Genomic DNA, 70833 nt, shown 5'->3' with positions numbered 1-70833 from the left:
TGGCTAGTTTTACTAACCACCAAGTCTTATTATTTTGAAGTGATTCTATCTCTTCTTCCATAAAAATGAGCTATTTTTTGAAATCAGAAGCCTCAACTACCTCGGAATAACACGAAGGGTAGTCAAATCAATGCTATCTGCAACGATTAGATCATATGCCACTAGGTTTCCTTCACAATACTTCTTCGATGGTAAAAAATCTCGCCTTTTCCTGTCAGTAGCCAACTTATAATTAGTCAACTGAGATGATGAGGGTCCTTGAGGGTCAAATGAAGTCCTAAACTCTTTCAAAATAGTTTTAGTTTAGCAAGACCCGAGATTTCGCTGTGACATCGCTTGTTTTCTTGTCGAGACGATGACCCTGTCCATCGTAACTTTGCGATGAGGCTTTTCGTGTCATCATAACGTCACTCTCTGTTTCGACTTTTGACTCCACCTTACTTAAGACACTTGAAATTTTTGTGTCTTTAAAAAGATAAGACCATTTTTCTTATCGAAACATGGCAAATTCATTGAATGTGACATCTCTGCTAACGATAGTTTTGTTTGTTTCCAAACACCATAGTTTGAAACCTTTCGTACCGGTAGAGAAACCTAGATAAATACACTTTACGACCCTTATATCAAATTTTCCCTAGCTAACTTTAGCATAAGGACAAACAAAAATTATAATATTAGAATAATTAAGACGATTACATGACCATATCTCCTTTGAAACTTTACCGATTAATGCTCGATGTGGAGATCGGTATATCAAATAGATTGCTAAATTTACGAATGCAGCTCAAAACTCCTATCCTAGTCCTGCATTTGAAAGCATGCATCAGGCCTTTTCTAGCAAGGTTCTATTAATTCTTTCTACAACTCCATTCTGTTGTGAAGTACCTACAACGGTGCGATGTCTCTCTATCCCTTTCCCTTTTCAGTAATCATTAAACTCGAATGAACATAGCTCAAGTCCACTGTCCATTCTTAACTATTTTACAAATTTCCCAGTCTTTTTTTCTTAACAGTTTTTTCCACTACTTGAAGATCCCGAAAACTTTGTTTCTCTATTTCAGAAAATAAACCCAAACTTCCTGAAATGGTCATCTATAAATGTTATAAAATATTTATTACCTCCTTTTGAGATGTCAAGAGTCGGACCCCATAAATTAGAATAGAAGTAGTCAAGATTCCCTTTTTTCTGTGAACTACTGAATGGATCTAACAACCCGATTCTGGGCCTAGTCGGAACAGTGGTTTCGAGACCACAAATCTGACGAGGAAAAAATATTATTATTATATTTTTATGACCTACAATTTCACGAAAAAATTTTGTTTGAAAATTTCGACGTTTGGGCACTCAATTTAGTCAAAAGGACTAAATTGTAAAAAATGTAAAAGTTGAGTTCTACATGTTAGAAGTGTCTAATTGTTATGAAATTATAAATTGGTGGTCCTTATATGGTAATTAGACCATTAGTTAATTGATGGACAAAAATAGACATAAGAAATGGGTGAAATAGAATTTTTTTAAATGGGGGCATTTTAGTCATTTAGTAATAAAAAGAATTAAAAGGGGAAAAAGATGGCAAAATGTGCTCATCTTCTCCATGGTGAACGAAATCAGCAAGGGGGAAGCCATAGTTAGGGTTTTTAAGCTTCCAAGCTCAATAGTAAGTGATTCCAAGCCCCGTTTTTAATGTTCTTTACGTTTTTGGAGTCCCGGTAGCTTAATTTAGCTTATTCTAGCAATAATTTAACCTAGGGTTTATATTTGGAAAAATACCCATAGGTGAAAAGTGTTTATTTTGCTGTTTTATGGTGAAATATGAAGCTAGAAATTATGTTAAATGAAAAAACTCAGAGGAAAAAATTCTGTTATATTTCTACTGCTTTAGTTTATAGATTTATATAGAGAGAAATAATCATTTTAAAGGAAATAAATCCTAATTCCTAAGAATCAATAATTGATATCCTAATTTCCTAAGAATCAGTAACTGAGATTAGTTTCTATTTACAAGGGATTCCAACAGATTTCTATCCTTAATTATAGGGATTCCAGCACTCCCCCTCAAGCTGGAGTATAGATGTTAATCAAACCCAGCTTGCCACTAAGTTCTTCAAACATGTTTCTGTTCAAACTTTTAGTTAACATGTCTGCAACTTGTTGTCTAGTAGGTAGGTACGTGATGCATACTTCTCCTGAGTGTACTTTTTCTTTTATAAAGTGACGATCTATTTCCACATGTTTGGTCCGATCATGATGCACAGGATTATGTGCTATGCTGACAGCAGCCTAATTGTCACAGTACATCTTCATAGGTCTGGTATAAGGCACTTTTAGTTCTCCCATAAGTCTTTGTATCCAAACTCCTTCGCATATACCATGAGATAGTGCTCGATACTCTGCCTCTGCACTGCTGCGTGCTACCACAGACTGTTTTTTGATCCTCCATGTCATGAGATTACCCCAAACATAACTACAATAGCCGCTTGTAGAGCGTCTATCATTAACAGAAACTAGCCCAGTCTGCATCATTGTAGACTTCCACGCTTCGGTTGACAGTCTTCTTGAAGTACAGGCCTTTACCAGGAGTTCCTTTTAGATATCTTAGTATTCTATATGCAGCTTCCAGGTGCTTCTCCCTCAGGGCATGCATATACTGACTAATAACACTCACACTGAAGGCTATGTCTGGACGGGTGTGAGATAGGTAGATGAGCCTTCCTACTAGACGTTGATATCTCCCCCTGTCGATTTTTTCTCCATCCTCATTAGTTCCCAATTTGAGGTTAAACTCCATAGGAGTTTCGGCTGGTTTGCTGCCCATCAAACCAACTTCCGACAGTAGATCAAGAACATATTTCCTTTGGCAAATGAAGATACCTTTTTTCGACCTTGCTACCTCCATACCAAGAAAATATTTAAGACTCCCCAAGTCTTTAAGTTCAAACTCTGTACCAAGAAATTCTTTCAATCTCCAAATTTCGCTCGAGTCATTTCCTGTTAATATTATATCGTCAACATAAACGATAAGGATGCAGCATTTACCCTCTTCCGAGTGCTTGTAGAACATGGTGTGGTCTGCCTGTCCTTGAATGTAATTTCTGCTAGTCATAGCTTTTTCAAATCGGCTAAACCAAGCTCGTGGAGATTGTTTCAACCCATACAAGGATTTCTTCAACTTACACACTTGGTCCTTGTTTTCTTCAAACCCGGGTGGGAAATCCATGTACACCTCCTCATTTAATTCCCTGTTGAGAAAAGCATTGTTTACATCCAATTGAGTCAAGTGCCAATCAAGGTTGGCAGCAAGAGATAGCAGGACCAGAATCGTGTTTAGCTTGGCAACAGGTGCAAACGTCTCGTTGTAGTCGAGACCATAAGTTTGGGTGAATCCCTTAGCCACAAGTCGAGCTTTGTATCAGTCAATACGGCCATCGGGTTTAAATTTCGTAGTGAAAATCCATTTGCACCCTATGGTTTTTTTCCTTTAGGCAGATCCGAGACTTTCCATGTTTCATTGTTTTTGAGGGCCTTCATTTCTTTCATCATGGCTTGTCTCCACTCAGCTGATTCAAGAGCCTCTTCTATATTTTTTGGAATTTTTACAGAATCAACATTAGTCACAAAAGCTTTGTAAGACTTAGATAAATTTCCATAGGATACAAACCGAGAAATAGGATGTTGAGTGCAGCTCCTTGTACCCTTTCGAACTGCAATTGGAAGATAAATGGATGGTGACGGAGGTGGAACTTCTATTTCAGAACAGTCCTCGGTTGGAGATGTAATTGGCACTGCTGTATCAGTTTCAGGAGAACGATTTCGTCGGGAGTAAACCTGTATTTGTTGTTTTCCTTGATCAAGTGGCTGTTGTACTTCGATGGAGGTATTGTCATTGGGAAGGACGGTGTTAAATTCTTGCTGCATAGGGGGGAAACAACAACTAAATCTAGGATAGGTTTGTTTGTGATAGTAGTAGTAGGATCAGGCGGTATAATGAGGAGAGTATTAAGGGTCTCATCTTCATTAAAAATCTCCCCCTGAAGATGAGATGCTGCAAATTATGGTTCATTTTCAAAGAAGGTAACATCCCGAGAGACAAACATTCGGCGCAATGTTGGTGAGTAACACTTATAGCCTTTTTGTATAGGGGAATATCCAATGAAGATACAGGGGTGGGCGCGAGGATCAAGTTTGGATTGATTTGGTTGATGGTTATGGACAAAAGCTTTACAGCCGAATATTTTGGCTGGAAGATTAGGAACATGAAATAGAGGGAAGGTCTTTAAAAGAGTATTTAGAGGTGTTTGGAAATTGAGGATCTTTGATGGCATTCGGTTTATGAGATAGCAGGCAGTGAGGACAGCTTCTCCCCACAAGTATTTTGGAACATTCATAGTGAACATTATGGCTCGAGCCACATCAAAGAGATGACGATTTTTTCTCTCAGAGATCCCGTTTTGTTGAGGAGTGTCAGGACAAGAGCTTTGGTGTATAATGCCTTGGTTAGAAAGGTATGGACTTAAGACAGAGTTGAAGTATTCTCTCCCATTGTCAGTACGGAGGGTATGTATGGTAGAGTTGAATTGGGTTTGAACCATTGAGTGAAAATTTTGGAATACTTTGGGTGTTTCAGATTTTTCTTTGAGTAGATAGACCCAACAGACCCTAGTATGATCATCAATGAATGTTATAAACCATCTAGCCCCTATAATATTTTTCACTCAAATGGCTCCCCATAGGTCACTATGGATTAACGAAAAAGGCTGGGACTGAATATGTGGTTTTAATGGATATGGCACACGGGTATGTTTAGATAATTGGCAAATTTCACACTTCAAGGAATTAATACTTTTATTTCGAAATAACATGGGAAGATGTTTTTTCAAATACACAAAGTTTGGATGTCCTAACCTACGGTGCCATAACATAATAGTGTCATCTTTTGCAGTGGATAGAGCCAATCCCCCTTGTGTACTATTTTTATTCCAAATATATTGTCCATCATCAACTTTAGCAGTGCCAATCATCCTCCTCGATTTCTGTTCCTGTATCACACAACCAATTGCAGAAAATTCAGCAAGAACTTTTTCATCCTTAGTAAGTTTACTAATTGAAATTAAATTACAGGACAAGTTTGGGACATGTAGGACTTTATCAAGAGAAAAACTTTCTGTCATTTGTAGTTCTCCTATTCCAGCCACAGGTGAGTAAGAACCGTCAGCTATTCGGATTCGGGATTTGTTATAACAAGGAGTGTAGGTGTGAAACAACGTGGAGTCACCTGTCACGTGATGAGAGGCGCCCGAATCGAGTATCCAAGGAGATTGATTATTAGATTCAAAAGCAATGTTGAGGGCAGTACCTTGAGTTGCTAGAGATCCATGAGTAGTGGGAGTACCAAGTATCTTATGGAGAGTCTCAAGCTGTGTTTTGGTTAAGCGAACATCAAGAACATCATCAGCAGTTGTGGAGGATAACATGGCAGTCTTATTATCCTTCTGTTTTTTTTCAGGATAGCCATGGAGTTTGAAGCATTTTTCTTTTGTATGACCAACACGATTGCAGTGACTACACCATGGTCTTGTTGATCCAGAATCATTTCCAGCACGTTGTTTTTGTGGCTGTGAACCTTTGGAGATGAGAGTAGAGGATTCAGTAGGACGGTTAGAAATTGAGGTCATAGGTTTAGGTTCCTTTGAATCTCCCACCATGACAAGACAACGCTTTTCTTCTCTTCTAACTTCTGCAAATGCTTCACCGATCATTGGAAGAGGTGATCTACCCAGAATTCGGCCACAGACCTCATCTAACTCACGGTTCAGTCCTGCTAAAAACTCATAAAGACGTTCATTGTTGAGATGGGTCATAAACGTGTTGTGTTCTAAGCCTTCACCCCAATCTGCCTCATAATACATATCCAGTTCTTGCCACAAAATTTTCAAATTGTTATAGTAGTGAGTTACCTCGAGTGTTCCTTGTCGGATGTCCTTTAACTTAAGCTTGATCTCAAATACTTGGCAGGCGTTTCCAAGATCTGAGTAGTTTTCTTTGACTGCATCCCACATGTCTTTTGCAGTTTTGAAAAAAAGATAGGTGTGGCTTATATGGCCTTCCATCGAATTGATTAGCCAAGCCATTACAATTGAATTGTTGAGTTCCCAAGTGGCATAAGTAGGATCAGCTATGGTTGGTCGTAGAATTTCTCAATTGATGTACCCTAATTTGCCACGACCACGAATCACCATAAGAACCGATTGAGACCATTGCAAGAAGTTCTTCCCATTTAGCCGATGATTGGTGATTATAAGGGAGGAATTAATTTCACCTTGAGTGATTCCCTAATTGATATTTTGAGTTATTTGTGATGACTCAGTTTCAGAGAAATTTTCATTGATATCACCCATTGGAGGACTAAACCGAAGGAATTTTTAGGAAAGGAAATTAGAGAAGAAAAAATAGGATCGAATGAATCCTAAAGCCCTAATGCCATGAAAAAACTCAGAGGAAAAAATTTTGTTATATTTCTACTGCTTTAGTTTACAGATTTATATAGAGAGAAATAATCATTTTAAAGGAAATAAATCCTAATTCCTAAGAATCAGTAATTGATATCTTAATTTCCTAAGAATCAGTAACTGAGATTAGTTTCTATTTACAAGGGATTCCAACAGATTTCTATCCTTAATTATAAGGATTCCAACATTAAACAACTTTTGCTAAGTGATTTTAAACGAAAATGGGTAAATTGACATAATCGGTAAAAATAGTTAATGTTCAAAAGTATGTGTTAGAGTGAGAATTTGATGTTTCCATAGAAGGGAAAAAATATTCAAAAGTTTGGGGGTAAAATTGTAATTTTTCAAAAAGTTGGGTGGAGGACTATTTTATTAAATTTGAACATTAAATGAGTTAAATTTGCTATTATAGATCAAGAAAGACGAGAAGACTACCTCAAACGGGGAAAAGAGAAGATAGTGGAGTAAATTGCAAAATTACGATATTTTGCACCGAGGTAAGTAAACATGTGAAATAATGCATATTTTTTATATTATTTGATATATGTTGAGATTTATTTGAACATAGAATACATATTTGGCAAAGATTCTAAAAGTGTGGTTAAGTTGGGAAAGGTGGTAAAGTGTTGAAAAACACGGTTTCCGGTTGAACACTCGGAATAGGTCGGATTACATTGAATATAAAGGGGGTTGCTAAGTGCTGATTCCCCAAAGGGGTTGCTAAGTGCTGATTCCCCGATTCATTGGTGGTTGCTAAGTGCTGATTCCACCATATCTTAAATGTGAAAGGGATTGCTAAGTGCTGATTCCCCGATTCATTGGTGGTTGCTAAGTGTTGATTCCACCGTATTTTAAATGTGAAAGGGGTTGCTAAGTGTTGATTCCCTTACTCATTGGTTGTTGCTAAATGCTGATTCCACCGTATCTTAAATGTGAAGTTGGTTGCTAAGTGTTGATTCCCCCGAGGGGTAGCTAAGTACTGATTCCCCGAATCATTGGTGGTTGCTAAGTGCTGATCCCACCATATCTTAAATGTGAAAGGGGTTGCTAAGTGCTGATTCCCCGACTCATTGGTGGTTGCTAAGTGCTGAATCCACCAATAACAGATAACATTCCAAGTGTTCAACGAGGAAATTGGAAAGGTGAATATTTATATATGGTGGACAAGTTTATGGGAGGAATATTGGGCTTGATACTTAATCAACCCATATGTAAGATGGGAAGAAATATAAAAAATACAAAAGAACAATTTAAATACAAAACTGTTTTGAATAATAACAGTTGGGAAACTTTGAAAAATCACCATAAATGGTGGAAAATGAATTAGAGGTTGAATAATATATTAAATTTAATATGGATGAGTTTATTTTCTTATGAAAGAAATAGAGCAAGCAAAAGAGTTGTATATTTGGGGATATTTGAATTTTATTGAGACAGGGTTGAATTGATTTCGAAATCCCCTGTTCCAACTTTGGAAAATCACCATAAATTGTAAAAAAATAATTATGGCCTGAAATTTATATGTTTAGATTCCTTAATGAGTTTATTTTTAATATAAACAAACAAGAACATTTTTTGAATTCTTTACATGGAGTTAAGTAAATTTAAGTAAGGAGAGGTCAGAACTGTCGAGCAGTGAAACAAGGGAATCTTTAGAGAATAAACTGTACTAATTGGCCGAACCAAAAATTATTAAAATTTAACGGTGGAAATTTATATTAATCTAGTTTTTGGGAAATTTTACAAAAGTTAATTTGGAGCCCTGTAGCTCCAGATAAAAATAAATTAGTGACCATGACGCAGAAAAACAGCTTGCTGGAAATTGAACAAACAATGAAATTTATGTGTGATTAAAATTATGTTACTATGTAATCATGTGAGGAATTTATTAATTGGTCATATGTTTACTTACTAAGCTACATGCTTACTCGTTTTTATTTTCCCTTGATTATAGTGACATCAATCAGCTCGGAACTTGGACGACGTCAGATAATCATTCACACTATCATCAACTTTTTGGGTATTTTGCAATTAATACTTTGGAAACATGGCATGTGTAGATGATTTTAAGTAATGTGGTATAAATATGTATATATTCAGTATTGTTCGGTTTAATATTTTAGTGTTTATTAATGGATAAATTATGTCTGAACATATAACTGTAATTGGTTGGAAATATTGAAGTTGTTTGAAATTGTCTTTGAAAATTTGCAGGGGGTTTTATGTAAAAATAAGTAGAAATGCTGCCGAAATTTAAAAAAAAATTATAAGTGTTGAGTTCTAGTAATACCTCATACTCTGTTCCTGCAAGGAACATGGGTAAGGGGTGTTACAATGGAAGCTCATTCGCATATACTTTCTGTAAGTGTAGTGTTTACATAAACCTAACTTACCAATTCCAGTGTCTTCTAGAATACCTTGCTTGCACAATGTTGTCATACCTTTCTCGCTTGTATGACCAAGTCACATGTGCTAGAGTTTGGTTGAATCAAAATCTATAGAGAAATAATCATGTTATGATGCCAGGTTGGTTCTTATGATGAAGTGGCAATGATTTCGACTCCTCTTCGATAGTTGCAGTCACACCAGTAATTATTGACCATTGCAGAACGTATAGGCTACCCTTTTTTATCCTCTCATTACAATGAGAGCTCCACGATAAACTTGTAAGCCATTTGACTCAATGGCCATCATGCAATCATTAAAATCTAAAATTCCCAAAGATATGAGATTTTTATTTCAATCGGGTACATACCTGACATCTAATAGTGTCTGAATTATTTCGTCGTGCATCCTGATTTGTACGATTCTTATTCTAGTAATCTTACAAGGATAATTATTCCCCATTAGCACAACTCCACATTTATATGAATTGCACGTAGAGAACCAGTCTCTGTTAGGACATACGTGATAGAAGAACCTTGAATCTAGGATCCATTCGGAAGTAAGCTTAGAGCTTTCACTTGTTGACACTAACAAGAAATCATTACCTCTATCTTCGACTACACTAGCAGCAATAAATTTGGCTTTATACTTATATTTCTCGTCATTTTCAGCATCCCTTTTAATCTTAATTTGAATTTTGTAGCATTCTTCCTTAATATGGCCCTTCTTCTTGCAGTAGCCATAGTTTTTTGTCACAATTTCTGGATTTAGATCTCGCCTTAAACCTGTTTTGATCTGGCTTTAAAGATTATTGTTTTTCCTTTGCAAGTAGAATTGAGGCTTACCCATCTAACCTTTTTTTGGGCCTAAATCATTGTCAAGCTTATCTTTGCTCAGTAGATTCCCCTTCACATCCTAAAATGAGAGATGATCTCTCCCATAAATCAAATTTTCCCTTAAAAGTTTATTTTATTTCCTCTATTTTATAGTACTCGGATGCTCGTAAAGGTTAGAAGCTGGTCGGAGCCACATCACACTATCCTTCAGACTTTTCGGTATATATGATAAACTAATTTTAGTTATAATGGCATGTATAGGCTAAACATGTTCAATGATGGCAATGAAAATGTTTGGTTGTAACTAGCCATTGGAATAGCTTGTGATGGACATAATTTGATGAGTTTATATATAGTTATAATGTGTTTGATGAATCTTTGAATTGGTTAAGTGATGGAAATCATATAGGCTCATTATCAATTAATTTGAGTTAGCATAATTGGTAAGATACGCATGTATATGAATTGGGTCAATTAGGTGAAATTGAATATTTGGATACATGGGTTGTTATAACATGTATTAAACCTGGTTTTGGCTTGATTTAAATTTTTGGTGTTGCCATGTGAATTATTAAAGGGTTAATGTAGGTGAAAGACAATTTGGGTGAGAAAGGTGACCTTGGAAATGGCCTATTTTCGTCCACACGGGCGCGTGTCTCAACCGCGTGTGACACACGGCCTAGTATATGGGTGTGTGATCTGGCCGTGTGTCCCCTGCATCATAAAAATTTAGAAACAAAATGCTCAATATTATCCACACGGCCTAGCACACGAGCATGTGGCTTGGCCGTGTGACCCCTGCACCTAATTAATGCAAGTCAAATTGCCCATACAGCCTAAGACACGAGCGTGTGGCTTGGCTATGTGACCCAAGTTAGTTAGTTACACGAGCACGGACACGGGGTGGGACATGATCACGTACCCTACTTCGAACACCCACATGGCCTAGGACACGGGCATCTCTCTTACTCAAACTGCCTGGCCACATGGGCATGTGTCCCCTGTGCCTAGGTAAAATTTTGAGATTTTGTGAAAAGTTCTCTGAGTACCCGGTTTAGTCTAGACTTATTTTTAATGCATATTTTAGGATTTGAGGGCGAGGGACAATATGATTGGTTATAAATAAATTCTGATATTATTGATAAATTATATAAAATGTTTGTTATTCGTTCTGTAAATTTTGGTAATGCTCTGTAACCCTGTTCTAGCGACGGATACGGGTTAGGGGTGTTACATTTATTAGTATCAGAGCTATGGTTTAGCCAATTCTTGGGCTAACATAGAAAATATGAGTTTAGCTATACATGCTATTATATAACCTATGATAGTGTGATATCTCCTGACCATTTTAAACATGTTTTTCATATAGTAATGTCATCCAACCGAGCTAAATCTAAAGAAGCTGAGAGCAATGCTCAAGCTTCAATACAAAAAGCAGTATTTAGTAGTAGAAGGGTCGTATCTGAGGGTCGAGGAGGAGAGGTAAAAGAAACCTTCTTCCAAATGATGAATGAGTGGTTTACAGAATATGTACAAACAAATCTGGTTGTACAACAACCTCCACCCTCTCCTGTCTCTCAACGGGTATTTGAAATGCCTCAAGGTATGGAACTTGTTAGAATTGGTAAGCCTCTGGTAGATAAAATTCGTAAAAATATGGCAGAAGAATTTAGAGTTGCCACTAAAGACGATCCAGAAAGGGGTGAATTTCGGTTGAAAAACACTATCAGAGTTCTTGATTAACTATCCTATACACCAACTGAATGCTTGAAATGTGTTGCATCATTGCTAAAAGACTCAGCCTACCAGTGGTGGAACACCTTAATTTACTGAAGGAAAAGAGTCACATGGGAATTTTTCCAAACTAAATTCAAAAAGAAGTATACCAAAAAAATTTTAGAAATTTTTAGAGCTTAAAACAGGGCATATGACTATATCTGAATATGAAAGAGAATTTTTCTGACTCAGTAAGTATACCAGAGAATGTATCCCGATTGAAATTGCCACGTGTAAGCGATTTAAAGAGGGTTTAAATGAAGACATCAAATTGTTAGTTGGGATTCTTGAATTAAAAGAATTTGTGGTATTATTCGACCAAACATATAAAGCTGAAGAGCTAAGGAAAGAAAAGAAACAAACTGAGATGGAAGTCAAAACTTCAAGTAAAAGATTTACCAAAAAGTCACAATAGTCAGCTTCAAAGAAATCAGAGAAATATCATGATCGTTCTATTACCTCTGAAGAGACAGAGGTACCCGATATTCTAGTCAAAGATCTCAGACTACATCTGTAGCAAGTGTAGGTAGTGCCAGAAACACCAAACCTAGGTGTAAACACTGTAATAAATTTCATTTTGGAAAGTGTCACATGAAAAGCGAAGCTTGCTTTAGATGTGGTTCTTTTGACCTCTATCTAAGAAACTACCTGAAAAAGCCTAAAAAAGAAAAGTCCTAACTTCAAGATCGAGAAATACAACTACCAGAGGTAGACCACCTCATAATCCCAACAATGTGAGTGGTAGCTGGGGTATGACAAAAGATTCAATTGTCAAATCTGACGCATAAACACCAGCCAGAACATAGGCTATTCATGCATGAGAGGATGCTTCAACACCCGATGTGATTACTGGTACTTTTTCTCTTCTTGATACTCATATAAATTCTTTGATTGATCCTGGTTCAACACATTCATATGTTTGCATGAATTTAGTGAATAATAAAAATTTACCTCTCGAGTCCACTGGATTCGTGGTTAAAGTATCAAACCCCCTAGGCCAGTATATGATGAAGCATAAAATTTATAAGAATTGTCCATTAATGATACGGGGTTTCTGTTTCCCGACTGATTTGATGTTATTACCATTTGATAAATTTGATGTGATTTTGGGTATGGATTGGTTAACTCAGCATGATGTCATGGTAAATTGTAAACAGAAGCATATTGTATTGAAATGTCAAAATGGAGAAATGCTTCGTATTGAATCAGATAAATTTGATGGTTTTTCTAATGTGATATCAGCCACGTCAGTACAAAAATGTGTCAGAAAAGGGTATGATGCTTACCTTGCTTATGTGTTGGATACTAAAGTGACTGAATCGAAGATCAAATCAGTGATAGTTGTCTGTGAATATTCTGATGTGTTTCCAGATGAATTACCTGTATTATAACCGTTAGTGAAATTGAATTTTCTATAGATCTAGTACCGGGGACAACATCAATATAAATAGCACCCTATAGAATGGCTCCGACAGAATTAACAGAATTAAAGGCATAGTTTTAAGAATTGATTGACAGAGGTTTTGCCAGATCTAGTTCTTCACCAATGGGTGCACCGGTTATGTTTGCTAAAAAGAAGGATGGATCGTTGAGATTATATATCAACTATTGGCAACTCAATAAAGTTACAATCAAGAATAAGTATCCACTGTCCCATATTGATAATTTATTTGATCAATTGAAAGGTCCCACAGTATTTTCAAAGATTGATCTCCGTTCCAGTTATAATTAATTACGAGTAAAAGACTCAGATGTACCGAAAACAACCTTCAAAGCTAGGTACAGGCATTATGAATTCCTTGCGATGCCATTGGCATGACTAATGCACCTGCAGTATTTATGGATTTAATTAATAGAATTTTTAGACCGCATCTAGATAGATTTTTGGCAGTGTTTATTGATAAAATCTTTGTATGTTCTCGAGATGAAAATGAACATGCTAATCATTTGAGAATTGTTCTACAAACTCTGCGTGAAAAACAACTGTATGCTAAATTTAGCAAGTGTGAATTTTGGCTTCGAGAAGTTAGTTTTCTGGGACATATAGTGTCGGCTTAAGGTATTAGAGTTGATCCGAGTAAAATTTCAGCTATTGTTAATTGGAAACCACCAAAAAATGTGTCTAAATTTAAAATTTTTCTAGGATTAGCCAGTTACTATCGGAGGTTTGTAAAAAGATTTTCAATGATAACTTCTCTGATAACATGGTTGTTGTAGAAAGATGTAAAGTTTGAATGGTCTGATAAATGCCAGCAAAGTTTTGATCGATTGAAAGCCTTGTTAACCAAAGCACCAGTTCTGGTTCAACCTGAATTGAGTAAGGAATATATTATTTACAGTGATGCATCATTAAATGGTTTAGGTTGTGTTTTGATACAAGAAGGTAAAGTAATAGCCTATGCTTCTAGACAGTTAAAACCACATGAAAAGAATTACCCGATACATAATTTAGAATTGGCAACTATCGTATTTGCTCTAAAAATTTGGCGACACTACTTTTTGGTGAAAAATGTCATATATTCACCGATCATAAAAGTTTGAAGTATCTAATGTCACCAAAAGATTTGAATTTGAGATAGCGCAAGTGGCTTGAATTGTTGAAAAACTGTGACTTGGTTATCGATTATCATCCAGGAAAAGAAAATGTAGTGCCAAATGCTCTAAGTAGAAAGTCTCTCTTTGCCTTGAGATTATTTAATGATGGCTCAATTTTAGCTAAGCTAAAAGCTAAACCGACATTTCAACAGCAGATTTATGAAGCTCAGAAAAGTGATGATAAGTTGCAAGCTAAACGAGTACAACGTGAGTTGATTCTCAAATCAGAATTTCAAATTGAGTCTGTCAATTGTCTGTTATTCCGAGGCAGAGTCTGTATACCGAAGAATTTGGAGCTTGTATAGAAAATTTTGCATGAAGCTCACAGTGGTATTATGTCTATCCATCTAGGAAGTAATAAAATGTACAACTATCTGAAATAGATATACTGGTGGTCGAGAATGAAGCGTGATATTTCTGAATTCGTATCTAAATGTTTGATATGTCAGCAAGTTAAGCTGAACATCAAGTACGTTCAAGATTATTACAACCAGTCACGATACCGAAATGAAAATGAGAAAGAGTTACTATGGAGTTTGTATCAGGGTTACCCATATCTCCGAAAAATAAGAATTCCATTTGGGTAATCATTAATCGTTTGACAAAGTCTACACATTTTATTTAGGTACGTATAGATTTTTCACTGGACAGATTGCGAAATTATATGTTTCTAATATTGTCAGGCTATATGGAGTGCAGGTTTCTATTATTTCGAATAGAGATCCACGATTCACATCCCGATTCTAGAACAAGTTGCAAGAGGCTTTGGGTATGCAATTACATTTCAGCACTACATCTCATCCTCAGATCGATGGTCAGTCAGAGCGTGCGATTCAAATTCTCAAAAACATACTTCGGTGCTGTGTACTGGAATTTGAAAGCAATTGAGAGAAATATTTGCCTTTAGTCAAATTTGCATATCATAATAGTTATCAGTAAAGTATAAAATGGCACCGTATGAAGCTCTGTGCAGTCGTAAATGTAGAACTCCATTGTATTGGATCGAGCTCAATGAGAAAAAGATACATGGAGTTGGTTTCATCCGTGAGACTGAAGAAAAAGTGAAAGTAATATGAGATAGGCTAAAAGTAGCTTCTGATCTTCAGAAATCCTATGCTGATCTTAAATTCAAAGAGATAGAATTTCAAGTTGATGACAAGGTATTATTGAAAGTATTACCTTGGAAGAAATTTCTTTGGTTTGGCCATAAAGGAAAATGAGTCCATGATTTATTGCGCCATATGAGATCACTGAAAGATTCAGACATGTTGCGTACCGATTGGCATTATCGCCAGAGCTTGAAAGAATTCACATTGTTTTCCATGTTTCTATGTTGCGACGGTATTGATCAGATCCTTCAGATGTTATTTCCCCGATAGAGGTTGAGATTCAGCCTGACATGGCTTACGGCGAGGAACTGGTTAAAATTCTAGCACGTAAAACGAAAAAATTAAGAAATAAAAAGGTAGCTTTAGTAAAAGTTCTCTGGCAACAAAATGGGATAGAGGAAGCTACCTGGGAACCGGAGGAAACAATGAGAAAGCAATACCCAACCCTCTTTCCTGGTAAGATTTTCGAGGACGAAAATTCTTAAGGGGGAAAGTTGTAACAGCTTGTTTTCAGTGAAATCAAAACAGTAGTTTCGGGACCACAAATCTGAGTCGAAAAGAGAATTTGTTTTAATATTATTTTCTGATCTACCTATGATAGGAACATCATATAAAAATTTCGTTAAGAAACTTTTACCGATTACTTGTTTAATTGATAAAATGACCAAATTGCATAAAATGTAAAAGTTGAATTCTAGTAGCTAAAAATGATTAAATAGCTATGGAATTCAAAATTAGAGGTCCTTATATGGTAACTAAGTTAGTAGATAAGTATGATAATTCATCCATGGAAAATAAAATAAAGAAAATGATTAAATTGGAAAGAACAAGATGGAAATATGATAAATGGATCAAATAATAAAAATATCATCATTTATCATCATATTTCCCAAAGACATGGAAACCCTAGCTAAGAGAATTGAGCTCAAGCAAGCTTATTTGGCTTAATTAGGTATGAATTCTTGTCTCGTTTTTAGTAATTTTCATGTTTTCGATATCGTAATAGCTTAATCTAGTTATCTCGGGGATTAATTTGCAAAGCTATCAAATTAGTAGGGTTTTTCCATAGATGAATATTTATGAATTATGAAGCTTTATGGTAGAAAATGGAAGGTTTTTTTATAGATAAACAACTTTTGTTAAGGAAATTTTTATGAAATCATGATTTAGGGACTAAATTGAAAAGATGTAAAATTCATGGAAAATTTTTGAATTAAGTGAAATACATGGGCTGCTAATGTTACATGTAAAAATCAGCTAGGCTTGGATGAAAGATTAAATTGCATGAGTTTCATTTTTCGAGCCTAGGGACAAAATTGTAATTAATCAAAAGTATAGGGGTAAAATGGTAATTTTCCAAAATTATGAATTGGGTTTATTTGAATATGAATTTTATTAAATTTATGTTAAATTCATTTGTATATATCCAGATAACTCAAATACGAAGTTAGATCGTGAAAAAGAAAAAGTGTAGGATTAGTAGATTTTGCGTGCATGAACACTTGTCAAGGTAAGTTCGTATAACTAAATTGTGTATATTTATATGTTTGAATTGAATGTTGTATATGTGAAGTGTGTAATTTCTAATTATATGAAATTTATTACATATCCGACAAAGCCTGATAAATGTTAAGTCTCAATTGAATAGATGAAACTTCGATAGATACAGGGTTCTCGAATTGATTGTGGTCCTACATATGTTGCAAACACACCATAGCTCGAAAGAATGTCCCATTATTAGCCCTCTCGAGCTTTCCGTTATATGGTTCTTGCGAATTTCACATTAATAGCTCTTTGGAGCATCCCGATTGGTTGTGATCCTACATGTATTGTGGACACACCGTAGCTCTTATGAACGTCCTGATATATGGCTCCTTGGAGCTTCTAGATATTGGCTCGCTTGAACTTCCCGATATATGGCTATCCAGAGCTTCCCGATTAATGGTTCTTCAGGGCTACCTGTTATTGACTCACATGAGCTTCCTGATTATGGCTCTTATGAGCTTCCCATTATACAGCCCAGATAAGCTTCTCGTTACATGGCTCACATAAGCTTCCCGTTATATGGATCGAGAGAGAGAGCTTCCAATTTATGTGCTCGTATGAGCATTCTCAATATGAATTGACGGATTATAGATTCGTACACTTCGTGTGTACTACCCGTATGTCCATCGATATTTCATATGGTTTAACGGGCAAAGTCCTAATATAAGCTAGGATAAGTTCTGAATGAATTATTATCTGTGTTTACTTGAAAATACATGGAAATTATTACATGATGAGCTCATCCTTGTTTCTTGATATTTACATGAAGTACATAACTAACATGTTTGATGAGGTTATATGTGATTAGGCTAATTGCCAAATTTCTTTGGATGAATTTTACATGCTTACTTTAAATGTAAATGAATGGTAAGTTAATTTCCATGTTATACAAACTTACTAAGCATTATATGCTTACTCTATTTTATTTCTTCTGTTTATAGTACTCGAACGCTCATAAAGTTTGGAAGCTAGTCGGAGCCACATCACACTATCCCTCAGACTTTTCGGTATATATGACAAACTAATTTTAGTTATAATGGCATGTATAGGCTAAACATGACCAACGATGGCAATGTAAATGTTTGGTTGTAACTAGCCATTGGAATGGCTTGTGATGGACATATTTTGATGAGTTTATATATGGTCATAATGTGTTTGATGAGTCTTTGAATTGGTTAAGTGATGGAAATCATATAAGCTCATTATCAATTGATTTGAGTTAGCATAATTGGTAAGATATGCATGTATATGAATTGGGTCAATTAGGTCAAATCGAATATTTGGATACATGGGGTGTTATAATATGTATTTAACTTGGTTTTGGCTTGATTTGAATGTTAGATATTGCCTTGTGAATGTGTTAAAGGGTTAATGTAGGTGAAAGAAAATTTGGGTGAGAAAGGTGGCCTTGGAAATGGCCTATTTTCGTCCACACGGGCAGAGACACGTGTGTGTGTCTCAGTCATATGTGACACACAGCCTAGTACATGGGCGTGTGATCTGGCCACGTGTCCACTGCATCTTAAAAATTTAGAAGCAGAATGCTCAATATTATCCACACGGGCGTGTGGCTTGGACGTGTGACCCAAGTCAGTGAGTTACACGGGCACGGACACAGACTAGGACACAGTCGTGTGCCCTATTTTGAATGCCCACACGGCCTAAGACACTGCATATTTTGGCCTCGAGGCTCATAAGAGGGACAATATGATTGGTTATGAATAGATTTTGATATGATTGATAAATTATATGAAATGTCTATTATATGTTTTGTAAATTCTGATAATGCTCCCTAACCCTGTTCCGGCGACGGATACGGGTTAGGGGTGCTACAAAGAAAACCTAAAGCGATAGTTGATTGTGATTACCAAAGCAATCTAATCACCCATGCTCAAATTTGATAAATTTACTATTTGATTTCTTATTATTTATTTATTTATTTATTTATTTATTTATTTCCTTTCTATTATTATTATTAATCCTAAAAACCATTTTTTTTATTTTTATCGTAATATAATCAATCTAAAGTATTAATGAGATATATTTGTGCTTAGGTTAAAAATAATCTAGTTTGAATTTTAAAAAAAAAGACTTGGTTTGAGGTGCAATAATAACAAAATCAGTTTTATGCACAAAAGTCCCTAAAGCCAATAACTTTTTATTGAAGGAAAAAGAAATAGTCCCTCATCTTTCTCTATTTTCCTTGAGGGAAAAAAATTCAATTCTAAGTCCCTCATCTTCATTTGTTTTTGTTTGTTTTGCTTGGTAAAAAAATTTAAAAGCGTCTTTTCAAATCTCTAATCTCTATCTATTTGTTTTACTTAGGAAAATCTTTTAAAGCTTCATTGTAGAAAGCCTTTTGCTTCTTTATTGCTAAAACTTATTTCCTTAAATTTCTGTTTGTTTAAGTTCAAGTTCATCAAGGCTTAGGAGATATCAAAGAATGAATAAACATAAAAATATGAAGTTTTATGTGGTTTTTCATGAGATGAAACCAAATATTTATAGTTTATGGCATAAGTGTGCTCTTAACGTTATTGGAGTAAAAAAAAAGAATTTACAAGTCATTTGAAATGATATGGATGTTTTGGAAGCCTTCAAGATATTTTTAAGCTCTAGTTTGAATGATGAGGGGAGGTTAAGATATGTAGTTTCTTCATACTATAATCAAAATATGAAGTATACATTGAGAATCTAATAAACAATGTCAAATCTTCTAATGGAGGAATAGTTCATGCTAGTAGGGAAAAGATGATGTGGCATCACTGTTTCATATAATCCTTTCCTTATGCTAGTATGATGTATGCATTTGTTATAGGTTGTATTAATGGTAGAAAGAATGCAAAAAAAAGTTGTTTTTTGATTTCCCTGGTTTGATGACTACTTCCGAACGTACTAACATCCAAAGTGTGAATACTGTAGTAAAATATTTATCAATGAAGAGATATCCACAAGTATACGGGTCCAGTTTTAATATAGTTACAATGGAGTAGATCAGTACTCCGAGGATCGTACCCAAAGTAGGCTAGTGCTAGATCGATTTTTACTTGAACACAGAAAGATCTAATAAGTACTCTAAATCAATTATAATATGAAAACATAATAAAAGGAGCTTTTGAGAAAAATAATAAAGAAAGAAATAAAACTCAAGAGATTGAAAAATAGAATAAATCAAATTTGATTATTGGTGATTAGCTCGCTTCGGTAATTTCTATCAATTATCGCTTCGAATTCCTTGTCAATTAACGTCGCTATCCCAACAGGATTTTTAGATCTTCCACCTAAATAATGAGTTAGCAATGACTACTTATCTTTCGACCTCATAGTTCATACTGGCTTAGACTGAAGGTGTTCACGGATAGGTCATACCAATTTTTGGTTAATTCCTTCCTTGATGACTTCTTAGGGTTGTCAGGTCTAGGGTTTAAGTTCTTCCTTTCCCAAATAATTGATCCATTGAGGAACTCTACAAAACAGTTAATAGATCATACCAATTTTTGGTTAATTCCTTCCTTGATGACTTCTTAGGGTTGTCAGGTCTAGGGTTTAAGTTCTTCCTTTCCCAAATAATTGATCCATTGAGGAACTCTACAAAACAGTTAATAGATCATACCTCCACTCGTTAATCCCCCATAGAGGGTTTAGCTCCTCTTGGTTTTCATGAACAATATGGAATCGATATAAAGAATAAACATAATAGACGAATTGAAAGTATAGAGTTTAAGAAAATGTATGATTTGTATTTAAGAATGAAGTGAATCCACAAGTTTGATTGTATTCCACAAATTAGATCTTTCGAGGTAAATAAAGAACAACTTGAAAATAAATCTAAAACCTAAGAAGAAAGAAAAGCTAAACTAGAATTCTAAACTAAGCAATTGGTGTCCATAACATGTGACAAAGTAGCCTATTTATAGATTTCAGGTGGTCGTCATCCTTAATCTTAGGTTAGTTAATGTTCTTGAGCTTTAAGTTTGATTGTACAGATGAAAGCGCCCCCTAGCTCGTGTTTAATTCTTGATTAGAGTCGATGTCGCGACATACCAGGACCTATGTCGCGACATTAGGGTCAGTATATTCTTGGGATATCTTCAGAGGTATGTCGTGACACCCTTAAGCTGTGTCACGACATCCAAGATAGTCTCATGATTTCTCTATTTTGCTCCTTATGTTACAACATTGATCATTCAGTGTTGTAACATAGTGACCAGTATTGGTTTAGTACGCCTTCTACTGGTCTCCTGCACACTTACAAAGTTCATCAGCTCAGCCTTAGGCCTTATTAAGCCCCTAAAATCAATAAAAGAATCAATTTTCATATTTTATTAACTTTAAGGAAACTTACAAGAACATGATTAAAACCTAACAAAAGTGCTTTCTTTCAATCTCCTAAAGTGTGAAAATTAGTTTAATCTATTACACTAAATTACGGTAGATCATTTGATATTATTAATTGTCATTTATTGGAATTATTTTGTTACGTATATGATGTTGTGAAAAAATTAAAAAAATATTAAAAATCAAATACCTATATTTATAACAGCGAAGGAGAAGAATGAATTAATGATAAAGTAATCAATCATCCAACGTGAGTAGGTTAAAGGTAACTTTTGCAAAGACTTCAATTTTGACAAAAAAAATGGTCATGTTGTTAAGCATATATGATAGCTTGAGTTTTTCATAAGTGTCAAAAGATAATAGTTTGAAAAGAAAACCCTGTACCTCTAAATGAAGAATAGATTGTCGTTGTTGTTTAGATTTCCTCTGTCATCAATGGGAACAATCAACTCACTTCAATAATTCCTTCTAAACCCACATGAGTATACCGTACGTAAGATCTCTCTACAGTTGCTCATCCCATAAGAGTTTAGACTCACATTTGGTCTTATTATTCTTTCATCAAACTTCTGTTAAGAAATCTTTCTCGTGTTTTTTTAATTAGAGCCAACTCATTCTGCTTCACAAAATTCTTGAAGCACTCCAACTATTCATGAAACTATTGAAGTAGGCACACATCCTCTCGTTTCTTTGTGTTGATTTCATTCCATTCTAAAACAGATGGCTCAAATAAATAGGAACCCATCTTTGCCTCTCTTTTTTTTGGTATAACTTGATTAACCAATCATTTTCATCCAAGCCATATTTATTCTAAACTTACTCCACTTGTTTTTAAATTTTGGAATAGTAAGACTTTCCTGAACAATGACCTTGAACTCATTTTCAACTTATGCATATTCAACCTAATGCTTAAGCTTGTTAGGAAGCTTACTATATATGTGTCATATGTAAAATCTTTTTATTATGTTTGGCATCAATCCATTGATCACTACTCTAATGCTTTCACACAGGTCTGTCAAAATGCAAGTAGGATTTATGTCTCTTATAGCAGATGACCAAGTACTAAAAAACCACCTAAAGTCCCCACATCTTTATGTGAAAGCAAAGAAAAACCAAACATGATAGATTGATCATGGTGATTAATTCCAACAAAAGAAGCAAAAGGTATCCTCTTCACAAGATATATTGTAACAACCTAATTTTAGTGGTGTTAAAAACAGTAGTTTTGGGACCACAACTTTGACAAGTGAGTTATTATTTTAATATTTATTTAATGTCTTCAAGTTTATATTAGGGTCGTATAAAGTTTCATAAGAAATTTTGAAGTTTAAATGGTTAATTAGGTAAAAAAGATCAAATCGTAAAAGATGCAAAAGAGGGTTTCTAATAGTGAAATGGATTAAATGGCCTTATAATTTTAAATCAATGGACTTATTTGGTGAATATGCCATACATGTTGTTAATGGACAAGGTTATGGTGAAATTTAAGGGTAAACTAGTAATTAGTTAAGTAAATACAAAACAAGTAACAAAATACTATCATCTTCTTTCTTATATTTTTTGTTTCAATCGAAATTACATTAAAGGAAAAGCTTGAAGTTTGGCTATGGTTTAACTCATTGCATGGTATGCATTCAAGTCCCGATTTTAATGATTTTTATGTTTTTGAGCTCGTTTTAAGCTTAGTCTAGCTAACCCGAGGGTTAATTTGCAAAAACCATTAAAGTTTGAAAGACTCACCATGGTTTTTTTTACTAGGCTTTGAACTTATTTGATAGATTATTAATCTTGGTTCCTAAACAAACTTGTTTTGTTAAGTCATTTTTGATGAATTTTGAAATAGGGATTAAATTGTTGAAAGTGTAAATCCATGGGTTTTATTCTGAACTGTTAGTAATTATGGGTTGTTCCAAGGTCCCTTGTAGCATTAGTTAACATGGATTTAGGTTAAAATGATTAATATTCAAGTTATGTGCTTAAAGACTAAACTGTGAAAAGTTGAAATATTAGGGCTAATTTTGTAATTTTTCATAAATATGAATTATGGATTGAATTTAATACTTGAAGTACTTAATTTAGTGAAATTATCTATTTAGATAATTATAAACCACAACTGGACTTAAATCGGGGAAAACTAACGCTTTAGACTAGATTCAACTCAACTATTACGACTATAGTTATCGAGGTAAGTTCGTATGAATTATAATCGTATTAATGATAGCTAATTTAATTATTTGTTATATTGTGTTAATATAAACGGACTTGAAAATGGATATATATCGATGCTTTGAGTAATTGACGGATAAATAATCTCGTTTGAACCTTAAGAATTCATAGGATACGAATGACATGTCATTAGGGATTTCATGTTTCAGGTGCTAGTCTTGAATGTCCTACCAATGGCTGAGGTTTTGTATTTGTTGCGGATTCTCCACAGCTAGTGTGAGCAGCATCATATAGCAAACATTCCAACCCATAACTCGTTGAGCAGACCTATTTAACAGCTTGTGTGAGTACTATTGAAAAGGAAAGGTTACGATTATATGGAAAGGCACACTACATGTGAGCATTTTCAAGTATCCGATGTAATTCTAGATGGTTCAACGGGTAAGTAAAGGAAATGGCACGGTAAGTATACAATTGAAATGGTTCATGATCCTATGAAAAGGTTGATAAGTTAAATGATGTGTATATGAAATCTACTTACTATATGATTGAACTCATATGTATCATGGATGAATCTACTAACTTGTGAGTTTGATGGTGTCTATATAGGCTTTTACTAAGCTTATGGTCTTGATAATGATATTATGTTTATTCTATACTTTGTGCTAAAGAAATGGTAAGTTATGTTTGAGTTTATACGAACTTACTAAGCACTAGTTGCTTACATTGTTACTTCCCTTTATTTTATGGATTATCGGAAGCACAATTGGTTGGAAACATGTCGGAGATCTATCACACTATCCAACAACCATTTCGGTAGTTTTTTAGCATTTTGGCCAAGGTTATAAATGGCATGTATAGGACTTTGTGAAATGGTAGTTCTTGAATGTGTTAATGGTCAATTTGGTATGCATTTGCTTTTGATGTTCATGTTTAGTTTTATGGACTTTAATGCCTTACCAAGTTATGTCATTTTGGCCACTTTTAAGTGATTGTATATAATATCCTTATTGGTATGCTTGTGATGATATGTAATGTAACAGTCCAGTTTTAACCCTAATCAGAACAGTGGTTTCTGGACCACAAATTTGAGTCAAAAAAATATTTAAATATTATTATATGCGTTTATAATGCTTGAATTTATATCCTTGAAATTTTCGTGTTTTAATTTTGTCGTTTGAGTGCCGATTTAATAAAAAGGCTTAATCGCGTAAGATGAAAAAGTTGATAGTTAAATATGTAAGGGTCGAATTGTTGTTGTCTTTATAGCATAAGGTATTTATGATGCAATTAGACCATTTAATTCATGCATGGACACTTTTGGACATGAGTTAGTGGAAATGGAATAAAATTATAAAGGCTAAAAATGGAAATGAATAATTACATGATAATTTAATAAAACAAAAGCATGCAAATGGCCATTATCATCTTGTTCTTGCCGAAAATACAAAGAAAAAGAAAAGAGAAAAAGAGTTTAGGGTTCGGCACTTGCATTGGCTAATTAGGTATGTGTTTTTTATTTAATTTCGATAATTTCGATAATTTCAATAATTTTTCTATTTTTATGATTTTTGTTTAGCATTCTATCTAGCCCATGCCTCAATTTCGAAATTTGATGATGATTTTGAGCTATGTTATTGATTCTTTTGTAAATTTTGTGATGATAGTTGATGAAAAATGAAAGATATGTGTTGGATTAATATATTTTGTATTTAGATTTTGATGATTTTGAGTAATTAGGGCTAAATTAAAAAATAGTAAATTGAGGGACTAAAATGTAAAATAAATAAAACATATGGGCTTGTATAAGCATGGGTAAAATTCGGCTCAGACATGGGACCTTGAAATTTAGCATATTTTGTGTTTTATGCAATAGGGACTAAACTGTAAAAAATGTAAAATGTCAAGGGCAAAATGGTAATTTACTCATTTATGTGTTTTGGACTGAATTAAATGAAATTATGTTTGAATTAGTTTAATTTGAATATGTTTAGATCAAGAATTAAAGAAATCAGACTTGGATCGGGGGAAAACTAAAGTCGTCGATTAATCGTTCCGTTTCGATTATCGTTGTTCGAGGTAAGTTTACAAGCAAATAGACGTTGTAAATTTTAAATAAATATTAGTTATATATTGCTGAAATGAAATATGCAAAAATATATATATTAGTCGAATGTGTATATGTTTTAGAAGCAGGAATAGATGTGAATTTAATTGTTAATATTTAGCATTGAGTGTGCTAGTATAAAATAGCTATGACTATACAAATAGCACTAAGTGTGCGAAACTAAAATGACGATGTATGAATAACGGGAACTAAGTGTACGATATCGAGATTAATTTGGTTTAATGCGAAGGCACTAAGTGTGCGATTTCATTATAGCTTCAGCTAATTATTGAGCACTAATTGTGCGGATCCAATGAATGATAAAAAAAAACGTTCAAACAGGTTAATATATCGAGATCGAAAGTAGTGAATGTGATTTATAAATACATGTTATTACATGTATGTAATAAGTTAAATACTATATGATAACAAGGTAAGTTAGCTATTTGATTTGTGATATAAATTATATATGATGCAAATGAAAGTATACGTGTGGATGAAAGTCTATATTCGGCAGAATGGTAAGTGTATGTGATATCATATTTGTGAATTATATGCATTTATATATGAATGAATACATTCGGTAAAGAGAGTGTATGTGAATTGAAAGTGAAAATAATAACTATGTTATTATTTACATGTGTATTCGGCTAAGCGGAATTTGATTCTTAGTTACATGTTTGATATTTAAATTTTGCAAACTCGAATGTGTATATATGAATACGATAGCATTATTTCAGTTTTGATATATTGAATTATTAACGTCATTGAAATGTTTATTTGCTTATGACTTACTAAGCTATGATAGCTTATTGTGTATGTGTGTTTGCCCCATTTTATAGATTTTTGGAAGCTAGTTATGGGCTTAGGGATCGTTAGCGAAGTCAATCACACTATCGTCCGTTTATCAGTACTTATAAAAGTTAAACTTTAAAGCCTATGACATGTATAGGCTATACTACCCTTTTGAATATATTTTGAATGATGTATATATATAATAAGCCTTGCGAAAAGGGCTTGTTTATTTTGATGTGTATAGTTTCATACTTTGATCAAATATTATGGTTAATGATTGGGCTATGTTTCGTAAATGGATGAGACTAATATAAAATGTTTTGACTTGATTTATTATATATGAGAATGAGTTGTTAATTTAATACATTATATAAAGAAAAAGTGTGGTTATGTTTTGGAAGAAATTGTGTTTTGATAATTATGCATATTAGTCGTGATAGACAATTAAAGTTGATTGATATGTTATGATATATATGTGTGAGCTATGTTTGAGACCATAGATGGATATATCTTTATATTTGGTAATTGAGATTGAAATTGGATTATCTTTTGCTATGTGAAAGTTGTATATTGATTTGCCATGAATATATGGTAGATGAAATTGGTAATTTGCATAATGAGTATTGTTTATGAAATTGGTCTTATAAATGACCTTTGATACATTGGGGTATAAATATTACTAGCATATACATATAGGATCGGCTTTAGTATGTTATGCATGGAAATGTTTGAGTATGGGTGAATTTGACATTGGTTAAAGCATAAGATTTAAGCATAAATGTATTCGGCTAAAGCTTGAAAAAAATTGACCATATGAATAGTAACTTTAGTAATTTGATGAATAAATACTTATATGCGATTTTGATAAATGGTTTGAGTATTTGAATAATAATGATTGAATAGTCTATGAAGGTATACAAATGCTTATGACATATTCGGCCTAATATATTTAATTGTTTGTATTTACAAAGGCTTTATATATATGTGTGCATGTTATACATAATGGTTATATGTAAAATAGGTAAATTTTAAATGTAACTGTTATATAGATAAATATATCATTGTTGTTTATAGTTGATTTGTTAGCCGAGTAGGTGACATGATGTATGACCGAATGTGGTGTTTGAACATGTATATATTCATGATCGGTCGAAATTAAGTTTAGTCTATTAACTCCTCATAACCCTATTCTGACGACAGTTACAGGTTAGGGTGTTACATGTAAATGGTTATATGTGATGTTATTTGGTAGTTAAATAAACTAGGTTCTATGCTTGAAATGTGGCAATATTGCTTTGATTTGATCATTGATGTTTAGATATGAATGTGGTGCCTTTGAATGGCATATTTGTTAGATGAAATAGGATGTTTGAAATGATATGTTTATAACTGTTTGAATGATGCTTAGGTCAATTGAATGTGTGCACAAATGGGATGGATGGTTAGGTGTGTTTGGTCTTAAAATGACTTGTTTTGGGGTCAATTTATGGATCACACAGTCTATGACACGACCGTGTGTCACAAGTCAGAGAGTTACACAGATGGAGACACAGGCGGGGGCACAGTCGTGTGTCCCTTTGTTCAATTGTTACACGGCCTGGGCTATGTCACACAGCCTGGCCACACGGCCATGTGACCCATGTTTTCAAAATTTGCAACTTTTTCTCAAATCTTCTGTTTTGTTTCAAATTAGTCCTGAATTGCTTCTAAACTATTTTTAGGGTCTCGAAGGCTCGATTTAGGGACCAAATGCATATTTTTGATAGGTTTTTAATGAAATCAATTTATTTAATGTTATGATGTTAAATGTTGTTTTGATTGTTCGGTAATGCTCCGTAACCCTAATCCGGCGATGGAGATAGGTTGGGGGTGTTACATATGCTGTGTCCAAACTAACATCATGAAAGTCCTCATAAGCAGCTTTACTTTGAGGATGGATCCAAATAATATTCTTAACCTTCCAGAACCATCAAGGTTAAACTGGTGGAAGAAATCCCTATCTTTATTTTGCATTGTGAAAAAAAATCCTCAAACACTCAACATCTCCCTCTTGCATGATCAGCCTCATGTTACTATGGATATAAGTTCTCCAATTTTTTGGTAAACACTCTAGTTGATCTGGCCCACCTTATTGAACTTGTAGCAATTTAAAATTCTTGCAAATTAAAAGCTCAACCATATCATTTTCCTCAAGATTTCTTTTTAACCAATTAGAAACATGCCTACATCCAAACATTAGGCTTGACATGTCTGGCACGAGTTCATGTGAATGAATTGTGATTATGCTACTAACATGCCACATAGTGTCACCTTCTAAAAAAACATTCACCCTCATAGGACAAAATATTCTCTTGCTCTTCTCCCTCTCATTAGATTTTCCACCTTTATCACAAGCTAAGAAAAAATAATTAAGGATATCAGAATTTTTCCAACTCAATGATCACCTCACGACACTAAACTCTTTCAACTTCGCATGTAGTTGATAAAAGCTAAACAATTCATAAAGGCTTCTAAATCTCATTCTTTCTGTTGGACCAATTGTTAAATCTCTATCATGATCAACTTCTATTTTATTCTCATCAATAGTGGAACCTCTTACATTGGTATCATAAGACCTCTGAACATCGACATCTTAATCATCAATTCTTTACATTGAATTGATTCAACATTGTTTGTAGGGGTGAGCGTTCGATCGAATCGAATCGAATGAAAAAATTTTGAGTTAATCGAGTTGACGAATCATATTTTATCATCCTAATTTAATTTGAAATTTTCTCGAATCGAGTCGAGTGAGATGGAATTTGAATCAAATCGAATCGAATATATTTGTTCGAGTTAAATTTTAAAAAATAATTTTAAGTCCTTGTAACCACTGTCACCCACTGTAATAAAATTTGTCCACCGTAATCAAATTTTTTATTAACTTTCATCACCTCATAATTTATTTATTAATCTTTTATATACGGGTTAGCTTCTTTTCTTGCTTAATTGTTTCAATTATCTTCAAATTCTTATCACTATGTATTTTGGAATTAAAAATTATATTAGATGTAAAAATGTGATGTTTTAATAAAAGTTATTTTAAAGATAAAATGTGGAATTGATACTAATATAAAATTTTAACACAAATATTTTATAGCATCATTAATAATTTCATTTTAATATCAATATTCAATATGACTAAACAATTCAATAATATAAATAATATAAAATGTGAAATTTAATTTAATAATATAAATAGTATATATAAATAAAATTATTACTATTTATGTTTAGGGATTTTTTTTGGATAATTTTAATTTTTTATTTGGGAGTAAAGGGTGAAAAGTAAAAGTTTAGGGGGAAAATAAAAAGTTTTGAGGAGTAAAAGTTTGAGGGAAAGTAAATAGGGGGAGTAAAATTTTGGTGGGAAATGGATTTTGGGTAGATTTAAGGGTTAGGATGGGAGGGGAGTAAAAGTTTTGGGGGGAAAGCGGGAAGGAGTAAAAGTTTTTAGGGAAAAGTAAAAAGGTTTGGGAGTTTGAGGTAAAAATGTAAAATATTATAGTTTGATATTCAATTTATTCGAATTATTCAAATTATTCGAATTCGAAAAATCAACTCGATTCGAACTCAATATTCAAAAAAATTTTGAGTTGACTCGAATAACTCGATTCGTTTAACTCGAAATTTAAATTTTTTTTTCGAGTCAAATCGAGTTTTACTTACCCCTAATTGTTTGTGTTTGAACCAGAACCTCCATCAGATGATTTTTCATTTCTTCCTTCTCTATTCAATAAATTATCATCATTAGAGAATCCAAACAAATCATTCAAGATTGTTAAGTATGACTCCTATTTTCAGTCAAATTTAAGAAATAATCTTCTAGTTAAACTTTGTTTATTTGTTTCAATCAAACACTGGTTAGTTTAGATTATTTTATTATTATTTGACATATGAATTTAACCTATAAATAGACTCTTTTACAACCTTAGAAAATACACCCATTAGAGATTATAACTCATAACACATTTATAGAATGTTGTGTTTACGTTTTGAGGGTTCTTTGTTTTCGAGTTTTTCAGGGTTTAGTTTTATCTCCATCTTTTGTACTCTTCGTTCTTTTGCCATTATAGTAAAATTATCTTTGCCCGTGGTTTTTTATCCTCTTTGAAGGGTTTTTTCACGTTAAATTTTTGTGTTCAATTTCTCAATTTATTCCACTATTTTTGTTACTTGTTGCTTAAATTGAGTCAATCCTAACAAGTGGTATCAGAGCTAGTTTAATTTTTATAGATCAGCCCATTCAGATATGGCAACAAGAAAGTTTGAAATTGAGAAGTTCGATGGTGAGACAAATTTCAATCTGTGGCAAGTTCGAATGATGGCAACTCTAGTTCAATCCGGTTTGAAAAAGGTTGTTACCGGGAAAAAGCCTGAGAGTCTAAATAAAACAGAACGGTAAGAGCTTGATGAAAATGCCTTGTCTGCAATCTAGTTGTGCCTCATGAATACGATATTGCAGGAGGTATTGATGGAGAAGACCTTATCCGCATTGTGGAAAAGGTTAGAAACTCTTTATGCGACTAAGTCTCTAGCTAACCGTTTAGTGTTAAAACAACGTCTATTTACGTTTCGCATGAAAGAATGTGAGCTTCTTAGAGATCACATCAGTCAATTCATTACTCTTTTAAATGATTTAAAGAACGCTGAGGTTCATATTGATGATGAAGATCAAGCTATGCTATTATTGTGCTCTTTACCCCCTTTATACAAGCCTTTTAGGGAGACCCTGATTTATGGCAGAGACAAACTCTCGTTCGAAGATGTGAAGGGTCATTTGTTGAGTAGAGACAAACTCGACAATGAGCTTCATTTGGATAGCAAGGCAGATAGACAAGCTTCCGTTTTGATAGCATCAAAGAAACGAGACAAAATGTGTCGCTATTGTAAAAAGTTAGGTCAAGTCAAAGCAGATTGTTATAAACTGCGAAATAAAAGAGCTGCTGAGAGTAACGAGGAAGATGTAGCTGGTGCTAATTTGATCGATGAAAACGGTGATTTCTTGTTAGTGTCAACAAGCAATAACTCCAAGCTCACGTCCGAGTGGATCCTAGATTCGGGATGTTCTTTCCACATGTGTCTCAATAGAGAATGGTTCTCCACATACAGTTCGGTTGAAGGTGGAGTTGTGCGCATGGGAAACGATTCATCTAGTAAGGTAATTGGTATTGGTACTGTTAAAATTAAGATACACGATGGGACGATTAGGACACTCTCAAATGTCAAGTATGTACTTGATTTACGAAAGAACCTCATCTCCTTGAGTATTTTAGACTTGAAAAAATGCAGAATCAACATCGAGTCAAGCGGCATTAAAGTATCTCACGGAGCTCTCGTTTTGTTAAAATGTAAAAGAACTGGCAGTCTTTATATTCTGGAAGGTTCTACAGTCACCGGTGAAATCGGATGTCCCTTGTCCGTTACAGAGTCGAAGTCAACTTGTTTGGAGCAGAGGCAACTTGGTCATAGGAGGGAAAAATGTATGACCATTTTGTTAAAGAGAGGTTCTGTTTTGGATGCAGGTTTTGAAAAGTTAGGGCACTGTGTTCGTGAAAATCAGACCCGGGTTAGTTTTGATTTGGCAGTGTACAAGTCAAAGGCTAGAAGTCTTCCAGTTTCTGAGCACAGATTCGACTCAGTTAATTCCCTGTATGGTTCAAGATAGGCTCGTGGTGGGCTTTGGCAAAGATGACGTTGTAGAAATATGAGTCAATGTGGAGATTTGTTAAGTATGACTCCTATTTTCAGTCAAATTTGAGAAATAATCTTCTAGTTAAACTTTGTTTATTTGTTTCAATCCAACACTGATTAGTTTATATTATTTTATTATTATTTGACATATGAATTTAACCTATAAATAGACTTTTTTACAACCTTAGAAAATACACCCATTAGAGATTAGAACTCATAACACATTTAGAGAATTTTGTGTTTACATTTTGAGGGTTCTTTGTTTTTGGGTTTTTCGGGGTTTAGCTTTATCTCCATCTTTTGTACTCTTCGTTATTTTTCCATTATAGTAAAATTATCTTTGCCTGTAGTTTTTTATCCTCTTTAGAGGAGTTTTTTCACGTTAAATTTGTGTGTTCAATTTCTCAATTTATTCCGCTATTTTTACTACTTGTTGCTTAAATTGAATCGATACTAACAAAGATTTTAGGGACACCTCTGTTTTGGTTATGGTCGCGACTTTCTGATTCTTCAATTCATGAATTAGCTCCTTTTACATTAACTATATAAGCATTTTGTATTTTGTTTGAAATTTCCATTTCTTCAACAAAGCTTTCTCTTTGAAACTCTCAAATTTCTAATAATTTTGAATGAAAAACAAGAATTGACAGTGAAAAGGCCCCTGAATGATGAAGTAATGTGACTTTACTTATGCTTGATAATTATTTTCTGAATTAGTTATTTTACTCTTTATTACAAACTGCAAAACTAATGATGACGGTTGGTAGTCATGTCGATGAATGGCTAATTCACATTGCGAACATATAACAATAATTAAACAAACGAGAGGGGACTAACAGAAGGAGGGAAAAACTAATCTGCTAAAGCACTCAGGGGACAAATGTCTTTTTATCAATTGCAAACAATATCTATACAAAAATATCACATTTTTTACGTTCATCTTAAATATTCATGTTTCGTTTCGCTATTTAGTGTATTAACTCAAGGAAAGAAGCTTAATTAATACATAAGTACTAAAACAATTTGTTATAATATAAAGAAGACTTTAACGGTGCGAAAAATTTTCAAAGTTCAAAAAAAAGACAATTAAGTCTTTTATTTTTTTTTTGCACTTATTTGGGTACTTAAATTTTCAAAATGCATCAAAAAAAGTCAAACCTTTTCAAAAAGAAAAAGCAATTAAGCTCATACTCTTTTTTTGCACTCGATTAAGTACTTGAACTTTCAAAATGCATCTTCAAACCTTTTCAAAAAGAAAAAGCAATTAAGCCCCTACTCTTTTCTTTTCTTTTTTTTTCACTCGATTGGGTATTTGAACTTTCAAAATGCATCAAAAAGACCTTCAAACTTTAAAAAAAACAATTAAGCCCCTGCTTTTATTAAAAATTATAAAAAATTAAAATCAATAAAAGCTATAAATATTTTTAAATTTTAATAAAAAATTCAAACATTAAAAATTAGAAATATATAAAAAATTGTAAAAAAATTTATAATATATATAAATATAAAAAATTATAAAATTTTATAAAGCCATAAGAAAATTATACAAAATGTAAATAAATATAAATTTTGTAAAAAAATTATAAAAATTATCGTCTCAAAAAAAGCATTTTATAATTTTTCTATCTTTCATTTATTTTTATTTTTTTCATTTTCGCCACATGTCACGCTGTGTTGCGATACATGATGACTTTAATTGAATAAAACTAAGCGTCATTAATTTTTTATGATTTTTATAAAATTTTACAATTTTATTTTTTACTATTTTTATAAAAAAAATTCTAATTTTTGATAAATTTCTAATTTTTATATATTTTTAAAAATTTAATAATTTTCTAATAAAAACAGGGGCTTAATTGCTTTTTTGAAAAATTTTAAAGGTCTTTTTTATGCATTTTGAAAGTTCAAGTACCCATTGAGTGAAAATAAAAAGAAGGGGCTTAATTGCTTTTTTTGAAGAAGCTTAAGGGCTTTTTGATGCATTTTGAAAGTTCAAGTGCTCCATTGAGTGCAAAAAAGAAAAAAAGAGGAAGGGTTAATTACTTTTTTTAAAAAAAATTAAGACTTTTTACACCCTTAAGCTTACAAAGAATAATTAATATTGAGTAGAACTCTCATAAAAAAAAAAGAGCCACTTTAAAATAAGGAAAAAAATTATATTATCAAGTGAAATTAGTTTATTGCTAATTTATGTACGAAGATATAAAAAAATAAAAATAAAACTAATACTACTACCAAATATAGCTTAGAAAATTTCATAAAACTTTTTTTACCAAAAAAAGGAGTTTTATCATGAGTTTTAACAATATAATAGAAGAAACATATTTTCCGCTTTAAAATTTAAAGTTTATGCTTAATTTTAAAAAAAAAAGTTCTGACCTTAGTTCTAAGGTCAATCTGGAAGTAAGTGATCCTTTATGGCAAACAAGTAGTACTTTGTAGCTATGATCAAGCAAAAGCAATTTAACAGCATAATCTTGTATCTTTCCATTGAATTTATTTCCACCAAATAACAAATCGCAATCATTTAATGGAAACTAAGGCTGTAATTACTTCGTAGTTCGACGAGTTATGAACTTAATTTTTATTTTAAATATATAATTAAAATTTTATAATATTTAAAATCATAATTAAATAAAAAACACTTTAATCATAAAAATAATATTTTATGGTCAATTACCCAAAAGCTGTTAGCTTTTCATAAATGCTTGATTTAGGGCAAGGCTTCCAAAATGAAAGAGGAAAAGAAAAACCAACAGGCTTACACTTGCAATATTTTAAATCCAAGGAATATGGCATATGGATTTGCATTCATAACATACAGAATATAGACACTTAAATTTTTCAAGTCGCATGCTAATAAAACAAACTTTATTACTTTTGGAACCCCTAAAATAAAACTCTTTATGAGGATCTCCATTCTCCAACCCCACTGTATATATATATATTTTTAGTAGGGGACTATGATGGAATCTATGAGCTCTTGGAGTGGAGCCAACTCTTTCTTGTCAATCAGCCCAAATTCCTGCACATGGTAAAAACAACAGCCTCATTTGACCTTAACAACTTCCTACTCAACTAACCATTCTTGCATATCCTAGAAAGCATGTTTCAGATGCAAAATAAACCAAAAACAACAAACAAATTAACCTGAGGCTCAACTCAGGTAGTTTTTAGTTTGAGGATTGGGGTAACTATCTTAAACTTGAGCAGTAGTATAACCTCGTGGTACTCGAAACAGGGAACACAAGGACACAACTAAAACCGTGTACCAGATTCGTCCTCTGAGAACCGTGATACATACATACATAAGAAGAAATCAGGACTGCTTGGCAAAATTAATGGTATGTTTACACTTATATCCTTCGTGGTTTAAAAAGATAAGTCTCTTAGATAAAAGAAACATTCAAGACTACTCTTTTTTTTTTTTTGGGGGGGGGGGGGTGGGGAGTTTAATGAATAGAGTGAAACTAATTATATTTAAGCAAGTTTGAAGTAGAATCTTCGGATTTTGTTTAGATTTGTATAAAATAGGCAAATAGTGGAAGAGGCCAGCCTTGAACAAGAGGACAGAGCATAAAAATTTAACCATCAAGCAGAAGAAGACTTACACAAGTAAACAATATGAAGTGCTTGAAGCATGTATTCAGATGAGCTTCCTCCTTAAGGCTCACAATTTTCTGAAAGTGAGAGTGATAGATGTGGGCATATACACGGAAGAGTCTTTTGAATATTGTCTTCACCACCTCCTTGAAATTGGGAGGAAACGATGCGCCTAGCAAATTTGGAAGATGCAATTTAATATAGAAAAGTATTGAGCATGATACAAGTAGGAAAAAAGAAGTATTCATCAGTATCATCATTGTACATAGACAAACAGCTACCTTTCTCTAGTGACAGTATGTCAAGACTTCACCATAGAGAATTAAAAGATGATTAAGCACATGACTAGTGAAAGATATTACCAAGCTTTTGAGGAAATATGGATTCATCATCAAGCTGTGATTCGATCCAGTCCATTAGATATTCAACGTACTTTGGAGCAGAAACTTCGATAGGCTTCTTGATTTGCACACCATCAGCCCATCTATATTCATACCTGTAAGTTTGTAGGACAACAAATAATCAACTCCAGAAAACCCAATATATACAATTTGAAAGAATTTTAAAAAATAAGTAAATTACAACGGAGAACTAGTAGTATGGAATTGTTGAATTAATTGACCGAAAGCAAAAGGTACATGAACCAAACAAAATAAGAAATTTTACAGTAGTTAGGGGAGAAAAGGATCAAAGTTCCATAGTTACATGGCACACAAGTTATAATCGTTGAACAATATCACACGACTATAAGGCCTTTGACTCTTAAGAATAGTTTTAGCTTCAACATATTTGATGTCTTTCTACTGACATTTAAAATATGGCAAAAATCAAATTATTACAAAAGACAAAGGCAAATCATAATAATAATAATAAACATCATCTCATCATAACCTAGGACTATCAAATCAAAGAAAACATGATCTAAAGTCAAACTCTTATCCCACTAATCAGCCAAGATCATATGATATATTTTGACATCAAAATTCAAAAAAAAAAAAAGGCAGATATATATAACTTTAACAAAAATAAATTAATACAGTATCATCTAGCTCGAAGAGATAAAGAGCCTAAATTCAAGTTGAGGGAGTTTCGATTTATCTAGATCCTTAGAGACTGAACACATGCATTGTTTGAGAGAAAAGGTTTCAATACCATCAATGGATCCAAACACGACAGAGGTCATGAGGGAAAACAATAATATATAGGAATTGTACGCCTAATTTATTGAAAAGGGCAAAAGGAATCTAGTTCATATCTCTCACTTAGGTCCTGCAGTCATTGTAGGGCAATTCTCAGGAGTACAAAACTCAGTGAGGGTACCATAGAGCAGATTCACCTGATTGAAGAAATCCACAGCTGAAAAAGATCCAACAATTATGCTTTGGCAATGAGCTTCAAAGAACAATCGGTAGCAACCTAGAAATAGGGAAGAAAGTACTAAAACATTCTATGAAAAATAAACTAATGAATGGAATACAAGTAAATTAGTTGTTATGAAAGAAATGACAGCAAGGCCATACTAAAGTAGAAAATACATGGATAAATTATATCCACTGTTTTTTTTTTTTTTTTTTTTTTGCAAAAATAAGGATTTATTCAAACTGTGAGCATTGACAGCAGATGTAAGAAAGAAAACGAGAAGCCAGATATACTATTGACTGCGAGCCATTCATTTAAATCCTCCCCAGGAGGTAGTCTAACTGCTTCCCTTAAGTTTCCACTGCCTAAGGTGGCATCAATGTGCTTTTTAAGCTGTGCACCCTGCATTATGTCAAGATAATACTTTGATGAGAACTGCAAATTCTGCTAAACAACTAATACAGCAGAATGAAGTCCAGAAAGCATTTTATATAATGACACTATAGAGAAGCCAGCTCTAGGAACTGGATAGAAACCTCAACAAGGCTATTCAATTATTATCAAGCACAACCGAACAGCAGTACTGACCATGTTTAGAAGTGGATCCCTAATTAGAAAAACAAATTATCACATTTATTATGTGCACAAAATGCCCTCTAACATCCATGACTGGGTTCCACAGGTGGGGCTGTAGAACCATCACTTATATCAGTGGAGCATTGAAGTTTGTAGTATTTCAACTTTGCGACTGAATTTTTTAGTAAAACATGGTAACGTAAAGTTATTGTTTTAATAAGTGACACCAAAAGCAATAAAATTTATTAAATAGAAATAATGGTAAGTGACCATTTTTTCTTCTTCTCCTGGATGCATTCTTAGATGTTAAGTTGTGCTTGGCAATATTTTGTTTCTCTTTCTGGACACTTTCTAGCATCCTTCCAGTGCTAAAATTGCATGCTCGCACCCAAGAACTTCCCTTTTTCTGATAGTTGAAGTTGCCAAGGTTTGATCCTTGGACACTGGAAATAAGAGTCCAGAACTCTCCCAACAAACAGGCGAAGGAAAGAAGATCAACAATGAAAAGATTCAAGCACATTTTAAAAGAATGAATCACATCAACTTCTAACAAGCAGGCAATGGACAGTGTTAACTATATTTTATTTAAGAAAAAAGAGTAACCAACCTTACTTCCTGAAGGTGCACTTTTTTTTGGACGGAATGTTCGCTGATTTCTGTTTACAGCAACTTAATATCAGCAAAAATCATCAATTTGAAAATATACACAAATATTTACCAGCTATGCTGCTCAGAATTGGGAGTGGGAGTCAGAAATATACAGATACTCAATATAAGTAAGTTAAAATTTTCACAAGTATTTCGGTATATTTAGAGGTCATACACCCAAAGTTATTTTATATGTTTACAGCAAGTATATTAGGATTTAAGTTAAAGATTCAAAGTAGCGTAGTGCAAATGAATTCAATCCAAGCAAAATATCAAATTAATTTTTTTATTATAAAAACTAACACATAACTTCAGTAGATTAATTGTGCATTCTAATCAGACATGCATGGACTCTTATAGCATGGCAGAGAGCAAGATAGAAAGCCAGAACTCTTTCTCTAACTGAAAATTGTGAAAGATCAAAGATGATTAATAAATTGATTTTTGGAAATAGTAATTAGCCTTAGACTAGATTTGGACATTCCTTTTTTTCTTTCGCTCCAGTTAATTCAATTTTTGTTATCATTCTGCCACCACGAGCCTTCTAAAAATGGCTGCAAATTGTCAACAGACCTAATTTGCAACTTAGTCAATAAAGTTCAGCTTCAAAATGCAAAGCTCAACCTTGTGAATAATGGCCATATAATCTTTAAGGTCAAAAACCAATAATTTAGCATAACTTTTTCGACCTTCCTAATCATGCCAGTCATGAAAACTACCTGATTTGCATACTAATTATAAGCAGACAGAAGAAGAAGAAGAAGAAGAAGGGAAAAAAAAACCCATTAATTGCGTAGAAATAAAAGACTAGGTCAACATGCATCCAAGATTAGAAACTTTCACAGCAAGAACAATAATTAACGACGATAGTTAAACCTTCACAAATGACTCCAAGATTACAAAACAATTGGATTGCAAGCACAGTTTAAAAAAAAGAATCGAGGCTTAAAATTAGTAAGAAAGATGAAAAATTTTCCAGAATTTTAATCAAAGCTTTAAATAGAAGCCCAAAAAACAAAAGAAGTTGATAACTGATCTTGAATAACAAAAAGCTACAGAATTACAACAGATCCGACACGATTTATTATCGTAATATAGCAAATAAGAAATGAAAAACAAAGAAATTGAAGGAAAATAATAAACTAATTTACGAGAAAATTATATAAAGAAGTGGAAATTACAAATTAGAGGTCACCTGCCCAGACCGAAGAGACTCATGGTTAGAGAGAGAGAGACTTGGATTTTCCTTTGGTGGAGACCTCAAAAAAGAAAAAATTTACCTTTTAAGGATCCTTTTTATTATTAGTATTTAAAAAATTTATATACTCCCAATATATTTATTCCTTGCGTAGCCTTTCCTCGCCTTATTTATTAGTGGTATAATTATAAAGACAGTGACTGTGCCAATAAAAGTGCCTTGATATTTGACTCGTTTGTTAGTAAAATAAAAGGTTACATTACAAAGTCAGTTCTAGAAGACCCGTTTCAATTCAATCTCTACTGATCTTCAAACTCTTCAAAATCTCAGTAGTCACACAAAGAAACAAACCCTCCCAAAAATCATGTCAGATGGTATCGCACGCAGTCGTCTTGCAGAGGAACGAAAAGCCTGGGCAAAAATCATCCTCATGTATCAAAATTTACTAAATTTGATGAGAATAGTTTATAATTATCACTTAATTAATATTAGATTTAATTAAAAAAATTAATAGAAATACCAGGCATGCTTTATTGAAAAACCAAAAGTAATAATAAAACTGATCACCCATAAATGTAACCAAAATAGAAAAAATAAATTATAATTATAAACTATTTTATCAAATTTAGTAATTTTTTTATTTAATAAACTATTCTCATCAAATTCACATAAACATAAAATGTGAATTAGTTTATACTTTTTTAAATAGTTTTACTTTAGATAAAATATATTTATTTTAATAATAAAACAAAGAGCTTTTATAAGTAAAAATCATAGATTAAGAGCTTATTTAACTACAAAAATAGATTGAGAGCTTATTTATTAAATAAAAAAGTGAGTTAAAGGGGAATAAAAAGAAAATAATAAATAAGGAAGCCTAAGAAGACAATTTAGCCACTTTTCAAGTTTAGTGCTGCCACACTGTCAGCGGCACCATTTCACTTTCTTTGCTCAAAATTATAAATTTGCATATCAAGTCCTTAAAACTTTAGATCATTACATTTCACTCTTGTGCCGCCTGTGGCAGGCCCTCCACCAGTTTGGTGCCGCCTGTGGCAAGCCCTCCACCAGGCTGTCATATTTTTTTTTTGTATTATTTTGGTAAATAAAAACAATTAATATTATTTTGATCTTTTTTTATTTTTTGTAATATTTTTGTAAAAGACCCAAAAAAGGAACCCACCTGAAGTTGAGTGTCAGTAAAAAGTAGATAATATAAAAATAATATAAAAAGGTGGATGATTTCAAACTAACACGGGATTTCTATTAAATACCAAACAAATTTCCTTGTAAAAAGTTAGTCCCGTCAAATATGGAACCGAGTTGACATATGCAAAGACCGATCTGGTAATATGACTTACATAACAGTAAACAGTAATGGTGATGTAGCATATGACTAGAGAGAATGTGGATATTGCAGGACTTGTTGTTGAACTCTTTTCCGGTACTCATTTGAGTTCTGTATTAGCAAATATAGCATATCGAAAAATAAAACTATAGAACAATAGAAATAAGGCTAAACTTTTGTTACTTACCGATATGTAAAGTTGATGTCCCTCTGTTTGTGCAGCGTCGGTAGCATTGGGTTGATCAAGCAAATCTTGAATCCCCACTAGGATTTGTTTCACTGTAATGGAGGGTCTCCATCCCTTGCAGGAAAAACAAGGTTTTTGCTTTAACAAAAATGGCATTTTAAATAAAAAAATTGGTGTGGAAGTTACTTACACGACGCTTACTAGAAATAGACACACACAATTCCAGAAGGGTAAACATTAGGGTGGAAGAATCCATTTGGGAACTTGCATTTAGGGGGTTTGCTTGGGTATTCCTCACTGAAGTTGAGTGTCAGTGGAAAGTAACCACCTTCCCAATCTGTCTGAAACATTTAAAAAATTGTGATTAACTAATAAACAACTATAGAAATTTCAATGCAAGTAAATCATAGGCTTACATGCAACATAAGAAAACTTCAAAGGTCCAAACTTTGATTAAAACAATTTTTTTTGTAGACTGACCCCTTTTTTGCTGGGGATAACACAATGCAAAACCATCAAATCAACACTCCCATCTACCCTTGTCTCAGGTTTAGCCACAAAACCCTTCAAAATCACCATAAAAAAAACTATAATATAGTTTAAAAATAAAAGAGTGAGAAGAGAAGAGAAGAATGTTGATACATGAGGATGATTTTTGCGCTAGGCTTTTCGTTCCTCTGCAAGACGACTGCGTGTGATACCATCCAACATGATTTTTGGGAGGATTTGTTTCTTTGTGTGACTACAGATATTTTGAAAAGTTTGAAGATCAGTAAAGATTAAATTAAAACGGGTCTTTTAGAACTTTGTAATTTAACATTTTATTTCCCTAACAAATAAGTCAAATATCAAGGCACTCTAAATTGGCACACTCACTGTCTTTAGTAATATAATTAACAATAATACCTCGCCTTATTATTAGTGGTATAACTATAAATACAGTGAGTGCGCCAATAAGAGTGCCTTCATATTTGACTCGTTTGTTAGAGAAATAAAACGTTACATTACAAAGTCAGTTTTAGAATACCAATTTCAATCCAATCTTTACTGATTTTCAAACTCTTCAAAATCTCAGTAGTCACACAAAGAAACAAACCCTCTCAAAAATCATGTCGGATGGTATCACACGCAATCATCTTGCAGAGGAACGAAAAGCCTAGCCCAAAGATCATCCCCATGTATCAACATTCTTCTCTTCTCTTCTCACTCTATTTTTTTTAAAATACATTATTTTTGTGGTGATTTTAAAGGGTTTTGTGGCTAAACCTCAGACAAGGGCAGATGGGAGTGTTGATTTAATGGTTTGGCATTGTGTTATCCCCGGAAAAAAGGGATCAGTATACAAAATAATTTCTTTTAATCAAAGTTTAGACCTTTGAAGTTTTCTTATGTTGCATGTAAGCCTAGGATTTACTTGCATTGAAATTTCTATGGTTGTTTACTAGTTCATCACAATTTTTTTAAATGTTACAGACAGATTAAGAAGGTGGGTACTTTCCACTGACACTCAACTTCAGTGAGGAGTACCCAAGCAAACCCCCTAAATGGATTCTTCCACCCTAATATTTATCTTTCTGGAATTGTGTGTTTGCCTATCCTCAGCGAGCGTCGTGTAAGTAACTTTCACACCAATCTTTTTTATTTAAAATGTCATTTTTGCTAAAGCAAAAACCTTGTTTTTCCTGCAAGGGATGGAGACCCTCCATTACAGTAAAACAAATCCTAGTGGGGATTCAAGATTTGCTTGATCAACCCAATGCTACCGACACTGCAGAAACAGAGGGACATCAACTTTACGTATCGGTAAGTAACAAAAGTTTAGACTTTACTTTATTTCTATTGTTCTATAGTTTTGTTATCCGATATGCTATCTTTGCTAATACAGAACCCAAATAAATGCCCGAAAAGAGTTCAACAATTAGTCCTGCAATATCCACAATCTCTCTAGTCATATGCTACATCACCAGAACTGTTTACTATTATATAAGTCGAATTACCGGATCGGTCTTTGCATATGTCAACTCGGTTCCATATTTGACGGGACTAACTTTTTACAAGGAAATTTGTTTGATATTTAATAGAGATCCTGTGTTAGTTTGAAATTACCCACCTTTTTATATTATTTTTATATTATCTACTTTTCAGTGACACTCAACTTCAGGTGGGTTCCTTTTTTGGGTATTTTACAAAAATATTTCAAAAAAATACCAAAATAATATTAATTTTTTTACTTACTAAAATAATATTAAAAAAAAAACATTACAGCCTGGTGGAGGGCTTGCCACAGGCGGCACCAAACTGGTGGAGGGCCTGCCACAGGCGGCACAGGACTAAAATGTAATGATCTAAAGTTTTAAGGACCTGATATGCAAATTTATCATTTTGAGTAAAGAAAGTGAAATGGTGCCACTAACAGTGTGGCAGCACAAAACTTGAAAACTAATTGCCTTTTTAGCCCTCCTTATTTATTATTATTTTTTTATTCCCTTTCAACTCACTTTTTTATTTAATAAACAAGCCCTCAACCTATTTTTTGTAGTTAAATAAACTCTTAATCTATAATTTTTACTCATAAAAACCCTTTATTTTATTATTAAAGTAAATATATTTTAACTAAAGTAAAACTATTCAAGAAAGTATAAACTAATTCGCATTTTATGTTTATGTGAATTTGATGAGAATAGTTCATTAAATAAAAAAATTTACTAAATTTGATGAGAATAATTTATAATTATAATTTATTTTTTCTATTTGGGTTACATTTATGGGTGATCAATTTTATTATTACTTTTGGTTTTTCAATAAAACATGACTGGTATTTTTATTAATTTTTTAATTAAATCTAACATTAGTTAAGTGATAATTAAGATACTTAGAATTCTAATTAAGTAATAACTCTACTTTACTTTAATAAAAGTAGCATCGTCAAATTTTTTAACTAATAACAATAAATTATAATTATAATTATCACAATTTTTTTTGTCTTTTTCCTATATTTTATGCTTAGAGTTCTATTTAATTAACAATTCTATTTTAAAATTAGCACAATATTTTTAATAATAATTGTAGTTTAAATTATAATTATTTTGAAATATATAATTCTCACGACTTCTATTAAATTATAATTATTTTTAAATTTATAAAGAGTATTTATATATAAAAAATATTTTTATTTAATTAAAAAACTTGAATTCTTATTATTTTAATTTCATCTAATTGTATTGAATGATTTTATAGATTTATAGTTTTATTAATTAATAATATATTATGTTTTTTTTAAGTAGAGCCTTTATAATATATGACCAAATTAATTAATTTCACATTAATATATTATTATTTTAATTAATCTTATTATTATTATTATATAATAATATTAATAAATTATTATTCTAATATAGTTTAGTAATATAATTAACAATAAAGGATATTTTTGTCAGTTCAAAAGTTTTTTTCAAGACTCGTGCTTTTATATATATTATAGATAGATATTTTTATGATTTTTATTGGAGATATGAAAGATTAAATCACAGGTTGTCATATTTCATCATCTAATTGGTCCGTCAATTGATTTTAATGGTTAATGTAACGAAATGTGAAAATTATTAATGTAAGGGCTTCATTAATTTTTCAAGTTAATGATAAAGACTCAACTGGGTTCAAATTAAGTCAAGGGGCTTAGTAACTTTTTTTTTTCTTAAGGGACTATTATAGCTATAAGCCTTTGATAAATATAAATTTTTTTATTTAATAAGCTATTCTTATCAAATTCACATAAACATAAAATGTGAATTAATTTATACTTTTTTAAATAGTTTTACTTTAGGTAAAATATATTTACTTTAATAATAAAACAAAAGAATTTTATGAGTAAAAATCATAGATTAAGAGTTTATAACTATCAAAACAAGTTGAGAGCTTGTTTATTAAATAAAAAAGTGAGTTAAAAGGGAATAAAAAAAATAATAAATAAGAAAGGCTAATAAAGCAAGTAGCCACTTTTCAAGTTTAGAGGCGGCACCATTTCTCTTTCTTTGCTCAAAATAATAAATTTGCATACAAAGTCCTTAAAACTTTAAATCATTACATTTCAGTCTTGTGACAAAACCTCTACCAGTTTGGTGCAAATTGGCAAGCCTTCCACCAAGCTATCATGTTTTTTTATGTATTATTTTGATAAATAAAAAAATATTAATATTATTTTGATATATTTTTTATTTTTTTGTAATATTTTTGTAAAAAACCCAATTTTTTTATATTATCTATTTAATTGGTTTAAAAAAGCCCCAGTATGATTAATTTAGTATAATCTCTAATCATTTTTATTCCAATTTTCTATATAAACTTTTTAAAGATTATTCATTGACTAATTTACGTGCTATATTTTATTTTAGCATTTTAAGGCCATGTACAGGTAATTCTATTTACTCCAATTAAATAGATAATATAAACATAATATAAAAAGGTGAGTAATTTCAAACTAACACAGGATTTCTATTAAATACCAAACAAAATTTCTTATAAAAAGTCCCGTCAAATATAGAACCGAGTTGACATATGCAAAGACCGATCCGATAATACGACTTATATAACAGTAAACAGTCCGGGTGATGTAGCATATAACTAGAGAGACTGTGGATATTGCAGGACTTGTTGTTGAACTCTTTTCCGGTACTCATTTGGGTTCTGTATGAGCAAAGATAGCATATCGAAAAATAAAACTATAGAACAATAGAAATAAGTAAAGGTTAACTTTTGTTACTTACCGATACGTAAAGCTGATGTCCCTCTGTTTGTGCAGCGTCGGTAGCATTGGGTTGATCAAGCAAATCTTGAATCCCCACTAGGATTTGTTTCACTGTAATGGAGGGTCTCCATCCCTTGCAGTAAAAACAAGATTTTTGCTTTAGCAAAAATGGCATTTTAAATAAAAAAAATTGGTGTGGAAATTACTTACACGACGCTCGCTGAGGATAGACAAACACACAATTCCAGAAGGATAAACATTAGGGTGGAAGAATCCATTTGGGAACTTGCATTTAGGGGGTTTGCTTGGGTACTCCTCACTAAAGTTGAGTGTCAGTGGAAAGTACCCACCTTCCCAATCTGTCTGAAACATTTAAAAAAATTGTGATTAACTAATAAACAACCATAGAAATTTCAATGCAAGTAAATCATAGGCTTACATACAACATAAGAAAACTTCAAAGGTCCAAACTTTGATTAAAAGAATTTTTTTGTAGACTGACCCCTTTTTTTCCGGGGATAACACAATGCCAAACCATCAAATCAACACTCCCATCTACCCTTGTCTCAGGTTTAGCCACAAAACCCTTCAAAATCACCAAAAAAAAACTATAATATAGTTTTAAAAAAAAAGTGAGAAAAGAAGAGAAGAATGTTGATACATGGGGATGATTTTTGCGCCAGGCTTTTCGTTCCTCTACAAGACGACTGCGTGCAATACCATCCGACATAATTTTTGTGGGGGTTTGTTTCTTTGTGCGACTACTAAGATTTTGAAGAGTTTGAATATAAGTAGAGCTTGAATTGAAACGGGTCTTCTAGAACTGACTTTGTAATGTAATATTTTATTTCCCTAACAAACGAGTTAAATATCAAGACACTTTTATTGGCACACTCACTGTCTTTATAGTTATACCACTAATAAATAAGGCGAGAAAAGACTACGCAAGGAATAAACATATTGGGGGTATATAAATTTTTTAAATACTACTAATAAAAAGGAGATTTGTTTGGTATTTAATAAAAATCCTGTGGCATCAATGTGCTTTTTAAGCTGTGCACCCTGCATTATGTCAAGATAATACTATGATGAAAACTGCAAATTCTGCTAAACAACTAATACAACAGAATGAAGTCCAGAAAGAATTTTATATAATGACACTATAGAGAAGCCAACTCTAGGAACTGGATAGAAACCTCAACAAGGCTATTCAATTATTATCAAGCACAACCGAACGGCAGTACTAACCATGTTTAGAAGTGGATCCCTAATTAGAAAAACAAATTATCACATTTATTATGTGCACAAAATGCCCTCTAACATCCATGACTGGGTTCCACAGGTGGGGCTGTAGAACCATCACTTATATCAGTGGAGCATTGAAGTTTGTAGTATTTCAACTTTGCGACTGAACTTTTTAGTAAAACATGGTAACGTAAAGTTATTATTTTAATAAGTGACACCAAAAGCAATAAAATTTATTAAATAGAAATAATGGTAAGTGACCATTTTTTCTTCTTCTCCTGGATGCATTCTTAGATGTTAAGTTGTGCTTGGCAATATTTTGTTTCTCTTTCTGGACACTTTCTAGCATCCTTCCAGTGCTAAAATTGCATGCTCGCACCCAAGAACTTCCCTTTTTCTGATAGTTGAAGTTGCCAAGGTTTGATCCTTGGACACTGGAAATAAGAGTCCAGAACTCTCCCAACAAACAGGCGAAGGAAAGAAGATCAACAATGAAAAGATTCAAGCACATTTTAAAAGAATGAATCACATCAACTTCTAACAAGCAGGCAATGGACAGTGTTAACTATATTTTATTTAAGAAAAAAGAGTAACCAACCTTACTTCCTGAAGGTGCACTTTTTTTTGGACGGAATGTTCGCTGATTTCTGTTTACAGCAACTTAATATCAGCAAAAATCATCAATTTGAAAATATACACAAATATTTACCAGCTATGCTGCTCAGAATTGGGAGTGGGAGTCAGAAATATACAGATACTCAATATAAGTAAGTTAAAATTTTCACAAGTATTTCGGTATATTTAGAGGTCATACACCCAAAGTTATTTTATATGTTTACAGCAAGTATATTAGGATTTAAGTTAAAGATTCAAAGTAGCGTAGTGCAAATGAATTCAATCCAAGCAAAATATCAAATTAATTTTTTTATTATAAAAACTAACACATAACTTCAGTAGATTAATTGTGCATTCTAATCAGACATGCATGGACTCTTATAGCATGGCAGAGAGCAAGATAGAAAGCCAGAACTCTTTCTCTAACTGAAAATTGTGAAAGATCAAAGATGATTAATAAATTGATTTTTGGAAATAGTAATTAGCCTTAGACTAGATTTGGACATTCCTTTTTTTCTTTCGCTCCAGTTAATTCAATTTTTGTTATCATTCTGCCACCACGAGCCTTCTAAAAATGGCTGCAAATTGTCAACAGACCTAATTTGCAACTTAGTCAATAAAGTTCAGCTTCAAAATGCAAAGCTCAACCTTGTGAATAATGGCCATATAATCTTTAAGGTCAAAAACCAATAATTTAGCATAACTTTTTCGACCTTCCTAATCATGCCAGTCATGAAAACTACCTGATTTGCATACTAATTATAAGCAGACAGAAGAAGAAGAAGAAGAAGAAGGGAAAAAAAAACCCATTAATTGCGTAGAAATAAAAGACTAGGTCAACATGCATCCAAGATTAGAAACTTTCACAGCAAGAACAATAATTAACGACGATAGTTAAACCTTCACAAATGACTCCAAGATTACAAAACAATTGGATTGCAAGCACAGTTTAAAAAAAAGAATCGAGGCTTAAAATTAGTAAGAAAGATGAAAAATTTTCCAGAATTTTAATCAAAGCTTTAAATAGAAGCCCAAAAAACAAAAGAAGTTGATAACTGATCTTGAATAACAAAAAAGCTACAGAATTACAACAGATCCGACACGATTTATTATCGTAATATAGCAAATAAGAAATGAAAAACAAAGAAATTGAAGGAAAATAATAAACTAATTTACGAGAAAATTATATAAAGAAGTGGAAATTACAAATTAGAGGTCACCTGCCCAGACCGAAGAGACTCATGGTTAGAGAGAGAGAGACTTGGATTTTCCTTTGGTGGAGACCTCAAAAAAGAAAAAATTTACCTTTTAAGGATCCTTTTTATTAGTAGTATTTAAAAAATTTATATACTCCCAATATATTTATTCCTTGCGTAGCCTTTCCTCGCCTTATTTATTAGTGGTATAATTATAAAGACAGTGACTGTGCCAATAAAAGTGCCTTGATATTTGACTCGTTTGTTAGGTAAATAAAAGGTTACATAACAAAGTCAGTTCTAAAATACCCGTTTCAATTCAATCTCTACTTATCTTCAAACTTTTCAAAATCTCAGTAGTCACACAAAGAAACAAACCCTCCCAAAAATCATGTCGGATGGTATCGCACGCAGTCGTCTTGCAGAGGAACGAAAAGCCTGGCGCAAAAATCATCCCCATGTATCAACATTCTTCTCTTCTCTTCTCTTCTCACTCTTTTTTTTTAAAGTATATTATAGTTTTTTTTGTGGTGATTTTGAAGGGTTTTGTGGCTAAACCTGAGACAAGGGCAGATGGGAGTGTTAATTTGATAGTTTGGCATTGTGTTATCCCCGGCAAAAAAGGGGTCAATCTACAAAAAAAATTCTTTTAATCAAAGTTTGGACCTTTGAAGTTTTCTTATATTGCATGTAAGCCTATGATTTACTTGCATTGAAATTTCTATTGTTATTTATTAGTTAATCACAATTTTTTTAAATGTTTCAGACAGATTGGGAAGGTGGGTACTTTCCACTGACACTCAACTTCAGTGAGGAATACCCAAGCAAACCCCCTAAATGCAAGTTCCCAAATGGATTCTTCCACCATAATGTTTATCCTTCTGGAATTGTGTGTTTGTCTATCCTTAGCGAGCGTCGTGTAAGTAACTTACACACCAATCTTTTTTATTTAAAATGCAGTTTTTGTTAAAGCAAAAACTTTGTTTTTCCTGCAAGGGATGGAGACCCTCCATTACAGTGAAACAAATCCTAGTGGGGATTCAAGATTTGCTTGATCAACCCAATGCTACCGACGCTGCAGAAACAGAGGGACATCAACTTTAGGTATCGGTAAGTAACATAAGTTTAGCCTTTACTTATTTCTATTGTTCTATAGTTTTGTTTTCCGATATGCTATCTTTGCTAATACAGAACCCAAATGAGTACCGAAAAAGAGTTTAGCAACAAGTCCTACAATATCCACAGTCTCCCTAGTCATATGCTACATCACCAGAGCTGTTTACTATTATATAAGTCGTATTATAGGACCGGTCTTTGCATATGTCAACTCGGTTCCATATTTGACGGGACTAACTTTTTACTAGGAAATTTGTTTGGTATTTAATAGAAATCCTGTGTTAGTTTGAAATTACCCACCTTTTTATATTATTTTTATATTACCTACTTTCCACTGACACCAGGTGGGTTCCTTTTTTGGGTCTTTTACAAAAATATTTCAAAAAAATAAAAAAAATATCAAAAAAATATTAAATTGTTTATTTACTAAAATAATATTTAAAAAAACATGACAGCCTGGTGGAGGGGCTGCCACATGCGGCACAGGACTAAAATGTAATGATCTAAAGTTTTAAAGACATGATATGCAAATTTATCATTTTGAGCAAAGAAAGTGAAATGGTGCCACTGTGGCAGCACAAAACTTGAAAAGTGGCTAATTGCCTTTTTAGCCGCCCTCCTTATTTATTATTTTCTTTTTATGCCCCTTCAACTCACTTTTTTATTTAATAAGCAAGCCCTCAATCTATTTTTGTAGTTAAATCAGCTCTTAATCTATGATTTTTACTCATAAAAGCCCTTTGTTTTATTATTAAAGTAAATAAATTTTACCTAAAGTAAAACTATTTAAAAAAGTATAAATTAATTCGCATTTTATGTTTATGTAAATTTGATGAGAATAGTTCATTAAATAAAAAAATTTACTAAATTTGATGAGAATAGTTTATAATTATAAATTATTTTTTCTATTTGGGTTACATTTATGGGTGATCATGTTATTATTACTTTTAGTTTTTCAATAAAGCATGCCTGGTATTTCTATTAATTTTTTAATTAAATCTAACATTAGTTAAGTGATAATTAAGATACTTAGAATTCTAATTAAGCAATAACTCTACTTTACTTTAATAAAAGTAGCATCGTCAAATTTTTTAACTAATAACAATAAATTATAATTATAATTATCACAATTTTTTTTTGTCTTTTTCCTATATTTTATGCTTAGAGTTCTATTTAATTAACAATTCTATTTTAAAATTAGCACAATATTTTTAATAATAATTGTAGTTTAAATTATAATTATTTTGAAATATATAATTCTCACGACTTCTATTAAATTATAATTATTTTTAAATTTATAAAGAGTATTTATATATAAAAAAATATTTTTATTTAATTAAAAAAACTTGAATTCTTATTATTTTAATTTCATCTAATTGTATTCAATGATTTTATAGATTTATAGTTTTATTAATTAATAATATATTATGTTTTTTTAAAGTAGAGCCTTTATAATATATGACCAAATTAATTAATTTCATATTAATATATTATTATTTTAATTAATCTTATTTTTTATTATTATATAATAATATTAATAAATTATTATTCTAATATAGTTTAGTAATATAATTAACAATAAAAGGATATTTTTGTCAGTTCAAAAGTTTTTTCAAGACTCGTGCTTTTATATATATTATAGATAGATATTTTTATGATTTTTATTGGAGATATGAAAGATTAAATCACAGGCTGTCATATTTCGTCATCTAATTGGTCCGTCAATTGATTTTAATGGTTAATATAACGAAATGTGAAAATTATTAATGTAAGGGCTTCATTAATTTTTCAGGTTAATGATAAGGGCTCAACTGGGTTCAAATTAAGTCAAGAGGCTTAGTAACTTTTTTTTTCTTAAGGGACTATTATAGCTATAAGCCTTTGATAAACATAATTTTTTTTATTTAATAAACTATTCTCATCAAATTCACATAAACATAAAATGCAAATTAGTTTATACTTTTTTAAATAGTTTTACTTTAGGTAAAATATATTTACTTTAATAATAAAACAAAGGGCTTTTATAAGTAAAAATTATAGATTAAGAGCTTATTTAACTACAAAAATGGGTTGAGGGCTTGTTTATTAAATAAAAAAGTGAGTTGAAGGGGAATAAAAAGAAAATAATAAATAAGGAGGGCTAATAAGACAGTTAGCCACTTTTCAAGTTTAGTGCCGCCACAAGTTCAGGTGTCACCATTTCACTTTCTTTGCTCAAAATGGTAAATTTGCATATCAGGTCCTTAAAACTTTAGATCATTACATTTCAGTCCTATGGCAGGCCCTCCACCAGTTTGGTGCCGCCTGTGGCAGGCCCTCCACCAGGCTGTCATGTTTTTTTTTGTATTATTTTAGTAAATAAAAAAATTAATATTATTTTAGTATTTTTTATTTTTTTTGTAATATTTTTGTAAAAGACCCAATTTTTTATATTATCTATTTAATTGGTTTAAGGAAGCCCCAATATAATTAATTTAGTATAATCTCTAATCATTTTTATTCCAATTTTCTATATAAACTTTTTAAAGATTATTCATTGACTAATTTACGTGCTATATTTTATTTTAATATTTTAAGGCCATGTACAGGTAATTCTATTTACTCTATTATTAAAATTTGGTCATTGTATCTCAACATGAGATATATTTGGTTGTTTCATCAATTATGTCAATTTTTAGTAGTATAAATGGATGTAATTTTTTTATAGGAAAGATCAATTTACTCCTTCATTTAACATGCATTTTTTAAGGGGCGATTGGCAAAATACAATCTGGTTTTTAGTACAAGAACTCTCATGTTACTTTTACTCCTTTTTATTGATTCTAATGATGCATGCAAAGTAATTTTTAGTACAAGAACTCTCATGTTACTTTTACTCCTTTTTATTGATTCTAATGATGCATGCAAAGTAAATAAAAAATTATCTAATTATTTGTCCTAAATGTAAGAATTTCAATGGTTAAATATATTAAAAAATATAATATTATTGGATTGATGTGGTAAAGATATCGAATTGATTTAAAATTTTAAATGTATTATAACTACGATCATATTAATAAATTCAACCATTTAAATTATGAAAGGATGTAAAATTACTGTACTTTTATTTTAACGTAAATGGATCTCTTTTATACAAATATATTGATTTTGTGCGTGAATTTTCTTAATGATGAAATAAAACGTGAAAAAGGATGAAATTGGTTTTTTTAATATTAAAATATCCACATAATTATGTTTTTTTCTTTTTTTTTTTGTAAATTCCTCTTCTGTTTTGTTATTTTTAATTGAACTGGATTTAATTAACTAATCACATCAATTTTAATATTAAAGTCGACGACTTGGACCGAAAATGAATTTAGATACAGAGAATATAATGGTTGGGCTACCCGAGTCGGCCCAGCCCTTATTAGAGATCTTTCGGATCATCTTTGAACCATAACCTTATCGCTTCTTCCTTCGGTCTGGTAAATTGGTGGTAAGAAGAGTTTCTGAATCCGAATGGGGTTTCAGTGAGGGCAATCATACTTGAGTTTCTGAATTCTGCAACAATTTTAACTTAAAAAGGAAAGCTTTTGAGTTCTCATCTGTGGGTGTTCCTTCCAATATCTGGACCAACTCAATAAGCACTCCAAGAAAAGAAAAGAAAAAATTGAAGTAGCTCAAGTGAATGGCAGCTTCGGCACTGTCGTCTTTATCCTACTGCCGTTTCAAGGTATGCATGTTTCCTTTATTATATTCCTTAAGATAGTAATTAATATGATTCATATATATAGAATTTGCAAAATGAAAAATCGAGTTTTGTATGTAAGCTTTGCAGGCAGTTGACCATGGAACCCTCTTCATTGACATCAGCCCAACCCTCAAAATCATCTTCCCCATTCCCAGTTAACCCCCAAAACCAAATCCGACCATTGTACTTACTACCCCTACATGCCACCTTGAATAGCCCAAAAGGCTTTGGATCCCCACCCAAGAAAAACAAAAAGACAAAGAAATCAAAGAGTAGTGGTGATGACAATGAAGAAGAAGAAGAAGAAGAAGAAGAGGAAGAAGAGGAGAATGAAGCAGAGGCAGGGGTGATACCTGAGGTGGTAACAAACAGGATGATAAGCAGAATGGGATTCACAGTTGGGATTCCATTGTTGGTAGGGTTGTTGTTTTTCCCATTCTTTTATTATCTCAAGGTTGGATTGAAAATCGATGTACCAACGTGGGTGCCGTTTATTGTGTCCTTCATCTTCTTCGGGACAGCACTGTTAGGGGTGAGTTATGGGATTGTGTCATCTAGTTGGGATCCGTTGAGAGAAGGGTCAGTCTTGGGATGGAATGAGGCTCAGAAGAACTGGCCTGTTTTTTGGCAATCCATTTGGGGGGGTGGATCACGTAAAAAGTGAAAGAGACATTACATACATGGTTGCGTACTGGTATTTTTGTCTCGAGTTTACTACTAACTCATGTTATGCTATATTATTTAAGTTATGCTTTGCTCTAAATTCAAATGCTTAATGGTTTATAAATTCATTTCACTCAATCCGTTTATGCTAAAGAGATTTGATTGAGGCAAGGCCGGCCTGGCAGTCAAGAGAAGAGATAGCATTAAGCTGCAGTGCTCTGCTCACTCTATATCCCCAGCATTTTTCGCTTAATCACCAATAAAACCAAGGAGGGAAAGGAAAAGGAAAAGCCAGGGAAATTTTGAAAACCTTTCTTTTATTTGGTTATTAATCCAATAATATTCATTGTTTTCTCTTAGAACTAAAAAGAAAACCTTTCTTTCTTTAGATGTCGCTAATTGGTTCTGTTTTTCAAGAAACAAATTCCATTTTTGATTGTTTTATATATTTTTAGTTAATTACTTTTATGATTTATCGTTGACATAAAAAAAAATGCAACTTTCTATCTCTTTTTCGTTTGGAGCTGGGTTTTTGAAGGGTTTTTTCTTTTTTCATTTTGACAAATGCTACAATGTAGTATTTTATTATGTGGTTAATTTTTATTTCTGCATTTAGACCCTCTCTATGGCTATATATTTGAGTAAAGTTCGTTTTTCTTCAATTTTGGAGCTGGTAATAAGAAATTTTCTTCTTGTCCCACGAAATCCAAAATCTACCCCAGTTTGAAAATGAGAGTGAAAAAGAAAGGGAGAAGAAGAGAAGAAAAATAACAAATAAACATTAAAAGAAAAAGATTAACTTGGCTCAATAGAAAAATTATAAAGAACATAAATAAATAAACTTGTAATAAACTCATTTCTATTATAAAATAACTTACCTTTTCCTTTTTCATCCTTTTTATATAAAATATTTTATAAAAAGTAATTAAAAAATCCTTCCAATTCCTTTTCCCTCTATAATCAAACACTGATTATTATAAACCCTTTATTTCCTGAACATTGTATAAGCTAAATTAGAGATACTGGAATACAGAAAAATATGCCAACAGCAAACGAAATATTAAATTTCGAGAAACTGATTGTGTAGACGAAAGAACTTAATATTATCAGTATATGTATACAAGTATAAATAATAAGATACTAGTTATAAATTAAATTAAGAAAATGGAAAATGCACACAAATTAAAGTTCAAAGTCGAAACATATTGAAGAAAAACACAAACAGCTCACATTTCATTATCAAGCAACGTCAATAGGAAGAAGCAAAACCAATCACTTGGTTGTAACAGAAACCATGGGTTATTGCTACGCAAAACCACTCCAACAGAACAAAAGAAAACAAACCAAACCACTCATTCTTTGTATCCATGTATTGAATGAGATGCATTATTATTATTATTATTAGTAGTAGTACTAGTAGAATTGTCATTTACTATTAGCAGTATCAGTATGAAGCATATAAAGGCATCACGCGGAGCTATCTCATCCCGCTACTTTTCTGGTAAAAGTTCTGCCAGACGGTATCTGTTGGGTTGGCCTCAGAAACATGTCATTAGATTCCGCAGTCCACTGCACCCCAGCCTTCATAGGTGGTGCCCTTATTTGTCCACCATACTGCCTCCGACTTCCAATTGTCACATTTCCCAACTTCTCCGCCACCTCTGAAGCCCCACCAGCTCCACGTCCATTTCTATCCTTGTTCATTGATATTGCTGGACCCACACGACCATTTTTTTTTCAACTCATTCTTTACCTGATAATACTAGAAAGATATAATTGAATTTGCTACAACAAAAAACCAACACTTACTTGTTGTCCTTCTTCCTGGTGGCCAATACCTTGGTTGTTTGCTATAGTTCTTCAAGGGTTTATCATTCTTTCTCAGATCCTTCAGAGAAGGGCAAAGACAAAAGATCATATTCAGCAGCAACCCAAGGAAATATCATTACATAAGCAATAACATTTAAACATGGATTACCTGATTAAGCATCTCAGGCTTGCGTTGCGCACCTGCAAGAATCCACAACAAATCACAACTAAATGCAACTCCATAAAAAAAATGTATTGCTGACAATTTAATTGCGGTTTCCTTCAGCGAGCAGAAGACTCAAGCTTAACAAAAACGAGTTGCATGTCTTGCTTAGTTTGATCATAAACATAGCTACAACACTTTTTATCATATCAATGCCCTTTAAAGATACTAGTTCGTGCAGTCAACATCCAATATCAATAGTAAATTACGTCTGTATTAAAGCACATATACAATCAGCACCTGTGCTGAAGGAAGCATTTGTTTTCAGAGAAGAAAAACTGCCAGTGAATTTTCCATTGGGCAGAGCCCCAGAATACCTCCTAACAGATTGCTGTTCCAATGTTCCTCTAACCTCAGCTACAAGCATGCGAATTAGAAATTAGCAACAAGTGAAACCAAATAATATACCTCCTCCAAACATAATAGAAAAATGTTAATGTTTTAGAACAAACCAGAAGGAGGAGTTCTAGAAACAGCTATTCTGGGACGAAGAGATGGAGGAACATAAAAACAACCCTGCACATCATAAGAAATTCCTTCAGCAGAGCACTAGCTATAACATAAATGCATCTTAACCATCATAATTAGATACCATAATCTACTTATAAAGGATACCACCTGAAAGAAAGGATGTTGAAGGGCCTCGGCAGCAGTTGGCCTTTTGCAAGGATCCCACGAACAGAGAGACTAAAACAAGCAACAAAGCAAATGTCAATTTTTCTTCAAGCAATCCAAATAAAAATAATAATGGTCCAAATCACAAAAACAGAAATCCATTTCAGATGTAGGGTGTGAACGAATAATAACTAACAGTCAGCGGAAATGCACTTAACTGTAATAAGGCTGATTGCATCGTTGCTTGCTGATGGTATCAATGCAGACAGATGCACACCAGCGAACTGCAATGTTGAATAAAAGAAATTGAAAAAAATATAAGATTTCATGCACTCAAAAGATGATCAATAGCAGCCCCACATGCTAAAGCTAACTTGGAAATCATGCTACAACGGTACAATCTGTGTAAAAGAACATCAAGAAGACGACCTGTGGGAATTGGTAGTTTATAGCCCTTGCAAGATTAAGCCCATCAGGCCATGAATCCTTAGTTGGAGTACCTATTACACTACAAATTTTGTAGATTTCATCTGCTTCACTGCACCAATGATGAAGTTTCAATGAATAACCAGCCATGCCAAACAAATTAGAAAAGATAGTTAGATAACATCATAAGAACATACCTAGTTCCAGGAAAAAGAGGACGTAAGGAGAATAACTCAGCCATGATTGCACCCATTGCCCACATATCTGCAATAAGTAGAAAAAGCTTAGTTAAAAAAGGCTGTCACTACTTCTATCCTCAAGTAAATGACTATCAAATGCAGTGAAAACTTGCCAACTATTGAAGTATACAGGTATGATTGAAGAAGTACTTCAGGGGCACGATACCTAAAATGCAAGGAATACAAGACACAAATAAGTTGCAATGAATATATAAAATTAAAAAGAAAAAGAAACACAAACACTAAATTCTGAATGTACCAAACCTACCAGCGTGTTGAGACATACTCCGTGTATGGTGGATTTGAATTTATTTCACGTGCAAGACCAAAATCAGCAATTTTGATTATATCTTTAGTAACCAACAAATTCTCTAGAAGAGAAGGGCAGTTAGTTGCAGGATATTTCTTAGAGTAGACGAAACAAATATAAACATGAATTTTGTAAGAAAAAATTAAACATAATACCAGGCTTTAGGTCGCGATGAAAATATCCACGCTGGTGCATGTATGCAAGACCTTGGAAGACTTGGAAACACCAATTCCTGATTTCAACTTCAGAAAAAAGTTTTTCCCTGTCTTTCATAAGTTGGTAAAGGTTGCATTCCTGGAAGAATTTCATGTTTCAGTAAAACCCCAATGATTAAAGAACACAAATAGATGCTGGTCACTTACCATGTATTCAAAAACAAAGTATAAAATGTCATGTTCCCTGATGACTTCCTTAAGCTTCACGATATTTGGATGATTCATTCTCTGCAGTGACTGTCAAAAGAAACAGACTATCATGTATAAGAAATATAATGAATACAAGCAACACAAGAATAAAGCAACTAGTACTACCTTAACTTCTCTCAGATTCACACACTCTTCCCACGAGTAATATTTCTTCTTCATTTTCTTAATCGCAACCTTCAAAACAGATAGTATTCATTTGAAAAGGATATTTCAATATCAACTTAATCAACAAAAAATGCTATTAAAATTTTAAGTAAATAACATCCCAAGCATACTCACAATTTCCCCAGACTGCTTATGAATAGCTCGCCACACCCTCCCAAATGTTCCATCTCCAACTTCCTTAATTAACTTGTACCTAATATCATGCAAAACAATGATAAGCATAAATTACCATGCAGAAAATCAATAATGTATAGCACATCCCAAATTAAACAACTTACCTGTCCATTTTCTTGCGGAACAAAAACTAGCCCTTTCTTTATTCAGGAGATTTATAAGAACCAAGGATAGACATGTGACAATTATCTTCGGTAGAAGATGGCTTGTACTTAAAACTATAAAACATAAAAAAACAGCTTTGGCGATCAGCTAAATCCACCATTAATTTTTGCTGGAAACATGCAATAACATTAAGCCAGTGTTTTTATGGTGGACGGGCTTCAAAGCCTTATTTGGTACCAAACCCGCAGCTTCAAGACCAAAAAAAGGCATCAACGAAAGGAATGGATGAGCTCCACAAAACATACTGATACGATAAAAATGATTGCTCCAGTCAAAAGGAAGGATTCCAAGCTCAAGATACACTCACTCAGTTCAAGAGCTTAATTGCAGTTAACTCATCTATACTAAATAGAAGCAGTTGCAGAGTGCTCAGCAAACCAACATACCCTCATTAATCAGTATCCATCAGGAGAAACAGCAAAACATTAACTAAGAACTACTAATGCTAACGCTTAGTAAGCAACTTCCACTCAATTACTACAAGCCCTGTGATAATAGAAGAGAAAAAAACAAAATATGATAAAGGTTAGGAAAGGAATAGGTCGTTGATGGATTGAGAAAAGATAAATATGAGAATATATAGTGTACCTGGAAGGTGTTTTCTCATGACTGGATGTTGTATCAACAATGCACTGCCAATTGAAACATTCAGAACCTACCTATCATATTCTTTTGTCAAACAGAGAATAAAAAACGCTTACTTACACAAGTGTGCTAAAGATCCAGCACCTATCTTAGAAAACAAAATTCATTGCGGCTCCGTGTTGAGTATTAAGAGGAGACTGGGCACTAAGTGCAATTGACAAAAGAAACCAAAAGAGAATCTCCATGGACAATAAACCGCCAGTCAAGTACTTCTTGGAATAAAAAAACCCGGAAAAGGTTGCAATTTGACCAGAAGCAGGCTTTCTCCATGTCTTGAAAGGAAAGCTAAATCCCTTTAAATCCAAGTCCGGTGCAATCTAACATTAAAATAACATCGATGGAAACTTGAGTCAACAGAGATCCTAATTTAAGCATACGGCATCAAAAAATGCCCAAAAAGTGGAGTAGTATATACATCTTAGAAAGCGAAACCTCATAAAGGAGTAAAGGCTATATCAAATTCAAGCAATATTCAAGCAATAATGCATAACTAGCAGCGAGCAATCATATCATTAAAAAAATTTCAATGCCTGATTATAAATAAAAAGAATTCCTATTCCCTGTATATGAACCAAACAAATAGGATATGAGACAAACACGCCAAATAGAAACAGGAACAGAACATTTTACGAAAAAAAATTACTAAATACTACAGAAATTTCGTGACAAAAATAAAAAGAGCAAAACCTAATAGATTAAATTACCAAAAACGCAAAACAAAAATAACAGACAATAGATCCATTTGAATTGAAAAAAACTCTTAATCTAATCCTAACCAAAAAGAAAACACAGAGCAGAGAAAAGAAGAAATTAAATCGGATGAGATCAGATCCATGTGAAAATAAACGGAATTAGATACCTGGAAACCAACCGGCATAAGCACCGTCGGCGAGGACGGGAAGAGGTGGAATCCAGAGCTTCGAAATTTGTGTGTGTGTCAGAAAAGAATTAGATAAGGAAAAACGATTTGCATGCGTGTTTGGGGGAAAAAATAAAAGGTGGAATACCTAATTTATTGTGATATGTTTGGGTGGGAGAGACTTGAGAATCGGGGAGTCCCTCTCGTGTGAACCAAGAAACCGCTTTATTTTAGCGGTTATTTTTAAGGTGTTATTATTTCCATCCATTTATAGTGACCCGATTGGCCCGGTCGGTCGATCACTTTCAAGCTTTATTCTATTCTTATGTTACGGTGGGTGTCGGATGCCGTCATCATTTTCTAATCTCTTCTTGATTGGGATTTGGGACAACTAACGTCCACGACTCCTACGCCTATTCCTTCTCTTCTTTCCATAATATTAATCAATTTATTTCCGTCTTTTTTTCCTTAACTAATCATCTAATTGTCATTAGGAAATTTCAAATGAAAACTAATACTCTATAATTATAAATACAAAGAAAATTCAAATTTTGACTTTTTAAAAAAAAAAGAAAAGTAAAATTTGTAATAGGTAATATACACCGTTCTTATCATATCTATTCATTTTAATATAATATCTAGAATTATCTATAGTATTTTATAATTCTTAAATAGGAGGACAATACATTTCAACGTACTCGAACTCATATCCTCCTGCACTAACAATATATCAATGTCAATCAAACTAAGACTCAATTCGTTAAATTTAAATTTTAAAATCGACCATATAATAATTAAAATATGTTATAATTTATGGTGTAAGAACCATAAGTGTGAGTGTCTCTGTAATCTATGTTTACTTTTTTAAACAGAAAAAAAATTTAAAATAACTTATTAAATGAAAAATATATATTGTACAAGAAAACATTAATAGCCTAACTTTTTAATCTAATTAATTGATATTAACGTTAAATGCTATCAAAATAGGTGATAAATAAATTAAATTTAAATTAATATTTTTTAAATGTATATATAAAATATCTAAATTTTATAAAAATATATTATATAAATCCGTTAGTTGGTAATTATATTTATAATCTAAATATAATAGGAATTTTTATTTTATTTATTTCTTACCATATTTTATAATCAAATATACAGTAATTAATAATTATTGCATATTTTACACGATCATATTGTAACTTCGAAATAATACGAAAAGGGGTGTACTTCATAACAACAAATAAAAATGTTAATTTATTGCACAAATAATAATACCACTCGTCACAAAAAGAATATTTCACTAGTTAATTGAAAATTTTACTTTAAATAATATATATGATTGTAATCTAAAATCGGTCCACTGACTTGAGTTTAAGTTAAAATTTACTTTAAAATATAAAAAAATAATTATGAAATATTTTTATTACATTGATATTAATAAATAATAATATATGTTTTTGGCGCATATATATAATATCTATACTATTAATAAAGCCTTTAACGGACTTGATTAAGAAACTATGGAAATGTCTTTATGTAATTAAAAAGAATTATATTATTAGACGGTTTTTTAGTCTTTTTATTTTAATAAAAACCAATAAAAATATACATATTATGATATTTAAATTCATGCCAATTGGTTTAGTAAAATCTTAAATTTACTACTCAACTAAAGTTTTATTTTAATGTATTTTATACATTTTTATTTTGATATGCACAATTTATTATCTCCATCAATTCTATATATTAACAATGTTGTTAATTGAGTTTGTGTCACAAGTTAACTTAACACTAACTTACATTTGATAACAAAACCATTAAATAATTGTAACAAATTTAGTATTATTTATTTGATGTATTTATGTTTTTAAATTTTATTTTACTCATAATTTAATTTTTTATTTTTATTTTAATGTCGTACAAATTTTATGTATTATTATAATTAATTAATTTTAAATCATATGTTTTATTTATTATGTATTATATGTTATTTTTAATACATATTTATATTTTAAATCCGTAATTTTCACAATAAAATTTGTAATATATATTAACAAATAATATATAACACCTTTAAAATGCCAAGCATAATTGAGTTGGTAAATAACCAAATAGGTATAAATTAAGTCCAATGTTTTTCACATTTTCAACAAAAAATAATTGCTTGAAGGTGTTTCAAAAATAATCCCATCATGTGAAAGTTTTTTTTTTAAATTTTTTTATATGAAAAAGATAAAAATGTCTCAAAAAAATATCTATTTTTTTTGTAAAATTAAAAGATTTTTTAGTAACTTTACGATTGAGTTGCGACCTAATTGATGAGTAATACCAACTCAGTTAACTCATTAAAAATAACGTATATATAAAAATATTACCTTTCATATTTATTGAAAATTTTACGGTAAAATACAATAGTAATCACTCAACTATTAATGTATTTTTATATTGATCAACTAACCTCAAAATTTTTTGATTTAGTCCCCAACATTTTGATATTTTAGTAACTTCTTTGTTAAATCATTAATGGAATGCTAACATGACTTTTTTATTAGCCCTCCAAGGTCTAAATGTTCTATCAATTTAGTCCTAATTCTAAAAAAATAACAAATTTATCCTCAACTTTGCACATTCTATCAACATTGACAAAATTTAGCTCCTAACGCTTAATCTTTTTTTTTGTAATTACGGTCCCAACCTTCAAATTTTAGATGAATTGCTTTTCTCAAGACAGTAAAATTAACTGAACTGTTAAAATTACGGTAATACAAATAAAATTTTAATGGTTGGTTTGGAAGTAATTAAAAAATATATGGCAAAAATAATTAAAAAATAAATATTAAAAGCGAAAATGATCATGATGTCAAGTTAATACTAAGGAATTGTTCTTGATTGGATTGGGAGGTAAAAGGAAATAAAAAGGGAATATATCAGGCTATCATATCGTATCACAAACATTCCTCCGGTTGTCCAAATTGAGATCTTTTGCGGAAGAATATGATACTTAACGCCAATCATTCAGATTATTAAGGCTTTTATAGATTTTCTACGGCTGTGCAATCTTCATAATATTTGGTGGACATAACAATCTCATCATTTTCATTTTATTTAAATTATCTTCCGATTAATTAACTAATTTAAAAACAATGATAAAGCTAAACTCAACCACCAAGGAACTATTGATTAGATCACAGCTGGAATGATAAAATATCTGTTCTATTCATGAATAACCCATTGGGGTTTTTGATTTTTGGACTTGTTAACAACAAAGAAGAAAGGCCCCAAAAAATGAAGATAATAATATATGAGGACTGTTTATATATATATAATATTTATAAAGATGCCTTACAAAGACGTTATATCTATAAGGTAACAAAATGATATTATTGGGAGGCTAATTCTTCAGCTGAAGAACATGATGAATTCAAAAGTTTGTTGATTTCTTTGGAATATCTTATTAATTTATCCATTTTTGTGTATCGAAAGTAGGGAATACTCCTTTGTTTCATTCAGCTCCCATACTGTTGGAACAATAATTATGGTTCTAACCAGGCAAAGAAGACTTTTGCGATCATCTTGTACTGTTAGTAGAGGAGGCATACCACAGAGTTTTCTGGCATACTAGTATTTTCTCATTCTCCCCACTATTTTCAGTATCTTCTTTGTGGCAGTTCCACCTCATTCCCTTCGCAATGGTCTCGATAGCATCCATGAAGTAGCTGGATTCCCGTATTAATGCGTGCCCCTCCGGTCGCAGGATGCGGTCCATTTCCAACAGCACATACTTCATATGACACCTGACAAGACAATGGTTTGCTTATATGTTGGATATTTCAATCCTTGTAAAAGGGCAAAACGTAATGAATCTGTTATAAGCCCGATATTGTACCTATGGCTCTCGGCGGCAAAAAGGCCATCGAGGTGAAGGAGATCGTATGTTCGAGGATATGTCGAAAAAGCTTCACACCTATGAACGGAAAACAAGTTAAAAATGCCATCGTATTGCAGTCTCGGATTCATGGTTGGTATAAATGTATTTGTAGATTACCAGTCATGATAAGTGCCGACAAGGCCCCGGTCAAAGACAACAGGTAATGTGTTGGCAGAGTAGGAAGAGACTACATTCATGACCCACAAGGGATCATCAATGAGAGCTGCAGCTAAACCTCCATAGACTGTATTCATGTCCATAACATTTCTAATCTTATCAGTCCCAATTGCTGGGAGGATCTTTTTGTAGTGCTGGGCTCGCACTTTCCAGTTGCTGTCATCGCGCTTTAAAGCATTGCCACTCCCACCAGGAACATCTGAAATGCGCTCAGGTGCGATGTTTAACCTCTGTGGCCACTTTGGCAGGGAACCCACGGATGACCTCTTAAGCTTTTGTCTTGGAGATGTAACACATGGGCGTAACGGAGTGTACCATGCTGCATCCTGTTCGATACTGTCATCACACGTGGCTGGGTAGACATCTGGACCGGTGAGCTTCTCATAGCAGCCAATATCTGAAGATTTCTGCCACACAGCAATATCATCCTGTGTAGCATACACTGTAAAGCACATTGATGTCAATAAGTCCTGCAACTTCTCTAAAGCTGCTCTCTGCTCTTCGATAGTTGTATTCCATCCTTGATAGCGGTGTTCGTAGTTTATAGGAGGGCCAGACAAGACCCAGAAACCACCTGGGCGGAGTATTCGATGAACTTCAAGGAGATAAATTCCACCTGAAAACCAACAACATATCCAAAGCAATGTGTTACTTGGTGGATAAGGAAGGAACTTCATCATAAACAATGAGGATACTCATTTTACCAAATTCAGTCCATGGGATAAGGCATCTTGAGCAATGAGCCATATCAAATGAGCTTGAAGGGAAAGGAAGGCGCTGCGTAGAAATGACACCGAGGATTGCTGGTATCCCACGTTCTAACGCGAACTGGACCTGAGCTTCATGATTATCTCTCGGAGCAAGAGAAAGCGTCAGAATTCCACGATCTAATAGATCACCCCCCCAACTTGCTACCTGGAATCAAAAGAGTTTTAAATCTATAATGGGATGAGGGAAATAAGAAGAAACAGTTGGAACTCCACACGCTTTCAGAATTGCAACTCACCCCACAACCGGTATCGATTGCAGTTCGAACTGTGCCATCTCTCATTTCAGGGATCAGATCCTGCATTAAATTAACATATGCACCCACTCCTTTAGGAAACATAGTACCACCACCAGGGAAAAGGAACTTCTCCCCTTTTTTCTTCAGCCAATTCTGATTAGACTTCTGCTTGTTGATCCAATCGTACGGGACGTTCCTAAAAAGAGCAGATCAACGTGTGTCGTAACAACACAATCGACCCTCTAAACATAAATCACACCGAAGCCAGAAAATAGCTATAAAAATAAACAATACCTGTACCAACATTCTTTCCGACTCTTTGGCCATCTGATTGGTGGTTTATATCCTACAGGGGGTGGAACCAAGCATTCCTTCCTCTCATACAGCGGAGGACAGTGGCGTTCCAAGAAAGTAAGCCGACGGTAACCGTACTTCTTCCACCTCTGTAGCAACAAACATAAGTCATATCAGTATAGCATTCAAAACTAAGCATCTTGCAACACCATTAGAGGAATGATCATGTGTCGTTACCCTGGGATCGGTGCATGGAGTGTAGTCTTGATAATCGATGCTGCATTCCGAGAAGGTAACGGGCTTGATTTGAAGGGCATTTTCTGCAGAATATTCGGGAGAAGAAACAGCCTTGGAAAGCTCTTGGACTATCTTCCCTTCCAATAAGCTTTTCTCAGAACAGAAGATTCCACCAAGATAGAACGATAACCCGCATAACGCGAAAACCAGTAACGTTACAGGGATAATCTTCAAAGCTCTATCAGATTGGGACTGATTCTTTTCATCTTTTTGCTTCATGATTTCAGAAATAATCTAGCTACTGCAAAATTCGGAATGCCACCAATCAACATATATGCTCAAGCACAAGTGATACAAAATCAACAAAGCAATGCAACATCACAAAAGATCATGAAAGCAATGTTGACCCTAAGACAAGACCCTTGAAAGGTGTAAAAAAAAACATGTAGATCTAAATACCAACCACCACCTACATGTCACTTTGCCTTTATATATATATGGACCCCTACTTACATGGTCCCATTCAAAAAGGCAACAGAGAAATAAACAAACAAACATGAATTCCAACAATTGCCTTGACATTGAAGAAAAGGTTGAATGATTTCATTATCAGTATGCATACCCTTGAAAACAAAGCATGTAACTTGTTCATACAATATTTTTGCAGCAATAAGAAATGAGAAAGCACAAAGAAGAAAAGGTTTCTTGTTTGACTAGGAGGTGATTTGAATTAATATAGATAGGAATCTAATGATAGTAATTCAGAGGGAGAGGGCAACAAAGGTAGAAGAGAGAAGAACCACAAGTTCATGGGATTTTCAAATAAGGGGTAAAGGTAAAAACCAAGTCTTTCCCAAGGTGATATCTAAAAATAGGAAATTTATACAGAAAACGTGCTTCACCAGAGAAAAAAATGTTTCACATCTGTCCAGCCAATGCAAAGCATAAACCCCCCAAAAATGAATGAAAAAAAAAGAAAATTGCAGACACACCCTAGTAGTAAAAAAGAGAACCCAGAAAAAGAAACATAATTATATTACTAAAAGAGTGAGATTGTCTTTGGATTTTTATTTGGTACATGCACCTTTCTAATCTCTCTACAAAGAAATGAAAGAAAAAAACTATAGTGCAGGGATTTGCATTAAACACACTGAGACATCGCCTGCAAATGTATAAATAAAAACACAGTCGCAATCACCAAAAACAAAAACCAAAAAAACAGCTCAACCTTTAAATAAAGTGTGGGGAAGAGTGATAATTTTGTAAGAGGAGTTGAATCACACGGAGGGAAAAGGGAGTGTTGAAGATCCTATCATAGCATGCCACGTAAGGGGTTGAAGACAGAATTTGGTTGCCTTGTTCATGGGTTCAAGAGTTGATGTCGTTGATCCTATGATTTTAATGGCAGCTTCTACTTGGCATTTTAATTTGTCCTTCATCCTTTTTCAGAACTTAAATAAAGATTCTGCTCTCTTTTTTTCACCTAACAATTCCACCACGTACATACATTTGTACTCGAATATTGTGAATAAATATAACAAAATTTAAATTTTTTATCTCCATTTCAAAATTAATTGATAAGTATGAATTCAAGAATTTGTTGACATCTTCCATTGTTTCTGATATAACTAACAAATTAACAACAGTTAAACGGAAAATATAAGTTCAAATTATTATTATTAATTCAGAATATATGTATTAAATGATTTTTTTTGTAGATAATACATTTGTGTATCACACCATGTTATCTTTTATTATTAATTTGATTTTTTTTAAGTAAATAAAAAAATATGAAATAAAGAGATGGAAATTATACATTGACGTAGACAAATGCTTTGGTATTCCACAAATTCCATATTAAACTATATAAGAAAATAAGAAAAGATTTTCTTCTATTTAATTTGTTTATTTTCTGCTTTATTCTCTCTTAAATATTAAAAAAATGGAAAAGGCATCCATTTGAATTTTGGATTATATTCCATTTAAAAATTAATTAATTCAAGTTTTTCTGATTAGTTTATTAAATAAATTATTGCATATGATTTGATCACCATAAATATTAGATAAATACAAAACATGCCTTTTTCCTTTGTATTAAGTTGTCTCTACCATTTAAGCAAATAGCATCAGCATGTGTTAGTGTTTAATCTGCTGTGGAGTGAGGAATGAGGATGCCGTCTCATGTGTATTTTCCTTTTTCTCCTTTTGGGGTTTAATTTTGGATTTTTTGATTTAAAAAAAAGTTCAGAACATGATATAGTTTTTAAATTATTGCAAAATTTAATCAAAAATTAAAATTGCTTAGGATCCATTAAAAAACTTGTATGAAGTTTACCATTTATGCTTATAAGAACAGTGAGGATTTTGAAATGCAAATTAGGGGTAGAGGCAAAATTAAATTTTTTTTAATGATTGAAATTAAATTATATATTTTTTATGATAGTAAAACTGTAATTACATTATTTTAACAACTTATATATATTATCATTTTTTGATATGACAAAATTTAATTTTATCATTATTAATGAAAATTTTCTATTTTAGACCCACCCTGGATATTAGAGTTTTTAGTTGATTATGTTTGAATAAATTGTTAAATTAAAGTAGTTGATGATGACATAAAAGCTTCAAAATTAATAGTAATGATTTTAGTTGCTTTAATATTTTCCACTCACCCTCAACTCAATTATTATGCTTAAAATGATAGCAATATCTATAGGACTGAAATTTAGTGGGATTTGGTAGCTTAACATAACTTAATTCCCAAGTTATTCATGATAATGCATGTGTTTCATTATTACCTTCCTAAGTATATTTTTTTTAGATTTTTTAAATATAAACAAAATTTAAAGAACTTTTATATATTATAATTTGAAGGGCTTGTTTTTCTTTTATTGCTTCTTTGCCCCTTGATGAAGTGAAAAAAAGGGTAAATTTGAAGGATGAATATTTGAGATGATGTTCACGTGAATGTGATTGCCACATCAAACAGTGATTCTAATAAAAAAATTCGAATTTTGAATTAATCAAAAGAGTCGACTTGAAAATAAGTAGATTGACCTCTCTCAACAAAAATTTAAAAAAATTAAAAATAGTTTTAAAATTTTAAAATATTTATAAAAATTCTAAAATTTATATATTTTAAAAAAAATTAAAATTTTAAAAAATTCTAAAAAAATAAAAAAGTTAAATTTTCAAAAATAATTCTAAAATAATAATTTTGAAGTTTAAATAAGTTAATTAATTATTCAAGTTTATCGTACTAAAATATCTAATTTTATTATTATTATTTTTTAAAGTTTTTAAATTTATGTGGTATAACATGAGATTAATTATACTGCAATAAAATTTTAATTTGACATATTTAATTTTTTTAATTTAACTTAAATAATTTTATTCTATACATACAATAAACGAATTATCTGTGAGTGATGTCTGCGTTTTAGCCTTTTTAGGGGTGGGTTAGGGTGTGGGTGTGATGAAGGCACGTTTCATTAGTTTACAAAATCAAAGAAAACTATAAAAAGACAGGCACATGGGTAAATTGCATTCCTAGCTACGTGACTTGATATTCACCTAACAGGATGGAGCTGTCGCCATGTTCATATGAAATAAATAAACAAATATACCGTGTTCTTCCCCGTCCCCCATCTGCCTCACCCTTCAAATCCATCTCATCATCATCTGCTCAGCCAATTGCGAACCTTTCTTAATTAATTAATTTTATATATGTTGACTCTGTATTTTCATCTGCTTATGTGCCCAAAGAATGAAGCCACAGGCTAGGATGTTGGATGCACGATTTTTAGCACTTGCATGTTCCTTGTACTTTTCTTAGGCCCTTGGTTAGCAAAATAAGATAACCAATAAATTATATTCTTTCTTTTTTCTTTTTTTCTTCTTTTACATGTTCTTGAGCATGCATCCATGTTTTAATATTTTAATACTAGGATACACGATTGAGATGTTTAATGGTATCGCATGTAAAAATTATATATTTAAAATGTAAATGTATGTTTAATAATAATATATAAATATATAATGGAACATGATGTTTTAAATTAATAATTTCTCATATATTTTTAAATAAAAACATCTGTATCCTTTCTTAATCAGCAATTCAAATCACATCATTCATAATATATTCATAAATATTGTAACAGACCATTTTTACCCGGGGCTCAAACTAAACCAAAAATAAAAATAATAATAGTTCAAATTTACAAGCCCAAATGACTTAAATAAAAAATACATCAAACCCAAATAAAAAAGAGACCTAGTGGCTCAAAACACTTAAATATTTTCAATAAAACAAAAACCCTAGACCATTGGCACCGTTCCTCATGCCACGTCAGCATGCTCGTCCCAAGGCCAGACGCGCATTTGCCGCCGTTTCACCAAAATGGCAAGGGCCCTGCTTTTTGCCCTGTCGTTGACTCTCTAAGGATACCTGCAAAAGGATGAAAAAAGATAAAAACAAGGACAACAGAAACGAAAGCAGAAAGAGTAGAAACAATAGCAAAAAATATTAAACAGTGTAATCTATAGTTATAAAAGCCATAATCAGATTGTAATTTTTTATACACAGAGGTAAATAAAAAAAAGTATCAAGTTTCAAAAGGTAGCGATTTTATTTTTTTCTCTGATTTTATTCTCGAAACAAATAAATAATAAGTGAAAAAAGAGAGAGAAAAGGTTACCTGCCTTTTGGGAATTTTGGCAAAGGCCACGACGGAGGGCATCGAGAGTCGAAAAGTTTTTCCTTTTTTGGGAATTTTGGCCTTATTTCTAGCGATTTCAACTCCAAATCGAAGTTATACAGAAAAAGAGGAGCAAAATGATTTTTTTTCGGTTGCTAAGAACGGCGGAGCCGTCGCCGGCGACTGGCGGCTGTCGCGACAAACACTTGCCAGACAATGGCCGGACGAAGGGAAGTTGAGAGAGAAAAGAAGGCTCTCAGATTTTTTTTTAATTTTAAAGGCAGAAATGAAAATTTTTTGGAAGATTGTTGGC

The 70833-nt window shown here is 32.4% G+C and overlaps 5 protein-coding genes, 2 long non-coding RNA genes and 1 pseudogene across 27 annotated transcripts; 3 read left to right on the top strand and 5 right to left on the bottom strand.

The window, feature by feature from the left end:
* Nucleotides 1-34640: 34640 nt before the first annotated feature.
* LOC107900673 (MOB kinase activator-like 1B) lies at nucleotides 34641-39411 on the bottom strand. Of its 4 annotated transcripts, none has more exons than XM_016826343.2 (7): nucleotides 39274-39411; nucleotides 38038-38086; nucleotides 37148-37256; nucleotides 36758-36911; nucleotides 35858-35991; nucleotides 35504-35667; nucleotides 34641-34917 (listed from the first exon to the last, which is right to left on the bottom strand). In XM_016826343.2, the coding sequence occupies exons 1-7, from the start codon at nucleotides 39294-39296 to the stop codon at nucleotides 34843-34845; spliced, it is 708 nt and encodes a 235-aa protein (XP_016681832.2). In that variant the 5' UTR covers nucleotides 39297-39411; the 3' UTR covers nucleotides 34641-34842. The 4 variants fall into 4 exon arrangements, with proteins under 4 accessions (XP_016681832.2, XP_016681833.2, XP_040954369.1 ...); XM_016826344.2 differs by having other exon boundaries at nucleotides 36758-36851; XM_041098435.1 differs by lacking the exon at nucleotides 37148-37256 and having other exon boundaries at nucleotides 36832-36851.
* LOC121219866 (SUMO-conjugating enzyme SCE1-like) lies at nucleotides 36987-41537 on the bottom strand (annotated as a pseudogene).
* A 261-nt stretch (nucleotides 41538-41798) lies between these two features.
* On the top strand, nucleotides 41799-43384 carry LOC107899876 (uncharacterized). Its single transcript, XR_005916874.1, has 4 exons — nucleotides 41799-41989; nucleotides 42285-42423; nucleotides 42501-42614; nucleotides 42697-43384. It is a non-coding gene; the product is annotated as an uncharacterized lncRNA (long non-coding RNA).
* A 1897-nt stretch (nucleotides 43385-45281) lies between these two features.
* Nucleotides 45282-48769, bottom strand: LOC107900674 (SUMO-conjugating enzyme SCE1). Of its 4 annotated transcripts, none has more exons than XM_016826346.2 (7): nucleotides 48622-48759; nucleotides 47399-47447; nucleotides 46217-46319; nucleotides 46058-46141; nucleotides 45766-45918; nucleotides 45575-45688; nucleotides 45282-45494 (listed from the first exon to the last, which is right to left on the bottom strand). In XM_016826346.2, the coding sequence occupies exons 3-7, from the start codon at nucleotides 46283-46285 to the stop codon at nucleotides 45432-45434; spliced, it is 483 nt and encodes a 160-aa protein (XP_016681835.2). In that variant the 5' UTR covers nucleotides 46286-46319; nucleotides 47399-47447; nucleotides 48622-48759; the 3' UTR covers nucleotides 45282-45431. The 4 variants fall into 4 exon arrangements, with proteins under 4 accessions (XP_016681835.2, XP_016681836.2, XP_016681834.2 ...); XM_016826347.2 differs by having other exon boundaries at nucleotides 48636-48701; XM_016826345.2 differs by lacking the exon at nucleotides 46217-46319 and having other exon boundaries at nucleotides 48636-48769.
* A 613-nt stretch (nucleotides 48770-49382) lies between these two features.
* Nucleotides 49383-50047, top strand: LOC107900675 (uncharacterized). The gene is made up of 3 exons (XR_001685002.2): nucleotides 49383-49530; nucleotides 49608-49721; nucleotides 49803-50047. It is a non-coding gene; the product is annotated as an uncharacterized lncRNA (long non-coding RNA).
* A 3072-nt stretch (nucleotides 50048-53119) lies between these two features.
* On the top strand, nucleotides 53120-54258 carry LOC107900677 (protein PAM68, chloroplastic). 2 transcript variants are annotated; one of them, XM_016826350.2, is made up of 2 exons: nucleotides 53120-53439; nucleotides 53537-54258. In XM_016826350.2, the coding sequence occupies exons 1-2, from the start codon at nucleotides 53395-53397 to the stop codon at nucleotides 54119-54121; spliced, it is 630 nt and encodes a 209-aa protein (XP_016681839.1). In that variant the 5' UTR covers nucleotides 53120-53394; the 3' UTR covers nucleotides 54122-54258. The 2 variants fall into 2 exon arrangements, with proteins under 2 accessions (XP_016681839.1, XP_016681840.1); XM_016826351.2 differs by having other exon boundaries at nucleotides 53163-53439; nucleotides 53545-54258.
* A 1067-nt stretch (nucleotides 54259-55325) lies between these two features.
* Nucleotides 55326-60409, bottom strand: LOC107900678 (cyclin-dependent kinase F-4). Of its 11 annotated transcripts, none has more exons than XM_041098426.1 (20): nucleotides 60324-60409; nucleotides 60176-60233; nucleotides 59377-59633; nucleotides 59260-59303; nucleotides 58611-59157; nucleotides 58447-58525; nucleotides 58273-58341; nucleotides 58105-58194; nucleotides 57898-58036; nucleotides 57701-57803; nucleotides 57546-57598; nucleotides 57391-57457; nucleotides 57197-57305; nucleotides 56986-57051; nucleotides 56771-56839; nucleotides 56605-56668; nucleotides 56393-56509; nucleotides 56099-56130; nucleotides 55930-56008; nucleotides 55326-55832 (listed from the first exon to the last, which is right to left on the bottom strand). In XM_041098426.1, the coding sequence occupies exons 5-20, from the start codon at nucleotides 58616-58618 to the stop codon at nucleotides 55603-55605; spliced, it is 1374 nt and encodes a 457-aa protein (XP_040954360.1). In that variant the 5' UTR covers nucleotides 58619-59157; nucleotides 59260-59303; nucleotides 59377-59633; nucleotides 60176-60233; nucleotides 60324-60409; the 3' UTR covers nucleotides 55326-55602. The 11 variants fall into 11 exon arrangements, with proteins under 11 accessions (XP_040954360.1, XP_040954363.1, XP_040954364.1 ...); XM_041098429.1 differs by having other exon boundaries at nucleotides 58611-58859; nucleotides 59058-59157; nucleotides 59373-59633; nucleotides 60176-60406; XM_041098430.1 differs by having other exon boundaries at nucleotides 58611-58724; nucleotides 59058-59157; nucleotides 59373-59633; nucleotides 60176-60406.
* Nucleotides 60410-63464: 3055 nt separating this feature from the next.
* On the bottom strand, nucleotides 63465-67294 carry LOC107900679 (probable methyltransferase PMT21). 4 transcript variants are annotated; one of them, XM_016826358.2, is made up of 8 exons: nucleotides 67049-67294; nucleotides 65821-66121; nucleotides 65584-65732; nucleotides 65290-65485; nucleotides 64988-65198; nucleotides 64224-64899; nucleotides 64065-64142; nucleotides 63465-63972 (listed from the first exon to the last, which is right to left on the bottom strand). In XM_016826358.2, exons 2-8 carry the CDS (start codon nucleotides 66097-66099, stop codon nucleotides 63747-63749), a joined length of 1815 nt encoding a protein of 604 aa, XP_016681847.2. In that variant the 5' UTR covers nucleotides 66100-66121; nucleotides 67049-67294; the 3' UTR covers nucleotides 63465-63746. The 4 variants fall into 4 exon arrangements, with proteins under 4 accessions (XP_016681847.2, XP_016681845.2, XP_040954359.1 ...); XM_016826356.2 differs by lacking the exon at nucleotides 67049-67294 and adding an exon at nucleotides 66905-67042; XM_041098425.1 differs by lacking the exon at nucleotides 67049-67294 and adding an exon at nucleotides 66723-67018.
* Between the last annotated feature and the right edge of the window lie 3539 nt (nucleotides 67295-70833).

Source organism: Gossypium hirsutum, chromosome D08 (assembly GCF_007990345.1).
Source record: "Gossypium hirsutum isolate 1008001.06 chromosome D08, Gossypium_hirsutum_v2.1, whole genome shotgun sequence".
In the NCBI taxonomy this organism is placed as follows: domain Eukaryota; kingdom Viridiplantae; phylum Streptophyta; class Magnoliopsida; order Malvales; family Malvaceae; genus Gossypium; species Gossypium hirsutum.
This window is presented reverse-complemented; position numbering and strand designations above follow the sequence as displayed.

Excerpts from the sequence above, each read along its gene's own strand:
- LOC107900678 (XM_041098426.1), bottom strand. Across the intron at positions 58,037-58,104 it reads ACTTTGTTTTTGAATACATG|GAATGCAACCTTTACCAACT; the intron begins GTAAGTGACCAG and ends AAATTCTTCCAG. Across the intron at positions 56,131-56,392 it reads AAATGCTTCCTTCAGCACAG|GTGCGCAACGCAAGCCTGAG; the intron begins GTGCTGATTGTA and ends GGATTCTTGCAG.
- LOC107900673 (XM_016826343.2), bottom strand. The coding sequence starts at position 39,296 with ATGAGTCTCTTCGGTCTGGGCAG. Across the intron at positions 36,912-37,147 it reads TGAATGGCTCGCAGTCAATA|GTTGCTACCGATTGTTCTTT; the intron begins GTATATCTGGCT and ends CCCTATTTCTAG. Across the intron at positions 34,918-35,503 it reads ACTTCATATTGTTTACTTGT|GAATTTGGGCTGATTGACAA; the intron begins GTAAGTCTTCTT and ends TACCATGTGCAG.
- LOC107900677 (XM_016826350.2), top strand. The coding sequence starts at position 53,395 with ATGGCAGCTTCGGCACTGTCGTCTTTATCCTACTGCCGTTTCAAG. Across the intron at positions 53,440-53,536 it reads TATCCTACTGCCGTTTCAAG|CTTTGCAGGCAGTTGACCAT; the intron begins GTATGCATGTTT and ends TTTGTATGTAAG.
- LOC107900679 (XM_016826358.2), bottom strand. The coding sequence starts at position 66,099 with ATGAAGCAAAAAGATGAAAAGAATCAGTCCCAATCTGATAGAGCTTTG. Across the intron at positions 65,733-65,820 it reads CTCCATGCACCGATCCCAGG|AGGTGGAAGAAGTACGGTTA; the intron begins GTAACGACACAT and ends TTGTTGCTACAG. Across the intron at positions 64,900-64,987 it reads TATCCCATGGACTGAATTTG|GTGGAATTTATCTCCTTGAA; the intron begins GTAAAATGAGTA and ends GTTGGTTTTCAG.
- LOC107900674 (XM_016826345.2), bottom strand. The coding sequence starts at position 48,658 with ATGAGTCTCTTCGGTCTGGGCAG. Across the intron at positions 47,448-48,635 it reads AGTCTCTTCGGTCTGGGCAG|AAATCAGCGAACATTCCGTC; the intron begins GTGACCTCTAAT and ends TGCTGTAAACAG. Across the intron at positions 45,919-46,057 it reads TTATCCCCGGAAAAAAAGGG|ACAGATTGGGAAGGTGGGTA; the intron begins GTCAGTCTACAA and ends TAAATGTTTCAG.